Source organism: Giraffa tippelskirchi, chromosome 13, assembly GCF_054371585.1.
Source record: "Giraffa tippelskirchi isolate mGirTip1 chromosome 13, T2T-mGirTip1v1.2.pri, whole genome shotgun sequence".
NCBI classification, from domain to species: domain Eukaryota; kingdom Metazoa; phylum Chordata; class Mammalia; order Artiodactyla; family Giraffidae; genus Giraffa; species Giraffa tippelskirchi.
In genome coordinates this window covers 85,893-156,746 of record NC_137287.1, presented here as the reverse complement: position 1 = coordinate 156,746, position 70,854 = coordinate 85,893, and the positions used below count along the sequence as shown (strand labels likewise).

Sequence of the window (70,854 nt, the reverse complement as noted above, 5' to 3'; positions counted from 1 at the left end):
GATGAGCGGCTCTCGCAGGGAGCCGGGTGGGCGACCGCCACGGCCACGGAGAGACCCTCCAGGACCTGTTTCTCCTGCCGGTGCTCGCTCTGCGCCCCCATCGGAGGCCGAGCCGCCTCTGCCTGCCCCGCAGGCCAGGAGAAAGGCTCACAGGGACCCCGCGGTCTGATCTCCCCGGCTCTGACCACTGGCGCGGGAGTGATCAGCCCGCAGATGTCGGCAGCGCCGCGGGGAATACACGGCCGCCTCCTCCGAGACGCTGCGCACCCCTCGCCGCCCCACGCCGGTCCCGGGGCCGCGGGACACATGGGCCCTGCTTTTAAGAAGAAAGCTGGGCGCGCCGGTGCCGTCGCCGCGGCTGCGCGTTCGCAGGCTGCCTGAGGACTTCACTGCGCACGTTTCTGACGCGGAGCAGGCCAGTGTGCCGGGCCGAGGGGGACGGCGGACCTGCAGGCCTGACTGAGCCGGTGTGGGAATGCTAAGACAAAGCCCTGCGATGAGAGTCTGCTCTGTGCACAATCTGAGAAGCCCTGGCTGGTCCTCTGGAGCTGCTGCGGCCCCGGATGTTCACCTAAGCCACTGCTCTGAGACCCGCCCACACTCCTAGGTGGTTGTGAAGAGTTCCTCAGTCTTAGTTGTATTTTAACCTTACTAATCTGTAGTGTCCATAACTAGATTTGCCCTTTACGAAGCTCGCCTGTCACCCCTTAACACTGTGTAAACTGCATCCTGCACCTGGTGTTTGCTCCACCTGCAGTCTCTTACAGCAGATCGCCCCTTAGAGCTGTTTGCATTTGCAGAGAGAAAGCCCCAGGCCGATAACGCAGAGGCGAACGGACCCAACTACCAGGCTGCCTGACGTCAGCGGTGACTTTTAAAATAATGCAAGGAGAAGAAGAACGCAAAACCACTTCAGCTCTTTGATCCTTATCGCTTACCCTGGACGATGAGTCCCACCTGTAAACCTCTTACAGCTCCCTGGGAGGGGCACAGTTCTTGAGGTGCTAGCCTGCCGTGTCCTTCCTCTGGCGAGAGGAATAAGCCCACTCTATTTCTTCCAAACTCTGCCTCCGTATTTCTGTTTAGCATCGATGGGCTGGGAGCCGAGATTTTGGCAACAATTTCTTTGTCTTCTGGCAAACAGTGAGCAGGAGCTGTTGTTTCTACTTCACAGAACGGAAGGCTGCTTGGGGAGGTCTGCCCAGCAACCCAGCATGGTCTCCTCGTGCGTGCGGGGCGATGCCCACCCCCTGGTCCAGCAGGGCCTGCATGTCCACCTGTGGAGCCGGGAGAACTGGTACAAGACGTGGGTGTGAGGCTAAGAGGACTGTCCTGCTTTTGCTCTGGCACCACCTGCTCAGGCTCTGGGTCCTAGAAGTAGCCAGGGCCATGCAGAACCGTGAATGTGACACACGACATGACCGCTCCAAGCTGGACTGGGAGAGCCCGCGCTCTGAGAGATGCAGGCTGTGTCCTTCACAGGCTCAAGCCTGCCACCTCCTCCCCGTGTGAGGCCAGCTGTGGGCTTTGTCCAAAGCCTCGGATGAGCTCTGCTGGGGGAAGCAGCCTGTTCTCTTCCTGGCTCTGGCGGGACCTGGTGGATCTGGTGGGACCTGGTTGATCTAGTGGGATCTGGCAGGACCTGGTGGATCTGGCAGGACCTGGTGGGATCTGGTGGGATCTGGTGTGCCCTGGTGGGATCTGGTGGGAACTGGTGGGATCTGGCGGGACCTGATGGGCAGGTACCTGGCTGAGGCTGGCCAGTCTGAGTCCCTGGTCCTTCCAGTGTGTGATGGGCCTGGGCTGAGCATGACCCCAAAGCCTCAGAGACTGCCTCCCAGGCTGATGTGAACTCAAGTTTGGAGCAGAGAGGAAAGGTCTGTTTCTCAAGATCTCCAGCTCTAGAGAGAGGTAAATCCAGAACAGGTCTTGCTGACACTTGTGGAGGAGCTTCTGGAGGGCGCGGCCGCATTCAGGGAGCAGTCCTGGAGACGCGGGACGGAGGGCCCAGCAGCTCTGTGGGTGTCTAGGCCCATCTGTCTGCCAGAATCCAACTGCTGGAAGCTTTCAATGATGTGAGTTAATAAAATTATGTTTACTTTTTATTTTGTCTGATTTAGTTTGGCTTTGACTTCTCTTATTTCAAACCAAAAGAATCTTAGAGAGATGCTACTTCCGTCTGTAAGAGAGAAGTGAGACTCAGGTGATGCAGTGAGCTGAATGTTCAAGCCCACCCAGCATTCATATGGTGAAGCCCTAACCCCTGGGGCATGGTGTCTGGGGTGGCCTTCAGGAGGCGACTAGGTCATGGGGGCAGAGCCCTCAGAAATGGGACTAGTGCCCTTGTAAGAAGAGACTGGGTCCCCCGTGCCCTTCCAATGAGTGAGGACAAGGCAGGGAGATGGCCATCTCTCAACCAGGGAGGGGGCCCTCCCCCGACGTGTCCATCAAGTCAGTGATGCCATCCAACCATCTCATCCTCTGTCATCCCCTTCTCCTCCTGCCTTCAATCTTTCCCAGCATCAGGGTCTTTTCCAATGAGTCAGCTCTTCACATCAGGTGGCCAAAGTATTGGAGTTTCAGCTTCAGCATCAGTCCTCCCAATGAACATTCAGGACTGATTTCCTTTAGGATGGACTGGTTGGATCTCCTTGCAGTCCAAGGGACTCTCAAGAGTCTTCTCCAACACCACAGTGCAAAAGCATCAATCCTTCGGTGCTCAGCTTTCTTTACAGCCCAACTCTCACATCCATACATGACTACTGGAAAAACCATAGCTTTGACTAGATGGACCTTTGTCAGCAAAGTAATGTCTTTACTTTTTAATACACTGTCTAGGTTTGTCATAGAGGTGCTCAGCGATCTGCTAAAGTGACTCACAGAACTCAGGCAAACACTCCGTATGTCGCCGCTTTGTCATAGTGCAGGGTGTGGCCTAGACACGACCGCCTGCCTTTCCGGTGGGCACTTGGCCACCTGACCCATTTCTTGTTTTAAGTTTTTGGAAATTTATTTATTTTATTTGGCTACACCAGGTCTTAGTTGTGGCATGCAGGATCTTTAGTCTTGGCATGTGGGATTTAGTTTCTTGACCACGGATCAAACCTGGGCTCCCTGAATTCATTGGGAGTACAATCTCAGCCACTGGATGTCCGGGGAAGTCCTGGTCACCTGAACCATAGATGCATTTTCCAGACTCTGCTGCAGGGCAGCAGGTAAGTTGGAGATGAAGATGTGTAAGCAGGAGTAGTGTCTGAGAGCTTCTGGAAATCTCCTTGAAGTTGGGGAGTGGTCAGATGTGAAGGCTGGAGCTCCAGCAGCCACTTTGGGAGAGAGAAGGGAAGTCATGAGCAGCAAGGTAGAGGCATTCTTGGTCATTAGTGATCCTGGTATGAATTCACGTGACCTGGGAATGCCAATCTCCATGCTTCCTTTACATGAAATAAAATACACTTCTGACTTATTTTAGCCACTGTTATTTTGGGTTTCTGTTTACACAGCTGAACCTAATCATGGGAATGACAAACAACACTGGCCACATCTGTGACTATTCCAAGGCAGCTGCTGCTACTGGAACACTTCATCAGCATCTCTGCCCTGTTCCTGTCCTCATGGTAGCCCTCAGTCCTCAGGATGCTAAGAAGAGCTGACCACTTCGACCCTCCTCAGGAGGCAGCTTTTGCATGTTCCAGGAAACCCACTGCACCATCTCCAATTCTGCCTCAATGTCCACCTTGAACCACAGCCAGTTCACGTAAAGTCTACCAGTTAACGTCAAGTCTCACCTTTCTGATCTTGTCACCGGGTAAGACCTCCTGGACCCAGGTCTTCTGCCCTGCAGACCACACCCTCCACCACAGCCTCTGGGCTGAGATGTGAGCAGAGCACAACAGGGGGGCAGGGGTCTCCAGGGGAGCCTGCGAGGGACGCTCGCAGTGACCGCCTGCCCTTGGGCTGCCTCAGTGAGGCTTGTCATCCCCTTATGTTGTGCCTTGTGATGCTCTCTGCAGTACAAGGTGACACCCCAGCTCTGGGGATGGAAGGGAGGTGACCACCCAAGTTCACGCAGCAGGTGCGCTGAAGGTCCATCCAAAACCAACCTGTTGTCTTAACACCTGCTCTGTGTGAACAGGCTGTGATGTAAACCATGTACAGCCTGTGTCCAGGTGTCAATTCCCCTGCACCTGAAACGTCTGCACTGCCGAGGGAGTGTGTCACCTGCCCAGGAGGCCTGAGTCCCACGTAGGAGCAGCTGAGCCAGCCTGGTCATCTGCAATTTGTGCCCAAAATGCAGCCACGTCGCTGTCCGAGACACACGTCCTGTATAGAATGCAGATTCCGGAGGCCCCAGAACTCCAGGGGTGGGACAGAAGAAACAAAGTCTCCTGAGAAAATTCATGTTCTCCGGCCAAGGTTGCTGGGAAAGGCCAGGCCCTCCTAGACCTTTCATGTCAGCAATCAAGCTGTCATTTTATGAACCATTAAGCTGACTGTGCTCACTGATGATATTTTACATTCCATTGAAATTCATAAGCTGATCCACCTTTTGTAATAATCCAACAATGGGTCATCCATCATGGTTCCAGCTTCAGAAAGAGGGCAGCAAGTGTATGTCCTGTAATGTTCCCATCAATGTTTATTTTTATTTAATTATGTCTGGAGAGCAGCACTCTCTGTTTGGATGGTGGACAGTTAGGGAGGGCTTGTGAAGGGAGCTGAACGGGAGGCCACACTGGTGGCCTCTTTATTCCAAGGAAGATCCAAACGTGATCTGAAAGCCTGTTCTCTTCTTCCGCCTGGCCCACACGCACACGGCAGGCCGACGCTGAGAGGACACTGGCCACGGGACTGCTGCACGTGGCTGCCCAATCTTCCCACCACACTGCCACCCCTGTTTGATGTCCCTGGGATATCACTTAGACCCATTGTCACAGACGCACCCGTTGTGTCCTATGTGAGGGGGTTCCATTCAGAAGCAGCTTGGGCAAACAGTCCGGGGCAAAATCATCCAGGTCCTCCAGCCCTGCTCCGGGGAGGCGGCCCGCCCAGCCCAGGCTAGCCACTCACCCACACTGTATCCGGGCAGACGCGAATCACCTGTCCCCAGGGTCAGCCTTCCGCGCCCTCAGGAGTGCCCACGAGCCCATGTTCCCCCAGCCCAGACAGACCCAAATGTCTGTGGAAGCACCAGACCCCTGAGGCACAGCTGCAGGGCCTGCGAGGCTCCTGAGCGAGGCCAGGCGTGGAGCGGAGCAGGTCCAAGGCCAGGGGCAGAGGGCTCAGCCACTGCGGCCCCCACAGCGCCCTGGAGAGCTCGGACGCTGAACGAGCAGGGATGGGTCACTGGCGACCAGTCTCCTAGAGGCTGCTGAGGAGAAGGAGGCCGTCTAGCGGCTCTTGGTTTTCCACAAGTACCTGGGAATCTGCCGTGGCCCTCCCGGGGTCCCAGCCGGTCCCACCTCCCAAGGACCAGGACAGCATCCGTGGCCATGATGTGCTCAGCATGGACCACGGGGCATTTGCGGAGTCAATGCACAGCTTGCCACAATTATAATGAGTCAAATAGAATCGCTGAAAATCACCAAAAATCTATGCAAAAATGGGGGCCTCATGCAGTGAGTCCATCTCCTTGCGTCTGGACTTGGCCGTCTAACAGCCAGACCTCAGAAAGAACGCGCACACACGCGTGTGTGCACAAGCCTAACGCACATTCTGGTGAAGAGTCTGGAAACACAGTTTAAAAATAATTTTAAAAACACACAGTACTCTTCGTTGTAAGTTCCAAACAACCAGTTGACTCTCCCAGAATACTTCTGTCGATTTTTGGAGAACTCGTATCTATCGGTAACCTATGCTTATAGCTGACCAGCAAGAGTCCTTGCCATACGTTGGTGGATTTCTTCCTTTTTTTTTTTGCCTTAATGGATGAGACAAAAATGAAGCCACAAAATTCAGCCTGATTATGCTTGCTTGTCAGTGACTTCTTTCCTGAGTTGGATTTTAGTTTTCTAATACTAAAAGAATATTTCCTCCGTTTTCTTGTGCTGTTGGGTGTATTGGCTTCAACACAGTATTGAGCATAATCAGCACCATTAGCGTTTTCTCTACCCTTTTACTGAGTCGAGACACTCCGGAAAGCAATACAGCTGGGGTGTAAACACTCCTGCTCAGACCCCGTTCAAGCCACACCTCACAGGACTGACAGTGGGAGCGACGGTCGGCGGCCATTGTGGGTAGAACTAGGCAAAAGGAGACACAGTGCGCAGGGTGCCTGAGGCACGCACACTGCCACCTGACACCGAGACCAGGCATTTCACTACGGCTGTAGAACAAAAGGCGTGTGCGTCAGCTTCACAAAGGAAGAGGGAGCGTCGGAGAGGGGCTGGGAGATGAACGCGGAAGGAAGAGGCAGAGGCGGGGGCAGCGCGCACAGTGCAGGACTGTAAACCGGCCGGCGCACACTTGAGGCTGCTGCGGAGCTGCTGAGTTCTCTGCTCCCGGGAGGCCCAGGCGTGGGCTCAGCTGTCTGCTGCCCTGGGTTCACTTTTGTCTGGTTCCTGGCTGCGGCCTCTGGGCCCTACGGGGTCTCCTCCTCTGTTAGTATCCTCTCCACTCCTCTTGCTTGCTGAGCCTCTCTTACAAAAGAGAACTCTAAAATAGCTTTTCTTTATTAAAACCCATTTATTCCAAAGTTCTTAGGCAGCATAATAAATACTGGTTTTAAACACTAGCCAGAGGATTACAGATAAAATAGAAACTATTTCCCAATGAAATTTCATCTAAAAATACACCAGCTTCTGCTCTCACCTTATTTTAGTGAAGCGCATCAGAGGGAATGCTGGACCTGTGTCCAGGTGAAGGTCCCTTATGTCTCTTTATGTTATTCCCAGGAATTACTCAAGAGTAGATGAAAAAAAACCAGAGGGAGTTGTCTGTAAAGAAGTGTGCAGGCAAACAGGACTTCTCAGCCAGGGAAAACTCTTTTCTGCATAAATTCAAATAAACCAGGACAAAAGGTGGACTGGCCCTGAGGGGCTTGGGATCCAGCCGCCTGGGGTGGACGTGACTGCTCACATTGCTGGAAAAACCTGTGCTGCAGAGCCCTGGGGGCTGGTCCATTTGTCTTTCATTCTTCCCTTGACCTCTGACAGCCTTTCTCTCCCAGAATTCAGGGAGTGGTTCTGGAAGAAGCTGCAGAGGCAGCCCGACTGACCGCGCTACTTAACTCAGTTCAAGTCACTGAACATGAACAGATCGCTCGAGTCATGGGGACTTATTTCATTCTCCATTTGCAACAGTGAAATTTGCTTGATAGCACGGTTAAATATCCCCAAATTATAATTAATTCTAATTAGCCAGTAAAATCTTAGTGCACTAAAATCTTGATTAACCAGAACTGAAATAGCCAGAATTGCCATGCTGTATTCTATTTTTAAGAGAGCAACAGATCGAGTAGAAATACAATCTAAAACCGGATCGTGATACAAATTTCAGGCACCATTCTGGGATTGGTTTAGCACTGCTCTCACCTGGAATGCAGGCCATGTTCAAATTTGCCATGGGAACCATGCTTTGGCTGGCCAGGCCCCTCCTCTGTCCTGCCAGGCCCAAGTCCCCTCACCCCTTTGAAACCATTTGGTGTTGTTTCAGGGGGCGACAAAGAGCTCTGGTACCATGGTTCTTTTTGTCTCAGTGTAGAAAACAATTTAGTGAAACAAAGTGATAGATAAGAAGTGATTTATTAGATCAGGATGTTTGTGAGGTATACAAATAGGTGGGCGAGAAATGCTGTGCCCCAGAACTTACTGGGCTATGTTTTAATTAACTGATTAATTAATTAGCTGTTCATTCTTGTCTGTGCTGGGTCTTCCTTGCTGCATGGGCTTTCCTCGAGTTGTGGCAAGAGGAGGCTACTGTCTAGTTGTGGTGTGCAGGCTTCTCATTGCAGCAGCTCCTCTTTTTGCAGAGCACAGGCTCTGGGGTGTGTGGGCTCCAGTAGTTATGGCGCATGGGCTCAGGAGAGCACAGGCTCAACAGCTGTGGCTCACGGGCTTAGTGGCTCCACGGCACGTGAGCTCTTCCCGGACCAGGAATGGAACCCATGTCTCCTCCACTGGCAGCTGGGCTCTTCACCACTGAGCCACCAGAGAGGGGCTACAGTTTTATAATCGAAGGAAAAGTGGGGAGAGGGAGAACATGTCTTTCTTGAGTAGACGTCACACTTCCATCATCAGCTCCTCCTCTCGGTTGAGCAGGGACTTTGCTCGTACCCATGTAGTCAAGCTAGGTCCACAAGTTGCTGTTTTCTGTGCAGAGATCGTGTCCTAGGGAGCGTTAACTTACTGAGCTCACTGGGTAGTATGTGGGTCCCATACTGCCATTGTTTCCTTGTTTGAGGGCATGTCTGATGCTTCTGCAGCATGGTTTTGTTGCTGAGCAAGCTTGCTTGGTTTTGTGGTTAAGCAAATCTGCTTTCTTGAGTAATCATTAACTTACAGGGGTCTCTCCTACTTTTTTCTACTCATAATCCTCTAGCAGGATTAACTATTTAATCATCTACTTTGTCTTCACTCTGTCGCTATCACCTCCACACCCTGGGAGTGTCACCTCAACCCCTCTCCTTCCTGGCGGGCCTCCTCCCGGCCTATAGTTCTGCCCCAGTCAGTTCAGTTCAGTTGCTCAGTCATGTCTCACTCTCTGTGACCCAGATATCCCATATTCCTGCCTGGACCCAGCCAATCCTGTTCATTTCAAACACTGCACTGAAGGCCGAGCTGGTGTTCCTTCCTTGACCTTTTTTGTCTTTGATGAATACACCACTCTTGCCTATGAGAGTTTAGGACAGGACACACCTTCCACCCCCCATCCCAATACTCATGCACCTCACAGGCCACAGCCCCCAATTCTCAAGAAACATTACTCAGAGGGAGTGGGGAGAGCTGAGTGGGTGTGCTGTCTGGCCACTAAGCGGCACCTCCCAGGTGGGCAAAGCCTAAGTAAGTAATGCCTGTGTAACCGCACCTGGCCCACCTCCCACACAAAGGGGAAGTGAGGCTTCCCTCTGACCCTCAGCCCAGACTGCAGGGAGCACGTTTGGAATGGCAGTCCTTCTCTCCCCATTATTGGGTAGGTTAACTTCACGTGGGGACGAGGACACCACCCACCTGAACGTGGAAATGACCCTGGAATCCCCTCTAGTGATAATAACTGTCCCAGCCTGGGCCACCCATTCCTGGCCCTAAGGACAGCGGCGGGGGGGTGGGCGGGGGCGGGGGCGGTGTGTGTCTCTGTGTCCATTTTCCAGGATTTCCTTTTCCCAAACTCTTCCCTGGTATCCTGACTGCACACTCCCCTCGACCCACCCCTGCCCCCGCACTCCCCGCGTTGTCCCTGGGCAGGACAGACGGAGTCCTGGCAACCAAGATCCCTACAGAGAAACGAGTGGGCCCGCCTCCCAACAAAACAAAAAAGGTCTAACAAGGAAGTGAAGACTTTGGTTGGCTGCAGGCCTTTTGAACCTAAATGGAGCTAAAATAAATAGTAGTATGGAGGCCACTGAAAGTGAAAGTCTCTCGGTCTTCTCCGACTCTGCCATCCATGGACTATACAATTCATAGAATTCTCCAGGCCAGAATGCTGGAGTGGATAGCTTTCCCTTCTCCAGGGTATCTTTCCAACCCAGGGATCGACCCCAGGTCTCCCGCATTGCAGACGGATTCTTCACCAGCTGAGCCACCAGGGAAGCCCGAGGCCACTAGGACATATTAAACAATGACGGTCCCTTCTTGATCATTAGTATTCACTTAGAGAAGCGTAATTCGTTGGGAGTCCCTGTTAGAGAAAACCTTACGCTGAAGATGAAACACTGCAAGTATCTTGTATCCGTGTTGAGGGTAACCTGCACTGTGAAGCTTAAGCCCAAAGGCCGAGGCCCGCGCCCTGTATGGCCACGCGGGCACAACCGCGCGCACACGCAGAGCTGAACGCTGGCCAGGGAAGATGCGGAGGCATCCCGCGCATGCGCAGAGCTGACTGCCGGTCAGGGACGGTGCGGAGGAGCCCCGCGCATGCGCAGAGCCGAATGTCCGCCAGGGACGACGCGGAGGGGTCCCGCGCATGCGCAGAGCCGAATGCTGGCGCACCGCCAGTCTCGGCTGACAGGAGAGGTTGAGGGGGTCGAAAGAGGAGGGGTGGCGGCGGAGACTCTGGGGAGAAAGGCCAAGATTATGGTCAGGAGAGCTGAGGGGCGGGTGCTGTGCCGGCTGGAAACACAGGTAGAGCGTCTGCCTCCGAGCTAGGCAGCCCTAGAAGGCCTCGACCGAAGCGGCCGGGAGCGCGCGCCGGCGGGCGGCGGAGACTGCGCAGGCGCGGGAGGCGGCGGCCCCGGCGCGCGCGGGTTGGACCCTCGCGGGCTCCGGGCAGGTTGAGGGGCCTCCGCGCCTGCTGTCTCAGGTATGTGTCGCCCGCCGTCGCCTGCCCCGCTCTCCGCAGGGTCGTTTGTGGTCTGCAGCCGCTGCCAGCCAGGAGCCTTCGCTGGGAGCCGGCCTGCCGTTCACGCGGCGCAGCTCAGGCCCGGCCTGCCTTCGGTGCGCTCTGTCCTCCCAGCCCGCGCGCCGCCGCTGACGCCATCGGAAGGCGACCGGAAGCGCCGGCGCCGCGTGGCCCTGTGCTCGTTCCCCGAACCCCCTCCGCGCCGTCTCTCCGTGTCCCGCCTTTGGTTCCCTTCTCTGACTCCAAAGTGGGCCTCTCTGACCTGTTTCTGGGCCCTTTGCTGAAGGATAAGAAGTGGAGTAGGAGGCGAGGGAGCAAGGAGTGAAGGAAGGGCCTTCCTGCACACTGTCGGCTATCAGGCCATGCTCTGGTTGGAACAGAGGCGCGGGTGAATTTGTCCCTTTTTTTTTTTTTTTTTTTTTGTCCCTTTTAAATAGACAAGTGTTTTACGCTTTCACATTTACATTTAGTGAATATTCCCCACTGTTGAGGAGTGACCTCCCTGGGCAGCAAGGAGACCACCCAGGATGACCCACCTCCCAGGGGCTCGGCCCTAGATGTCCTGTCGGAGAGCTGGGGTCCTGGAAGGAGGGTTGGGGAGAGTGTGTGCCTGGCGTCTGCCCTCCCCTCTCCTCGCAGCCCCTGCTAGCTAAGGTCTTCTGTCTCAGACCGTACTGTGTACATTTAGCCTTTTCGACTTCTTCCTGTTCTCTAGGCATCTGTGACTTCGTGCACCCAGAGGAAGGTGCATGGACCTTCCTGCATGGGCCATGGGACAGTGAGTGGGAGGAGTGGGGAAGACTATGGGCATTTGTGTAAAATAAACGTTGAAATCTTAAGCCGTGTGTGTTCACTTTACGTCTTTTAACCCTCATTTCAAGTCTATGGCTTTTGTAAGCCGTTTCAAGGATTGTAGTTTGTTCTAAATCAGAAGTACTCTGAAGTTTAAATAGGTCAGCAGATTATCAAACTGGGTGGGGAGGAAATGCAAGTAGAGTGCTTTTGAGAAGTTCTGATCTAAAAATATGCCCCAAACCACCATTTCTTGCCACCTCCCCCGGGTTGTTGTTCAGTCGCTAAGTTGTGTCCAACTCTTTGCAACATGCCAGGCTTCTCTGTCCTTCACTATCTCCTAGAGTTTGCTCAAACTCAAATCCGTTGAGTTGGTGGTGTCATCCAACCATCTCATCCTCTCATCCGAAGGGTAACAGACGCACATTGTGGGACAGGTGCTTTGAGGTTGTGCAGCATCCTGTTTCTCTTCAACTTTTTGTCCAGGTGCTGGAAACAGTTACTACAAGACTGCCTAATGATGATACTCTGTTTTCCTCATTCTTGATTTACTCATTTTTGGCCGCACCTGGTGGCATGCAGGATCTCAGTTCCCCAACCAGGGATTGAGCTCATGGCCCCCTTCATTGGGAACACAGGTCTTAACCACTGGATGCCAGAGAAGTCCCTCTTTCCATGTTTATTAATAAGACTTTTCTGTAGGATAACAGTGCTCCTTCTGTATTTCTTTATTTGAATGTTTTTATCAGTGTGGACCCAGACACTATGGTCTATGGGAGATTAGCCAGTACTGGCACACTCATTATATTAAAAATAAAGATTTTTTTTTTTCTCAAATCATTCTAGCTTTGGCCATTAGGAGCTCTTTCAGACTCCCTGATGTTTACTCCATGAAATCCGCAAGGCTGACCTTTCCAACACCCTGTTTGCAGATGAAGAAGTTGTGGAAGAAGTCGTCCAGACTGCCGGTCTTGGGAGAGAGGATTTACTACATAAATGGCCAAGTCGAAGGATGAAGGTGGCAGTAATGGTAATAGTGGCCGTTTGTTGGGTGTATTGGGTAGTGGGTGAAGCACTTGGAGCACAGTTTTTATTAAACCCTCATCATAACCCTTCATTTTCCTGGTCTCACCCATGAGGAGACTGAGTCTGGGCGGTGTGGGGCCTGAGCTGGGTTTTCTCTGCGTATGAGGAGGAGGAGGGGCTCCGGGCCTTCCCTGTTTGCTGGGCATCCCCACTGGGAGGCATCCCTCGCCTGTGTCCTTGGCTACGGCGCCATCCTTGCGGGGCATCTGATAGAAAGGGCCCTTTCTGTGTGCACATCGGAGCACGCTATACCCATTCCCAGTGGAGATGGGAAACACATGTTTTCTGTTTTATCCAGAAAAGAGGAAATAGGCAGTGTTATTTCGTAACATTTTCTGTTTTGGAAAACCTGAATTTTTTCCACATGTATTTTTAAAATGTCTTAGGAGCAACCCTTGGAGGAAAAGACACGACACAGATGTCACCAAGGGTTCCTCCGCTTTTCACCCAGATCTTCAAGAAACAGCTCCAGGAAGAAGGGAAACCTTCCACCAACACACATGGCCAAGGGATGGACTTGAGCAACCTCCCAGGTCAGCTCTCGTGGGGCCCTGGGACCTTGCAGCCCAGGGTCTTGGCGTGTCCTCTTCTGTGTGTAAGGGGAGGTGTGCTGTCCCGTGGTCAGGCCTCCAGGCTCAGCGTTGGACCATCCCCTGACCCCCTCTTCCAAAGGAAGGGGGGTCGGACTCCGTGCTAGGCCTTTGTTTCTTGGGGTGTGTTTGCCCCGTGGGTGAGCCAGTGCCACTGACACGCTGCGTCCTGGTGGTCTCTCGGGCCCCCTCAGTAGGAGCTGACCAGGCTGAGGCGGTCCCAGGCCGGGGGTACCCGTGCAGCTCTGTGCCCTTCCTTCTCACTGGGCCTCTGTGGAAAGTTAAGAAATACAGAAAGGACAAACAAAGTAAAGGAGACACAAGTCGCCCACAGCACAGGAAGCTGGGAGTGTGGTGTGTAATCACTGAGACCACAGGGATATTTCCGCTGAGCCCAGGGCAGAAGGACTGTGGGTGAGTGTGGGTGCGGTTGGACATGCAAGAGTGCCCTTCCCAGCCAGACCCCTGCACGTACAGACTTGAGGGGACACAGCGAAGGGGCTGGGCGGTGAGCGCTGGAGTACGTGGAGAGAACAGAACACAAATGTGGAGTGACTGTTTCCTGTAGAAAGTCAGTGGTGACTTGAAAATGGAACAGGGACAGACAGACCAGACCGGAATAGGACAAGCTCAGAACAAACTCATCCAGGAAGGCAGAGGCTTCCTGTGAGACAACTCAGTGTCACTGAGGTTACAAAAATGGTGTGAGAGGGAGAGACAGCCACTGACTCGAGGCTCTCTGGTCTGGATCCTGGGCAAGGACAGGAGAGCAGATTGATTGTCCTGGGTTCTAAGGACTCAGGATGAGTCCAGGCAAAACTAGATCTGGATATTTTTAAACCCACTGTGTGGTCAGACTTCCCCAAACCAGCTCTTTTCTTGCTCTCTGGTTGTCCAGTCCCTGCTTTACCCACAGCCACTTGCATGACTGACGTTCCCTCTTCATCCTAGAGCCTAATCAGTGAAAACCTCCCTGCTTGCCCTCTGCCCCCCAGCTAGTAAGTGTTCTAATCTTTAGACCCAAAATCAGTGCAGATGGTGGCTGCAGCCATGAAATTAAAAGGCGCTGCTTGGAAGAAAAGCTATGAAAAACCTAGACAGTGTATTAGAAAGCAGAGACATTACGTTGCCGACAAAGGTCCATCTAGTCAAAGCTGTGGTTTTTCCAGTTGTCATGTATGGATGTGAGAGTTGGACTATAAAGAAAGCTGAGTGCCAGAGAATTGATGCTTTTGAACTGTGGTGTTGGAGAAGACTCTTGAGAGTCCCTTGGACTGCAAGGAGATCCAGCCAGTCCATCCTAAAGGAAGTCAACCCTGAATAGTCATTGGAAGGACTGATGCTGAGGCTGAAGCTCCAATACTTTGGCCACATGATGTGAAAAACTGACTCAGTGGAAAAGACCCTAGTGCTGGGAAAGATTGAAGGCGGGAGAAGGGGATGACAGAGGATGGGATGGTTAGATGGCATCACTGACGTGATGGACATGAGTTTGAGCAAACTCCAGGAGTTGGTGATCAACAGGGAAGCCTGGCGTGCTGCAGCCCATGGGGTCTCAGAGTTGGACGTGACTAAGCCACTGAATTGAGCTGAATCTTGAGATCTGCACGTCTCCTCCTTGATAGCTTTGCACAGGGATAGGGAGGGCTGTGCTGCTCCACTGATTCCCAGCTGGTGAGCTAACCTGACATCAGCTCCCCCGCAACACCCCCTCCCTCCAGGGGTAAAACAGTCCTCACGGCCTGCCCCACAGCAGTGGAACATCACTCCAGGACCTTGCTTCACACCCTCCAGGCCTGCCTCCGTGAAGCCCCAGATGTCTCTGCTGCTTGCTCTGGGCTCTCTCTGGTCTTGAAACTGGGCAAGGATGGGTCTTGCAGGCCTGCAGGGGGCAGCCCACCGCCTACTAATATGATTCAGAAGCTCATCTGGAAAAGTAGGTGCAGAGGAAGAACTATGGCACCCCTTAAAATATTTATTTTTAAACTTTATTTGGCCATGCCTCGTCTTAGTTGTGGCATGCAGGTCTGCTAATAGTTCTCTCACTAGGGATCGAACTCAGGCTCCCTGGGTTGGGATTGTGGACTGTTAGCCACTGGGCCCACAGGAAAGTCCCAGAACCACAGCGTTTTACCAGAACAATGTCAAGGACAGAGACCCTTTATCAAGTATTTTAACATCAAACGTGCCCAGCTGTGGGCGTCCAAACAGGGCTGAGCTGACTCCGGGGAATCAGTGGCTCGTGGTCCCATGGGGGCTCCAGCGTGGACTGCAGGGTGCGGAGGCTCAGCAGGGCAGCCCTGCTGCCTCCTGACCTGCTGACCCGGCGGTGTCCAGGTTTGCAGAGAAAGTGTGGGGCTGTGGAGCCTTCTAGTCAGCCATGCGCCATCACAGCAGCTAGCACACCTCACTGTGCTCCGTGGGTTTGAGATCGTCACTCAACAGCCTTTGAAGTAAGACAGACTTTTTGGCCCAGCAGTTCTACCTTGGGAGTCGCTCCTGAGAGAAAGTGAGTGACACCAGTGCAAAGATGGGTGATTCCGTGTAAAACATGAGAAACAACAGAAGTTCCTACCAGTCAGGAGACACATCGTGATAGTCATTCCGTGTTGAGTTGTGTTTGCGGAATATGTCCCAGGTATGATAATCACTGGGGTAAGTTTAAAGAATAGTAGGTACAGAAAAGTCTTACAGCTCAAGAAAATGCACTGAAAGCCCTGGAAGTCAGGGAGGTTTAGGAAAGCAGGCTGACTGTGTGAAAGGAAGTCGTGGGACGGAGGGGGTGTACCAGCAAACGGGGAGAAGCTGGTAGAAGACAGGACCCTCCCTGCCCTTTAGCCGCTTCCTGACATTTCTGTCCTGCGGCTTGGCCTTCCCTTCAGACACCAGCCCCAGGAATAGGTCAAGGTCTGGAGCCCGGTGGCCTTGGGATCCTGAAGCTGGCCCAAGCCTGGCAGATTCCAGGGCGTGAAAGGAGGTGGGCCTTTCTGGCTGTGGTTCCTACGTCCCCAGGGTAGCTGGGTGCTCAGGGCAGTTCGCCGGGCTGGACTGCGGGCTCCTTGCCCGTGTAGCCCCCGGGAAAGGACAGTCACTCTCCCTAGGCCCCTCCATTGCCCTTGTATCCTCAATGGGAGCCCTGTATCCCTGTGGAAGTGAGGTCATGGCAGCCTCAGAGTAGGCCTGGCCCTTGGCTGCAGTGGACTCTGTCTGGGAAGGAAGTCCATCCACAGGGAGGCCCGCTGTCAGCCAGGGCAGGGCTGAGGTGACGGCACGGCGGGCGGGTCCCCGTGGCTGGCGGTGCCCACCCTGCTGGGTCTGTGCCACTAGCCCTGCTTGTCTTGGGCCTTGCCTACGTCTGCCTCTCGTTCGCTGGGAACTGGAGACACAGAGGTTCTGTGATGAGACAGCAGTTGTCACCTCCATTGTGTTCCGGCCCCAGAGACTCTTGGCAAAGGTTGTAACGGAAGCCTGGTCCGTGGACAGAGGAGCCTGGCGGGCTACAATCTATGGGGTTGCAAAGAGTTGGACACGACTGAGCAAGTAACCTTACTTACCTGGAAGTCAGCCCATTCTGGGGGCTGTGGAGCTTCTGCTTGGGGTCTCTGGACCCTGTGGGGGGGGTGTCTCTTTACTGTGTGGGTGTGTGTGTGGTCTCTGGACTGTGTGTGAGGGGACCTGATGGAGGACCCAGGTGTGTGTGTGTGTGGGTGTCTCTGGACCCTGTGTGTATGTTGGGGGGGTGTCTGGACCCTGTGTGTGTGTGTGTCTCTGGACCCTGTGTGTGTGTGTGGGGGGGGTGTCTGGACCCTGTGTGTGTGGGTGTCTCTGGACCCTGTGTATATGTGTGGTGGGAGGGTCTGGACTCTGTGTGTGGTCTCTGGACTCTGTGTGTGTGTGTGGAGGGGACCTGATGGGGACCCCAGGTGCAGAAGGAGCCCCACACACGTGTCTCGCCACAGCTGGTGGCACCCGTGGGCCTGACGTCAGACCCTGCTAGTCACTCAACCTCTCAGTGCCTCGGTTTCTCCATCTCTGAAGTGGGTATGATAACAGCACCTATTCTGTAGACCTGTTAGGAGACATCAGCAACTAACAGATGCAGGAACACCTGGAACAGAGTGTCCGCTTGCTGTGAAGACCAGCCTTCATCCTGATGGCAGCAGCGGGCAGTGGGCTGCCCCTGGTGGCCTGGGGTCCCCTGCAGGGCCGGTGGAGGACTGGGCCAGAGCCGTGCCGTTGCCCAGGAGTGACAGCTACTCCCGCTGGACACTTTAAAGGCTGGGCAGTGAGCAGGGTCCAGGGTCAGCCCTGTGGATTCAGTCGGCATGACCTGCCCTGTGCACCCAGTGCCCCTGTTGCTGTGTCTGTCACCCCGTCCCCAGGAGAGGGGATCTGGGCTGTCCCCTGCGTGTCTGCAGCTGAGGGTGGGCCGACCCATCCAGGACGCACAGGTGGAGCCTAGCCCTCGCCTGCTCACCTCGATGCTGTTCCCTGAGCCCCACCTTGGAGCAAGGATGGGGGAACTCGGGTCCCCAAAACAAAGTGTTTCCCCTCCCTTGGACTCCTGAGCCCAGCAGTGGGGTTGGCCTGTGTCTGACGGCGGATCTGAGAGGTCTCTGGGCTCTCACTGGAGGGCAGACCCGGGAGCCTCCAGACAGGAGTTTCACAGGGAGGCCCCTGTGTCTCGTGCGGCTGGACGGTGTGGAGCACCCGGCGCCCTCGCGTCCCGTGGGTGAGAGGGGGACCCTGGGAAAACGCAGAGCTGTTCTGGGCAAGCACTTAGCCGTCTCCCAAGGCCGAGCGCACCCCCGCCCCAGGACCAGTGACTTCAGCAGGAGTCGAGTGCCCTCGAGAGCAGAGTGAACGGGTGCACACGGTGAGCGCACCTCCCAGATGTCAGCCCCGTGGCGGAAGCAGGGCGCCCACAGCACGACCGTGACGGGCAAGCAGGCCCGTGGTGGTGGGAGTGGGGGAGGTGGTTACCCTTGGGGACAGCGACTGAAAGGCGTCCAGGCTTCTCAGGTGCTGGAACTGTGTATGTCTTGGTCTGGGTGTGGACAGCGCGTGCTTTCAGCATATCCGCGCTTTGCTCTGCAAGTGTGAGAGTCGAGAAACCAAAGTGCCCTGACCAGGAGCAGGGGCTGCACGCCCCTGGGGAGGCCTGAGCCCTGCTCACAGGTACGTGCACACTGACCTTGACCGTGCGGCTCTTGTGGCCCCGGTGGCAGGGCTCAGGGTTGGGAAATTGACTGGTGACTCGCTTCCCTCGGCTCATCCGGAGCCAGCTGGGGCCCGATCGCACTTCTTCCATTTGGAGTGAACAGCGGGGGAAGGGCTTCCACGTGGTGGGTGGGGGTTGGGGGGAGGCTGTCACCAGCCCTGTGGCTGCCCCGGCTGGCACTCGGGTCCCTGGGGATGCCGGCTCAGGGCCATCTGAGTCCTCAGACCCCTCCCTGCCGCCGGAAGGGTCCTCTGACCACTGCTGAAACTTGTTATCACAGTGGTTCAGAAAATCTGAGTAATTTATTAACACTCGGATCAAGATAACAGTGACGGTGAAATGCCCTCTGTTTCAGACTGTGCTGAAGGCAGTAACCTTCAAACCGCCCACACTGGGAGCCAGCCTAGGGGTGCAGAGCTGGTAACGCTTCTTCCACAGGAGAGTGAACGGAGGCCGTTGGCTCAGGCCACCTGATCCCGGTGCCACGGCAACCTCCAGCATCACGTGCTAGGTGGTCGCGGATTCTTTCCTCTCACTTTCATTGTATTTGATGTTTTTTCATCTCTTTATTTGTTGATTTATTTTAGACAGCTTCACTGAGTTTTAATTTACAGACGACACCATGCACCCACTTAAAGGGTCACCTTGACAGTCTTGGCTTATCCATAGACCAGAGCAGCCATCACCCGGTCCATTGTGGGGCGTTTTCATCATCCCAGAGAGAAGCCTGTGCCGTTTAGCTGACGTTCCCCCCCTCCTGCCCACAGGCAGGTGTGCCTGTAAAGGTCAGCATGGTGGCGATCTCTAGCCAGGGCTCCCTCTGGCTCGGCTCGCCGACCTGCCACCCAGGCCGCCCCCGCTGGTGGCTCCTGCCTCAGCTCCGCTTTGCTGTGCGTCTGCCTGGCTCTGTCACCGAAAGGCCACTCGGGGAGGCGTGTGGGCCTGGGCCTCCTCCACGTGGCCAGACCTGCCCGTGCCTTACAGTCTCCCTGGAGCCCCTGAGAACATGAATATAAACTAGGAGACAAAGGGGGTGCCTCCTCTTCACCATTAGAGACTCACCAGGCCCCCAGGTCACAGCACTGTTTGCCCTGGAATCTCCCGTGGTGAGCGCGATGCTCCACCCACCCTGGGGCTCCAGGGACCACACCCCAGGGTAAAATAGTTTGTGGCCCAATGTGAGTCCAGATGAGGTCCTCAGTTTGCAGCACGTTGAGCTAGCGAAGGAGCAGTTATTCCCAAGCTTCTCTGTTGGTCTCTCGTCCACTGTGAAACCCAGGTTACTGCTTCGTGGGCCCGCTGCAGCCGCGCGGGCCTCAGGGCACCTGGCAGGCGTTCGCCCCAGCTGCTCCCCGCCCCGCCCCGCCCCCCTCCCGGCTCACATGGGCCTCAACCCTGTTCTCGTTGCAGCGGTGTTGTTTTGATTAGACGTTTATTTTTTTAAACTGGTAGAAATCACTGCCTTTGACCAAAACAGACATGATTTATGTTTTTTAAATCAGCTCTGCTCTACTCAAAACGTTGAAAAGACGGGCAAAGCCAGTCTGGGCTGTTTAGGTGACTCCGCAGCGACTCCTGGAAGATGCTCAGGGACCAAGAGCTGGCCCAGGGCCTGGAGGTTCCTTTCTGAGCGGGTCACAGGCAGCGAGTGAGAGGGTCCAGCTGAGAAGCTGCTCAGCCTCGGCCGCTGCAGGCCTGGCCTCCCGGGAGACGCGTGCAGGGCGGGGCAGGCTGCAGGACCGTGCCTTCCAGGGCGTCGGGGCGGCATCCTCAGACCCGTCTGCCTCCCCCCTGGATCCCCACCTTCCTCAGTCGTGGACCGTCCCTCACCCCCCCTCACGGGGCTCTGTTGGCTGGACCCGCCCTCCTGCTTCGTGCTTACCTGGTGAGAAGGGGCCGGATTTTCTGTTCATGCGAGTTTCCTTGATCCTGGGGAATTCTAGGCAGAAGCTTCGGATCAGCACTGGAATATTTCTCTCCAGCCGCACTGAGGTCCGGGTGACCCCCCATCTGCAGAGACAGTGCACTTCCCAGCTGGTTGTGACAACAGCTGTTCACAGCAGCACCTTCAGCTGCAAGAATTCTGACCTCTCCTCCCAGTGCCCAGGGCACAGCCTCTCCATCCCTTGAAGGTCAGGACTGTGGTCCTGATCCTGTGGTCATTTAGGGCCAGACCTTTTCTCGATGCCCATGTTCTGTGGGTCCATGGGGTCTGGCGTGTGTGTGTGTGTGCCCACTTGGGTGTGTGGAAATGAACACCCCCAGGTGAGAGCAGCCAACACGTGAACATTTGACCACATGAGAATGCCTATCACCCAGGTGTTACATGACCTCACGATAACATTACACAGGTGGATAAATGGACTCGGGCACCTCACTCGAGGTCACAGGAAGGGAGGGAGGCAGGACACCACTCCAGCTCTGTGTGGCACCAAAGCTCGAGTGTGTGACAACGGCTGTCCCACCTCTGCACAGGCACAGGCCCCCAGCCTGGTGTCTGGAGGATGAATGGCTGGGCTCCTGTCTGAGTGTGTTGGAAGAAGTTTTGTCAAAGAAACCACCGATCCCTAATTAAAGTGGAAGTGTTGTAGCCATGCATTCCGGGAAACAAACTCACTCAGAAGGACAATGCAGATAGCGGAGGGCAGTTTATTACATCGACGGGCCCAAAGCAGAGTCTCCTCTTAGCCAAGGACCCCGACCAGTTTTTGTGAAAACCTTATATACCCTAAGTATATGTGCCCAAGCCCACCTCCCGAAAGTCCCTGAAACTAGTCTGAACAAAGGAAAAAGAAAGATAAAATCAAAGTAAACCCGTGATTCACATGCCTTAAACCTAGGTAGTTAACAGTGGACAATTCTCAATAGCCTTGTGGTCATTCCCCAATAAGCAAAATGGAATGTATGATTCTATTAGATTACACAGATAATTAGGGTATTCTTTTAGGTGCTGGAGACCCCTGGGGCTCTTCCTTCCGGGGGCCTGGTTTTCCAGTTGGTATGTCATTTCCGTAGATACTGGGCATTTAGCTCAAAGTGCTCAGTCCGGCCCAAGATGGAGTCCTGCTTTCAAGATGGAGCCTGCTCTGTTTCCTCCTTCAGAAGGAGCAGTGATAAGTGTATGTCAAAGGCTGCTGTCTCTGCTTGTCTGTGTCTCCCAGGTTCACATGTTAAGTCCCAACACCCAACGTGGCACTGTTGGGGGTGGGGCTCAGCGTGGCACTGTTGGGGGTAGGGCTCTCGAGAAGGATCTGGGCCCCTGACGAGGTCCCTCAGCTCTCCCTCCCTGCTCCCACCCGGTGGGTGCACAGTGGGAAGCAGCTGGCATGAACCAGGCAGGCTCACCACCAGGTTGGTCTGGGCTCCCAGCCTGCAGACTGTGAGCAGTCCGTGTGCACTTTTTGCCAGCCACCGGGTATGGCGTTTGGTTGTGGTGGTCAGAGCTAAGACAGGGAAGACCAGGAGCAGAAGGAGGGCCCCCAACTCATCCTGGGGGCCAGACAGCCTTTCAGGGGAGCAGACATGGAGATGGGCCTTGAGCTGAAGGAGGGCCAGATGGATGAGGTGGCTGTAGGCAGAGGCAATGGGATGGGTAAGGCCTGGGGCAGCCTATGAGTTACAGGAATGCAGAGACCTTGGTGTGACTCCATGAGGTGTACGGGGCTGGAAAAAATAGGAAGACTCCCAAAGGTGGGCACAGTGGAGGTGGGTGGGGTGGGTGGGCACAGAGTGGAAGTGGTTGGGTGTCAAGCAGAGAATCCTCTGATTTAATGGGGAACTGGCACTGGAGAGTCCATTAGGAGCAGACCACAGGGGCTCTTTGAGGGCAGGGGCAGGGAGTAGCCATGGAGAAGGTCAGGGCTGGACAAGTCAAGGAACTACTGGGAGAGACTCTTCACATGAAGGTTTGTGGGGAGAAAAGGTTTACTTCATTTTTCCTAAAGACCTGGAAGAAACGAGAGGAGATGGCTGGTGGAAAAGAGCAGATTGCTGTGTGGAAAGTGGGAGTCTGGAAACAGGTCTGAAACGTTTGCAGGAGGTCGCTCCCTTCCTCCCTTCTCTCGTCCATGCAGCCCAAGTCCTCTGCTGGCACACCCCAGGGCTCTGCAGGTACCCTGCGGCACTGCAGTTGTGCCCTCTGTTAAGACAGTGGTCTGTTTTCCCAGTCCCTTGCAGTGAAACCACCATGACCTTTGACATAGATGAAATGTATGCCTCTTCCGAGTGTGACTCAAAGCATGTGAGGTTTGTGACCAGGCAGTTCTAAAAGTGGATGAGTAATTGCTGGTTCTCCTTCCTGTGATGACTTTGTAAGATCATGTACGTTCACCCCCACACAGAAAACAACTAGAAAATCTGCACAAAATGCAAAAAGGAGCTGCTTGAAGGCATCAGGGGGTGAGCAGCCGCTGCAGACAGGTTCTGGATGAAGGGCTGTTTGAAGAGCGTCCTGCGGCTTCCAGTCTGGGGCGTGTGCAGGTGGACAGTGCTCCTGGGAAAACCGGGTCTTCACCCAGAGAACGAGAAGATGGAATTAGGGGAGCAGTGGCTTCTAGAGAGAGGGGGATCCCAGACAAGGAGAACTGTTGATGGGAACTCTCAGACGGCCCACCGCCTTCCCTGCTGGCTGGACCACATGCACATAGCATTCCAGAGCAGCCCAACCACACGGAGACAGAGATCTGATCGGGGGTTGGAGCTGAAGCCAGCCCCCAGCTGTGCTCACTGCCTGTTAACTGGAAGAGATGCTGGTCATTGAAGACCTGTTTTACGTGCCATTATTGATTCCTCCAAATACTCATACCAAGGTGATCTGTTGGTGCCCAGGAGTGGGATTGCTGGCTCATCTGGCAACTCTCTTTTTAGTTTTTTGAGGTACTGCCATACTGCTTTCCCTAGTGGCCGCACTGCATTCTCACCAACAGTGTAGGAGGTTTTCCTTTTCCTCACATGCCCTCTAGCATTTGTTATTTGTAGACTCTTTAATGATGGCCATTCTGACCACTATCAGGTGAGTTCTTATTTGCATTGCTCTAATAATTAGCAATGTGGAGTATTTTTTCACTGGCATACTGGCCATCTGTATGTCTTCTTTGGAGAAATGTCTATTTAGACCTTCTGCCCATTTTTTGATTTCTTTAAAAGTTGTATGAACTGTTTGTATATTTTAGATATTAGACCCTTTTTGGTCACATAATTTGCAAATTTTTTTTCTCTCCAAAATTGGCATAGGTGCCCCATATGCAAAAGAATCAAGTTGGACCCCTGGTTCCCCCTGAAATCAATTCAAAAGGGATCAGAGCCCTAGATGTAAGAACCAAAATTATAAAACTCCTAGAATAAAACATGAAAGTGAGTCCTCATGACCTCGGGTTTGGCCATGGTTTTTTTGATGTGCTATCAAAAGCACAAGCAACAAAAGACAAAATAGATGAATTGGATTTCCTCAACAGGATAAACTGTGGTGTATAAAAGGAGCAAGGAAAAAAATAATCCACCATCCAAAATGGCACAATGTATTTGTAAATCATGTACCTGATGAAGTCTGTAGCCCGCCCACCAAGCCCCCCGCTGGCCCAGTGGGGTGCCTGTGGGGTCATTCCCATCACAGGCGATAAGGGGGTTTCAGGTCCCACGGCACCCATGGGGGGGACACTGGTCACCCTCAGCACCCTCAAGGAGTGAGTGCCGGATGGTTTTGAGTCCAGGTTCCTTCTCATCACTGCCCTCAAAGACTGGAGACTTCAGCAGCCTCCAGAAGAACACAGAGTCTTTGGGAGTCTTTGAGAACCAAGAGAACATCCTTCATTTTCCTGAAAAGTACATCTTACTTCACCTGCAGACAAATGAATTAAGTGATGTGCTGCTGAACTGTGTTGGGGGGGACACATTCTGTGATTCTATGATTAGGTCTCAGTGTTGAGTGAGTTTATGCTTTTGGATTGTGAACTTCACAAATATTTCTTAGTTTCTTTTTTTTAGTGTTGATGGGATTAGCCATTTGTTGGCTGTTATAAATTGTAGTTCAGCACACACTTGGCTGCACGTGCCTTTTCACAATCTGGTATTCTCCTAAAACACTCTTTGGAGTGAGTCTGCAGGGTCTCAGGGTGGCTCTTTCTATCTCTTAAATGCTGTTCCACACCCTTTCTATAGTGACTCTTACCATTTACATGCCACCATCACCATAAAAGGGTTCCCTTTCTCCATGCCTTTTTAACCAATTATTGTTTGTAGATTTTTCATGATGACCTTTCACACTGGTGCAGAGTGATACCTTGTTGTAGTTTTGATTTGCATATCTGTAATAACTCAAGGCTATGGTTTTTTCAGTAGTCATGTATGGATGTGAGAGTTGGACTGTGAAGAAAGCTGAGCACCGAAGAATTGATGCTTTTGAACTGTGGTGTTGGAGAAGACTCTTGAGAGTCCCTTGGACTGCAAGGAGATCCAACCAGTCCATCCTAAAGGAGATCAGTCCTGGGTGTTCATTGGAAGGACTGATGTTGACGCTGAAATTCCAATACTTTGGCCACCTGATGAGAAGAGTTGACTCATTGGAAAAGACCCTAATGCTGGGAAGGATTGGGGGCAGGAGGAGAAAGGGGCAACAGAGGATGAGATGGCTGGATGGCATCACTGACTCGATGGACATGAGTTTGGGTAAACTCCGGGAGCTGGTGATGGACAGGGAGGCCTGGCGTGCTGCAGTTCATGGGGTCTCAAAGAGTCGGACACGACTGAGTGACTGAACTGAACTGATTAATTCATTACAGAGTTTTGCCAAGAGAACACACTGGTTATAGCAAACAGTCTCTTCCAACAAAACAAGAGACGACTCTACACATGGACATCACCAGATAGTCAATACCAAAATCAAATTGATTATATTGTTTGCAGCCGATGATGGAGAAGCTCTATACGGTCAGCAACAAAAAGACCAGGAGCTGACTGGGGCTCAGATCATGAACTCCTTATTGCCAAATTCAGACTTAAATGGAAAAAAAGTAGGGAAAACCACTAGACCATTCAGGTATGATCTAAATCAAATCCCTTATGATTATACAGTGGAAGAGACAAATAGATTCAAGGGACTAGATCTGATAGACAGAGGGCCTGAGGAACTATGGATGGAGGTTCATGACATCGTACAGGAGGCGGTGATCAAAACCATCCCCAAGAAAAAGAAATTCAAAAAGGCAAAATGATTGTCTGAGGAGGCCTTACAAATAGCTGAGAAAAGAAGTAGCAAAAGGCAAAGGAAAAAAGGAAAGATATATTCATCTGAATGCAGAGTTTCAAAGAATAGCAAGGAGAGATAAGAAAGCCTTCTTCAGTGATCAGTGTAAAGAAATAGAGGAACGAAGAACAGTAGAATGGGAAAGATTAGAGATGTCTTCAAGAAAATTAGAGATAGCAAGAGAACATTTCATGCAAAGATGGGCACAATAAAGGATAGAAACAGTATGAACCTAAAAGAAGCAGAAGATATTAAGAAGAGGTGGCAAAAATATACAGAAGAACTATATAAAAAAGACCTTAATGACCCACATAACCACAATAGTGTGATCACTCACCTAGAGCCAGACATCCTGGAATGCGAAGTCAAGTGGGTCTTAGGAGGCATCACTACTGGAGCTCAAATTCCAGTTGAGCTATTTCAAATCCTAAAAGATGATGTTGTGAAAGTGCTGCACTCAATATGCCAGCAAATTTGGAAAACTCAGCTGTGGCACAGGACTGGTAAAGGTCAGTTTTCATTCCAATCCCAAAGAAGTCAGTTCAGTTCAGTCGCTCAGTCATGTCTGACTCTTTGTGACCCCATGGACTGCAGCATGCCAGGCTTCCCTGTCCATCACCAACTGCTGGAGTCTGTTCAAACTCATGTCCATTGAGTTGGTGATGCCATCCAACCATCTCGTCCTCTGTCATCCCCTTCTCCGCCCACCTTCAATCTTTCCCAGCATCATGGTCTTTTCCAAGGAGTCAGGTCTTCACATCAGGTGGCTACAGTATTGGGGCTTCGGCTTCAGCATCAGTCCTTCCAATGAATATTCAGGACTGGTTTCCTTTAGGATGGACTGGTGGATCTCCTCGCAGTCCAAGGGACTCTCGAGAGTCTCCTCCAGCAGCACAGTCTGAAAGCATCAGTCCTTCACTGCTCAGGCTTCTTTATGGCCCAACTGTCACATCCATACATGACTATCGGAAAAACCCTAGTTTGACTAGACTGACCTTTGTCAACAAACTGATGTCTCTGCTTTTTAATATGCTGTTTAGGCTTGTCATACTATTTCTTCCAAGGAGCAAGCATCTTTTAATTTTTTGGTTGCAGTCACTATCTGCAGCGATTTTGGAGTCCAAGAAAATAAAGTCTGTCACTGTTTCCCCATCTGTTTGCCTTGAAGTGAAGGGGCTGGATGCCATGATCGTTGTTTTATGAATGTTGAGTTTTAAGTCAACTTTCTCACTCTCCTCTTTCACTTTCATCAAGAGGCTCTTTAGTTCTTCACTTTCTGTCATAAGGGTGGTGTCACCTGTGTATCGGAGAAGGCAATGGCAACCCACTCCAGTATTCTTGCCTGGAAAATCCCATGGATGGAGGAGCCTGGTGGGCTGCTGTCTATGGGGTCGCACAGAGTCGGACACGACTGAAGCGACTTAGCAGCAGCAGTAGCAGCATCTGTGTATCTGAGGTTATTGATATTCCTTCCAGCAATCTTGATTCCAGCTTGTGCTTCATCCAGTCCAGCGTTTCTCATGATGTACCCTGCGTATAAGTTAAATAAGCAGGGTGACAATATACAGCCTTGACGTACTCCTTTCCCAATTTTGAACCAGTCTGTTGTTCCATGTCCAGTTCTAACTGTTGCTTCTTGACATGTATACTGGTTTCTCAGGAGGCAGGTAAGGTGATCTGGTACTCCCATCTCTTTAAAATTTTTCCATAGCTTTTTGTGATCCACACAGTCAAAGGCTTTAGTGTAGTCAGTGAAGCAGAAGTAGGTGTTTTTCTGGAATTCCCTTTCTTTTTCTATGATCCAATGGATGTTGGCAGTTTGATCTCTTGTTCCTCTGCCTTTTCTAAACCTAGCGTGTACATCTGGAAGTTATTGGTTCATGTCCTGTTGAAGCCTAACTTGAAGGATTTTGAGCATTACCTTGCTAGCATGTAAAATGAGTGCAATTGTACAGCAGTTTGAACATTCTTTGGCATTGGCTTTCTTTATTGTATACTGGAATAGCACGGATTTCTGATGTAGTTTTTTAGGTGTCCGGGAACTCCATTCAGATATATACATAGATGTATATCTAGTCTTGCTCTGAAAAGTGTGTTCAGTAGGGTTCTCTGTGCAACTTGGTATGTCCTCTCTGATTATCTATTGGATACATATTAGTGTGTGATAATGCAAGTCTTAATTTATCCTTCTTCCTATTTTGTTTTTGTAATCGTAAGTTGGTTTTCGAAGTTTGTAAGTCTGTTTCTGTTTTGTATAGTAATTCATTGGTATAAATTGATAGGTTCTACCTGTACCTGATGATATTTCTCTCTCTCTGTCTCTGATTGACTTCACCGCACATGGTCATGTTTTGGTCTGTCTCTGCTGCTCTGTGACATTATTTATGTGATTAATCCTGTTTTATATGTGAGGGGTATCCCAGTATCTAGCTGTCTCACTTGGTCTTCATTTTTCACTCTCTGGCGTTGTTGGTTGATTCTCTAACTCAGCTCTAGTAAATAGTGCTCCTCTGAATATAAGGGTGCACGAGGCATTTCAAATTATGATTTTTTTCCATGTCTGAGCCCAAGACTGAGATTGCTGGATCATATGGTACCTGTGTGTTGAATTTTTAGGGACCCTCCGTGCTGTTTTCTACAGTGGCTGCACCCATTTACACCCCGCCCCAAGAGTGCAGGAAGAGTCCCTTTTGTCTCCGACCTCTGCAGCATTTATTGCTTGTGGGTCTTTCTGATGATGGTCATCGTGACCGTGGTGAGGTGACTCCTCAGTGGTGTTTTGATTTGATAATTAGTCACGTGGAGTGTGTTTCCATGTGCTTTGTGATCTTCCACAGTGTGAGTACAGTTTACCTGTTGAAACTGGCTTCTTGAACATCGGCCCTGTTTTGAATTCTGTTTTTAATGGTTCACCCCATGAGATTACTTGTGGACAGGTGTTTGTTTTTTTTTCCAGTGCAGGCCTTGTGAATATTCAGAGGCCATCCGCACGGGTTTTAAAGTTGTTGTTATGGGAAGTGGCCACAAGGTGGCAGCATTTCTTCCTGCCCAACTCCGGTTACTTAGGCAACCAGAGCCTGTGAGAACGTTCCAGAAGAAACACCTAAGGGTTCTTGTGTTTCATGACATCTTCCGCCTTACCTCTTATCCCCTGGACATAGCTCAATTCCTGCAACAACAGTCTGCAGAAGGTGATGTGATCCGTGGGTGGGGCGATTGGTAAGGAAGGAGGCAGGAGGTGGGACCTCACCCCCAGGGCCTTGCCGCCCAGGGGCCTCGCTCAGACCCAGGACCCTGCAGCCTAGGGACCCAAGCCTACTCAGGTTCCAGGGGTGTCACATCAGCAGTGGTCACCATATCCGAGGGGAACAGAGTCAGCATTTCTTTTCCACTTTTTTTGAGATGTATTTTTTCCTTCATTTGTTTATTTTTAGTTGAAGGATAATTACAATACTGTGCTGGTCTCTGCCACACATCAACATGGGTCAGTCATAGGTATACACTGTCTCCTCCCTCGTGAGCCTCCCTCCCACCCACCACCCCATCCCACCCCTCCGGGCTGTCACAGAGCCCTGGTTTGAGGTCCCTGAGTCATACAGCGAATTCCCACTGGCTCTCCATTTTACATGTGTTAGTGTAGATGCCTCCATGCCACTCTCTGCATCAGTCCCACCCTCTCCTTCCCACCCCCCACGTCCACAAGTCTGTTCTCTGTGTCTGCATCTCCAGTGCTGCCTTGCAAATAGGTTCATCAGTACCACCTTTCTAGATTCCATATATATGCATTAATAGACAATATTTACTTTTCTCTTTCTGATCTACTTCACTCTGCATAACAGGCTCTACTTCCATCCACATCATTAGCACTGACTCAAATACGTTCCTTTTTATGGCTGAGTAATATTCCATTGTATATATGTACCACAACTTCTTTATCCATTCATCTGTCAATGGATATCTAGGTTGCTTCCACGTCTTAGCTATTGCAGATAGTGCTGCGGTGAACATTGGGATACATGTATCTTTTTCAGTTGTGGTTTTCTCGGGGTGTGTGCCCAGTAGTGAGATTGGTGGGTCATATGGTGGTTTATTCCTAGTTTCTAAAGGAATCTCCATACTGTCTTCTATAGCGGCTGTCTCAATTTACATTCCCACCAACAGTGCAAGAGCGTTCCCTTTACTGCACACCCTCTCCAGCATCTATTGTTTGTAGATTTTTTTGTCGATGGCCATTCTGACTGGTGAGAGCTGATATCTCATTGTAGTTTTGATTTCATTTCTCTAATAATGAGCGGTGTCGAGCATCTTTTCATATGTTTCTTAGCCATCTGTATGTCTTCTTTGGAGAAATGCCTCTTTAGGTCTTCTACCCACTTTTTGATTGGGTTGACATTGAGTTACATAAGCTGTTTGTATACTTCGGGTGGTAATCCTTTGCCAGTTGTTTCATTTGCTATTATTTTCTCCCATTCTGAGGGTTGTCTTTTCTCCTTGTTTATAATTTCCTTTGCTGTGCAAAAGTTTTTAAGTTTAATTAGGCCCCCACTTGTTTATTTTTTTATTGTCATTACTCTAGGAGGTGGGTCATAGAGGATCTTGCTGTGATTTATGTCAGAGTTTTCTGCCTATGTTTTCCTCTAAGAGTTTTATAGTTTCTGGTCTTACAATTAGATCTTTAATCCATTCTGAGTTTATCTTTGTGTATGGTGTTAGGAAGTGTTCTAATTTCATTCTTTTACATGTAGCTGTCCAGTTTTCCCATCACCACTTATTGAAGAGACTATCTTTGCTCCAATGTGTATTCTTGCCTCCTTTGTCAAGGATAAGGTGCCCATAGGTGTGTGGACTAATCTCTAGGCTTTTGAGCTTGTTCCACTGGTCTATATTTCTGTTTTTGTGCCAGTCAGGAGGGTTGATTCCTCCAGCTCCATTCCTCCAGCTTTCTCAAGATTTCTTGGCTATTTGGGGTCTATTGTGTTTTCATATGAATTGTGAAAATGTTTTTTCTACTTCTGTGAAAAATGCCATTGGTAATTTGATAGGGATTGTGTTGAATCTGTAGATTGCATTTGATAGTATGCTCATTTTCACACTATTGGTTCTTCCAACCCAGGAACATGGAATATCTTTCCATATGTTTATGTTGTCTTTCATTTCTAGTATCAGTGTCTTATAGTTTCTGTTCACAGCTTTTTTATCTTCTCATTTGTTAAAAATACAGTTTGAATTGTAGTATCTATGTAACTTGAGGGCATCCCTGGTGGCTCATTAGTAAAGAGCCCACCTGCAAAACAGGAGACGTGGGTTTGGACCCAGGGTAGGAAGATGCCCTGGAGAAGGAAATGACCACCCGCTCCAGTGTTCTTTCCTGGGAAACCCCGTGGACAGAAGAACAAGAGCCAGAAACAGCTTGGTGAGTAAACCACCACCACATGTAGGTGATTTGCAATATTGTGGGGTTTTGCCCCCTGATATAGAGCAACTATGGGGCTTCCCAGGGGGTGCTGATGGTAAAGAACCCACCTGCCAATGTAGGAAACATAAGAGATGCAGGTTTGATCCCTGGGTTGGGAAGATCCCCTGGAGGAGGAGGGAATGGCAACCCACTCCATCAAACTTCTCTGGAGAATCCCATGGACAGAGAAGCCTGGCCAGGTTACAGTCCACAGAGTCGAAAAGAGTCGGACATGACTGAAGTGACTCAGCATGCACAAACACTGTCTCCGTAGTGGCTGTACCCAGTTGACGTTCCGGCATCGATGGAGGAGGGTTCGCATTTCTCCACACCCTCTCCAGCCTTGGTTCTTTGTAGAGTGTTTGACAATGGCCACTCTGACCGGTGTGAGGTGCTACTGCACTGTAGTATTGATTTGGATTTCTCTAATGTTTAGCAAGGTTGACATCGTTTCCTGTGATTTTTTTAGAGAGTGAAACCTCTTGCAATTGACTCTTGAACGTGTGCCCTGTGTTTTGGTGAACACTCCTAGAACATTCCTTGAAGGCGGGTGTGGTTCACTCACAACGCCGCCGGCCTTCTGAATGAAGTGTCCATCGGCACAGCTTTCGACGTTGTTGTTACGGAAAATGGCCACAAGGCGGCAGCATTTTTCATGCCCATTTCTTTTTTTTTCTTTCTGTGCAATTTCATTTTGATCTCATATTGGAATGGAATTGATGTCCAATGCTGTGTTTGTATAAGATGTACAGGAACTTAATTCAGTCATGCACAAATACATATCTGTTCTCTTTCAGGTTCTTCCCATATACAGAAGATCCTTAAAAGCACTGAGAAGCAAGAGTCAGAGAACAAAAATGCAGCAAGAGGTGGTGCAAACGCAAAATCCAAGAAATATAATCCTGTAGAAGCAGGGCTCTACAAATTTAAAGCACAGAAACTGGATTCCGGAATTCTTTACACTGGGTGCATTTTCCCTAAGAAACTGCCTGAGAAGCCACCCACCGAGTCTATTTGCTTTGATTTTGAAATGGAGAAAAGAATCAAACAGCGAAAAGCAGAGAGGGTATTGGGGGATAAACACTTTAAATTTATGTGAAGCCTTGCCCTTCTCATATCTTGTTAGGTGTTCCCGAAAAGAAGGAAACTCCACTCACTGACCCTAGCACTCCTGCCTTTGTTCGCAAGAAGAGAATCCAAACCCACCCAAGAAGATAGGCCGGGGAGCAGACAGGAGTGATAAGAGCCCAACGATCGCCCCATGCCGGAGGACCTTTGAAGCCCCAAAATCCCGGTGAGGAGAACTGTGGAAATACGCCCTTTCGCTTTTGATTCAAAAAAGTCCCTTACAGAAGAAGAAAATAAAACAACTGCAGAAAGGAGGGGTGCCCAAATTCTAGGCACTTCCTTCGCCTCATTTTACACCGTTAACTCGCAGGAGAAGATGAAGAACAGGCTCAGGCTGAGCCTGCTGCGTGGAGCCTGGCAGAAGAGGCGCCTGAAGGCAGAGACTTGGGTCCTCTCCGCGCCCCGGCGACAAGGGAGCAGCGCTGGTTCCCCGCCGGCGGCTGCAGCGGGTCTGGAGGCGGAGGGCGGTGCCCGCCAGTCAAGGGCCGCTGGCTCACGGTAGTTTGTGCGGCTTCCCTCCTCCTCCTCTGTTTTATGAGTGTCGGAATATATCGCTGATTTACTTTGTAATTTGTTCACTTAGAGTGTAATTTTTACTGCTTTTATCCTTCATTTTTTATATTTAAATCTAAAAATAAAGATACCTGATTTAGTTTACAGTTTATGTCTGATTCTTTCCTCTTCTCTGTGCAGGATGAATTTGGAGTTAAGGAGCCCTTTGCTGTGAGCGGGGAGCCTCGTTACCCGCCTGATGAGGCGGACTTGGCCGGTGAGTCCCTCGCCGAGGCTGTCTGTCCGCTTTGGGCGGGGTTGCTGTTCAGGCACCTTCTTCCCCTGTCGGTGCTGACATGAGGGAAGGCTGAGCAGGACATGTTTTAAGTCCTCCTGTGACCTGGGCTGGAATCGATATGTTTGTCTTACTAAAAACTAACAAAGACGGTTCCATACTCCTCTCCACAGTGATGCTCAGCGTTCACATCTCATCAGCACCGTGAGGGTCCTCTTTCCCCCGCGTCTTCTCCACCACTTTCCTTTGCAGACAGAGGGTGGCCTCTCAAGCAGCTGCAGTGTCCCTCGCTGTGGTTTTGATTTGCACGTCTCTAACAGTTCCTGATGCGCAGCACGGTTTCATGGACTTTGATTGTAACTAGTGTGCGTGGAATTGACTGTGGAAATTTTCTTCTTTGCAGTCTGCCCAGTTTTTGTTCATTTCAGTTAGTTACCCAGGGACATTTTTACAGTGCCGGTATCGTTTGGAGCCCAGCAGTCCTCGTGCATGTGAAGTGTTCCTAAGTGTGGCAGTGAAGTGAGAAAGTTTTCTTTTTCTCTTTTGCCGTTGGAGTCCTTCTGTCCTTGAACGGTTCCTGATGTGCAGTCTGCAGTGATAACCAAGTTTCCTTCTTTTCCAAAGCCCAGCCTGCTGTGTAAGCTCTATCCTGCACCTGTGTGGGTGGGTGTGTGTTAGTCGCTCAGTCACGTCTGACTCTTTGTGATCCCATGGACTGTAGCTCTGTTCCATGACATTCTCCAGGTAAGAATACCGGAGTGGGCTGCCATGCCTTCTCCAGGGATATACTGTGCCTACTGCCCTCTAACTCTGCATGAGCCATACTTTGCATCTATTATCTTTTAATTTCATGCTAGCCACATCCGTAAGTTAAGTGATGCGTAACTTTACGTTACTCTCTCTGCAGACCTTCCCTTGTCGTACGTAAGCAAAGCTGCAGTGCAATCTGCAAAAGGCAACGGCCCCAACTCCTGGGGCTGCCTGCCGGACCCAAGCTACTGGGCTCCCCGACGGCAGTCTGTTGACTGTTTTGAAACAATGCAAAAAGAAAGAATACAGGATCTTTACATGTTTGCTGTTTATCTCCAGCCTCTGACTATGAGCCCCAACTGTGTGATCCCCTTGATTCCCCATCGTGGGAGACACAGCTCTTGAGGCACAACCCTAGTGTACTCTCTCCGCTGCCAGCTTGGGGATTAAAGCCATCTTTCTATTTCCTCCAGAAAACATCTGCTTCCACAAAGGTATAAGTTTCCTGTATTTTTGTTCCTTTTTGCATTGTTTCAGAACAGTCAATAGGTCCTTATTCTGAAAAGAAGGAAACTTAGTTATCAATGCAGACTGTAGATCAGAAACAGCTAAAGTAGAGAAGGAATCAAAAGGCCAAGGAGAAAAAACTTTCTGTTATTTCACTGCAGCATAAGCAGTAGCTTTAAAGTTTCTGTTGCAGGAAATGGCCGTAAGGAGACAGGATTTCTTCTTGTCCTACTCCTATTACCACAGTAACCAGGCCTTAGGGTGACTCCTAGTCCGTGGTTCCTTCCAGCACATGCCAGAAGCCTGGGGCTCAGTAACCCTTTTTTTTTTTTTTTTTACCTAATGTTTACTTCTGTTGGAGGATAGCTGACTTACAATGCTGTGTTTGTAGGTGGAGAGATTCTTCACCAGTTATCGCCATATACACACTGATTCACCTTCGTATTTTTCACATACACGTTAGTATAGAGTATGTGGTATACCACCCTTTCTAAAGTAGGTCCTTGTCGATTCTATATTCTATATGTATTTGTGAGGATAAATGAATCCAAACCTCCTAACTTATCCCTTCCACCCTCAACTCCCCTTCGGGAACCATGCTTATTTCCTAAGACTGTGCATGTATTTTGCTTTTATAAAATAGCTCATTGGTATCCGTTTCTCCTTCTGACATACTTCACTTACTGTGATTGTTCTAGATTAATCTATGATTGTCCTAGGTTATCTCTGAAAATGGCATTATTTCTTTTCACAGCTGACTCATGTTCCATTCTATGCATAAATGACGTCTTACTTCACTCACCTGTCCGTGTACGTTTTGGTTACCTCCAGGCCTCAGCTGTTTAAGTGCTGCCACAGGGCACGCTTGTGTGCGGTGTCGCCGTTATCCGATCGCTACCTGGGCGACTGACTGCAGGGCACGCGGGCCAGGCAGAAAGCCGACGAGCAGCAGGTGAGGCGGCCGCTGTGCCCTCCTCCAGCCGACCGTCCGCACTCGGCAGAGACCAGACTGCCCCTCACCTTCCAGCCCAGAGTCCGGTGTGTTTTCGCAGCACCTCCGTGGCACAACAAAAGCCCGAGACTGCCATCGCCAAGGTAGTGTGTTCAACATTATTATGACAGCTGTAAAATCAGTATCATGTAGAATCGAAGGGAAAAGAGGAGGAGTTCTCTGGGACACGCGTGGGGGAAGGAGAGCGACCCGACACGTCTCTCTACCCAGCCAGGCGGTGACAGGAGCTCACTCGTCTCCACTGTAGGGGCCCAACCAGCAGAGACCTGGTGTCCTAACCAAGGGTCTTGCCACCCCAGATGCAGGGTCTGGGAGGGCGTTCACCCTGGAGACTGTGGACGTGTGACCCCGGGCGCAGGGTCTGGGTGGTGGGGTCACCCTGGACATTGAGGGCGTGTGACCCCAGGCGCAGGGTCTGGGGACTGTGTGGGTCTCACGCCATCCACATGGGTCCGGATCCTGAGCCCAGAGAGCCCATACGTGCTCGTTACCTCAGTGTGTCTGGTCCGTTCTGAGATCTCCAGCGTCTGAGTTGAGGGTGTTGCCTGATTAACCTGTGGTCCCTCTTCTTCTCTTCACACTGGTGCTCTCACGGGAGGTCTGGCACCTTTGAGTGAGCTGCTGCTCTGCGTTCCGCTGGGTGAAAGAAAACCTTCGGTGGTGTCACATTGATATCATAGCATATCATATGCCTAATCCACAGGGTCACCGCTGTCTGGTTTCCTCTAGACCGAGTTCGTGTAATTTGATTTGTAGTTTATTGTTATTTTATATTGGGGGTAGAGTTGATTTCTGATGTTTTGTTTGTTTTAGGTGTACTGAAACACCTAAAACAATGAATCAGCTGAACTTGATTCAGTTATACATGGATGTATATCTATTCTTTTTCTGTTTTTTTCCTCATATAGGTTATTACAGTTTGTTCAGTAGAGTCCCCAGTTCTATTCAGTAGATCCTTTTTCATTATCAGCTTGATGTATATTAGTGTGTATATTTTCATCCCAAACTTAATTTATCTGTCCCTTCTAACTCTGATAGTCATAATTTGATTTTCTCAGTCTGTGAGTCTATTTTGTAAATTAGTTCATTGGTATGAACTTATAGATTCCACCGTACATGATATCTTAGGATATTTGTCCTTTTCTCTCTGAAAAGTATTTACAGTATAATTTCTTGGTATATCCAAGCTGCTGCCAGTGTCATTATTTTGTTCTGTTTTATGGCTGAGCAGCATTTCTGTGTTGGAGAAGGCAATGGCACCCCACTACAGTACTCTTGCCTGGAGAATCCCAGGGACGGCGGAGCCTGGTGGGCTGCCGTCTATGGGGTCACACAGAGTCAGACACGACTGAAGCGACTTAGCAGCAGCAGCAGCAGCCGCATTTCTGTGTATAGATGTACCACGTAGTCTTCATTTTTCTGTCAGTGGGCATTTTGGTGGATTCTGTGTCTTGACTATTTTAAATAGTGCTGCCCTGAAAATCAAGGTACACTTGTCATTTTGAATGGTGATTTTTCTCTGCACCTAAACTGAGGAATGGGATTGCAGGATCATATGATACCTCTGTGTTTAGTGTTTCAAGGAAACTCCATGCTGTTTTCCATCCTGGCTTCACCATTTACATCCCACCAAGACTGTGGGAGGATTTTATTTTCTGTACATTCTCTGCAGTGATTATTCTTTGTAGATCTTTTTGATGATGGCCATTGTGGTCAGTCTGAGGTGATACCTCATTTTTTTTTTTGGCATTGATCTAACAATTACTGATGTGGACTATCTTTCCATGTGCTTTTATTATTATTTTACATCTTGTGAGAACAATTTACCTCTTCGATCTGGCTTCTTGAAAGTTGGCCCTGTTTGGAATTTTTTTCCGATGATTTTGCCCCAGGACATCCTTGCGGGCAGGTGTCATTGACAGCCCTCTTGGACTTGTGACTGTTATAAGCCCTTTAGCATCTGTTTTAAGGTGTGTATATTGATCTGAACCAGCTAATTACTCCCTGTCCCTCCGCCTTTCTTTTTTGGTAAACGTAAGTTTCTTTTCTAAGTCTGTGAGGCTGTTTCTCTTTCACAAAGACGTTTATTTGTATCCATGTTTATATTCCACAGGAAGTAATGTCCTAGATTTGCCTTTTTCTTTCACTTCACTTAGTATGCTTCTCTCCAGTTTCTTCCCTGTAACTGGGAATGGCATCATTTCATCCTTCCTTAGGTCTGAGTGACGTTGCTTCGTGTACACGTACCCCATTTTCCGTCTTCATCCATCTGTCCTTGTCTGCTTAAGTTACTTGGTTATTGTACCCAGTGCTGCCATGATCGTTGGGTGTGGGTGTCTTTTTACATTTTTGTTTTCTCTGGATCTATGCCTAGGTATGGGATTGCTGGGTCACTGGGCGCTTCTACGTTTAGTTTTTTAAGAACCTCCATAATGTTCTCCCTAGAGGGGTTCTTGACTTACATTCCCACCAACAGTGAAGGAGGGTTCCCCTTTCTGCACACCCTCTGCAGACTTTATTGTTGTAGGGTTTTCAGGGCGGCCATTCTGATCAATGTGAAGTGATACCTCATTGTACATTTGATTTGCCTGTCTCTAAGAACTAGTGATGCTGAGCATTGTTTCATGTGCGTTGTGGCCATCTCTATGACTTCTTTGGAGAAATGTGCATTTAATCTTTGGCCAATTTTTTATTGGGTTGTTTGTTTTTTTGATATTGAGCTGTACTAGTGGTTTGTATGCATTGAAGAGAAATTCCCTACACGTATCTTTGTTTGCAAGATTTTTTTCCATTCTGAGCATTGTCTTTTTCTTTCACTGATGTTTTCCTTTGCTGTGCAGATGCTTTTAATGTTTATTAGGTCCCATTTGTTTATTTTTGTTTTATTTTCATAATTCTACGAGGTGGATCAAAAAAGAACTTGCTGCCTTTTATGTCAAGGCGTGTGCTCCTTTCCTCCAGAGTTTCGTGGTACCTGCCCTTTTATGTAGCTCTTTAATCTGTTTGGAGTCTCTTTCGGCGTGTGGTGTTGGGGAGCATTCTAGTTTCATTGCTAAGGACCCTGCCCGGTGTCCACAGTGGCTGCTCCCGCTCTCCGTCCCCGCGACAGCGTAGGCGGCGCCCTCTCCCTACACCTGCTCCAGCAATTCCTGTTTGTCGCGTTTCCATCCGTGGCCATTCCGACCGGTGATACCTCCTTGAAGTTTTGATTGCATTTCTCTCACATTTAGCGATGTTGACATCTTTACATGTGATTTTTTAAACAGTGTGAGTTAAACTGGGTTCTTGAACGCCTGCTCTGTTCTTAATGTTTCTCTGTTGCCCTCCCCTCGGGCATTTCTTGAGGGTGTTTTTCACTTACAGCCCGCAGGCCTAGTGCCCGGGAGCCAAGGATTCAAAGTTGTTGTTGTGGGAATTGCCACCAGGTGGCAGCATGTGTCTACGCCCCTACCGCGGTTACTGGGGCCACTAGGGCCTTAGAGAAAGTCCTGTTCCTGGACTGCCAGCTAGAGTGGAACGGGACAGAAGAAACACCGAAGGCTTGTGTCCCGTTCCGTCTTCCTTCCTTACCCCTATACCCTGGACACATCCCAGTTCCTGCAACACCACTCTGTGGAGAGTGCTTTCATCACAGGTGGGGCGACCCTAAGGAAGGAAGCTGGAGGTGGGCACCCCAGCACCTGGAGACATGCAGCCCAGGGGGCTTTCCAAGCTCTTCCAGCCGAGGCTCCACATCCTTGGGGTGTAGTAGGTGTAGTTTCAGTGCAGGAGGACCCGCCTGGATCTGGAGGTGGTGGGCTGGTGCAGAGGGGAGCAGGCCCCCAGGCCCACAGGGCAGGGCTCATGGGCTGGCACCACCTCCCCGCCCCCCTCAGCCCCGACAGTCCGCCCACGGGGCCCAGGCTGCCCAGGCTCCAGGCACGTGGCGGCAGCCCCGGTCACCAAGCCTGAAGGGAATAGGGCCAGCCTCTCGCTTTATGCTCTGTGCTCTGTATCGGTGTACATGTGACTTCCCGTGTATAGAGTGTGTTTGGTTTTTGTTTCAGGTGTACAGCAACATGATTCACTCATCATAGCCGTGTACAGGTTCTCTTCTGGGTTCTCCTCTCATAGTTTATTATGCAGTGTTGAGCACGGGTCCCTGGCCTATGGTGGGTTCTTACTGATGATTTTATAGAGTCACGTGTGTGTGTTCATCTCCACCCTCTGACTTCCTTTGCCCACCGCCTTTCCCTTGTGATAACCATAAGGCGCTTTGTTATGTTGTGAGGCTGTTTATGTTTGATAAAGAAGTTCATCTGTATCCGCTTTTAGAATCCACCTCCAAGAGATATCATATACTGGTCTTCTTTTGTCTTACTTGCGTCACCTTGTATGACTGTCTCTACTTCCTTCCTTGTTGCTGGCCGTGGCGTCATGTCGCCCTCTCTTTGGCTGAGTGATGTTTCTGTCTGTGTGCCCCACCTGCTTACCCCTCACCTGTCCTCACCCCTCACCTGTCCTCACCCCTCGCCTGTCCTCACCGCTCACCTGTCCTTACCTGTCACCTGTCCTCACCCCTCACTTGTCGTCACCCCTCACCTGTCATCACCCCTCACCCGTCCTCACCCCTCACCTGTCCTCACCCCTCACCTGTCCTCACCCCTCGCCTGTCCTTACCTGTCCTTACCCCTCACCTGTCCTTATCCCTCACCTGTCGTCACCACTCACCTGTCCTCACCCCTCACCTGTCCTCACCCCTCACCTGTCCTCACCCCTCGCCTGTCCTCACCCCTCACCTGTCCTCACCCCTCACCTGTCCTTACCTGTCCTTATCCCTCACCTGTCCTCACCCCTCACCTGTCCGTACCCCTCCCCTGTCCTTACCTGCTCACCTGTCCTTACCCGCTCACCTGTCCTCACCCTTCACCTGTCCTCATCCCTCGCCTGTCCTCACCCCTCACCTGTCCTCACCCCTCACCTGACCTCACCCCTCACCTGTCCTGACCCCTCACCTGTCCTGACCCCTCACCTGTCCTGACCCCTCACCTGTCCTAACCCCTCGCCTGTCCTCACCCCTCGCCTGTCCTCACCCCTCACCTGTCCTTACCTGTCCTTATCCCTCACCTGTCCTCACCCCTCACCTGTCCGTACCCCTCCCCTGTCCTTACCCGCTCACCTGTCCTTACCCGCTCACCTGTCCTCACCCTTCACCTGTCCTCATCCCTCGCCTGTCCTCACCCCTCACCTGTCCTCACCCCTCACCTGACCTCACCCCTCACCTGTCCTCACCCCTCACCTGTCCGTACCCCTCACCTGTCCTTACCTGCTCACCTGTCCTTACCCGCTCATCTGTCGTTACCCGCTCACCTGTCCTCACCCTTCACCTGTCCTCACCCCTCGCCTGTCCTCACCCCTCGCCTGTCCTCACGCCTCACCTGACCTTACCCCTCACCTGTCCTCACCCCTCACCTGTCCTTACCCGCTCACCTGTCCTTACCCGCTCACCTATCCTCACCCCTCGCCTGTCCTCACCCCTCGCCTGTCGTCACCCCTCACCTGTCCTCACCCCATCACCTGTCCTCACCCCTCACCTGTCCTCACCCCTCACCTGTCCGTACCCCTCACCTGTCCTTACCTGCTCACCTGTCCTCACCCTTCACCTGTCCTCACCCCTCGCCTGTCCTCACCCCTCACCTGTCCTCACCCCTCACCTGACCTTACCCCTCACCTGTCCTCACCCCTCGCCTGTCCTCACCCCTCGCCTGTCCTCACGCCTCGCCTGACCTCACCCCTCACCTGTCCTCACCCCTCACCTGTCCTTACCCGCTCACCTGTCCTTACCCGCTCACCTGTCCTCACCCCTCGCCTGTCCTCACCCCTCACCTGTCCTCACCCCTCACCTGTCCTCACCCCTCACCTGTCCGTACCCCTCACCTGTCCTTACCTGCTCACCTGTCCTCACCCTTCACCTGTCCTCACCCCTCGCCTGTCCTCACCCCTCACCTGTCCTCACCCCTCACCTGACCTTACCCCTCACCTGTCCTCACCCCTCGCCTGTCCTCACCCCTCGCCTGTCCTCACCCCTTGCCTGTCCTCACCCCTCACCTGTCCGTACCCCTCACCTGTCCTTACCTGCTCACCTGTCCTCACCCCTCACCTGTCCTCACCCCTCACCTGTCCTTATGTGCTTAGCTTCATCCATGTCTCGGTTCTTGTGCAGGGCACTGCCGTGAACACTGAGGTGCACCTGTCTTTTAAAATTATGGTTTTCTTTGGATCTGTGCCCAGGAATGGGATTGCTAGGTCCTAAGGTACTTCTCTGTTTACTTTTTTATGACCCTTTGTCCTGTTCTCCTTTGTGGATTGAATGACTTTCACTCCCACCGACAAGGAGGAGGGTTCTTTTCCTCCATTCCCTCTCCAGCACTTACTGTCGGAGATTTTCTATGCTGACCGTTCTGGCAGAAGCATGCCGCTTCTGATTCACACTTCTCTAATACTTACAGATGTTGAGCATCTTTCCACATGCTCCCTGGCCATCTCTATGTCTTCTTTGGAGAAAGGTCCACTTAAATCTTGTGCCCCTATCTGACTGGGATGTTTCTTTGATATAGAGGTGCCTAAGCTGTTTGTATGTTTTGGAGAGAAATTCCTCATGGGTGTCTCTGTTTGCACATATTAGTTTCTTTATGGGGTTTGTCTTTTTGTTGTGTTTATGGTTTCCTCTGGTGTGCCAGCGCTTTTAAGGGGAGTTAGGCCCCATTTATTTTTATTTTTTCCATTTATTTATTTTTGTTTTATTTTTCATGATTCTAAGAGGTAGGTCACAGAAAACCTTGCTGCATTTTGTGTCCAAGTGTGTTCTGCTTTTTCCCTTAAGACTTTCATAGTATCTGTCCTTTTATTTAGGTCTTTAAGCTTTTGGAGTTTATTTTTGTGTATGCTGTTAGGCAGTGTTCTAATTTCATTCTCATGACCATTTCTTAAACCTGCACACTGTTCTTCATGGTGGCTGCTCCTGATTCGCCGTTTCACTGACACTGTGGGAGGGTACCCTTTCCCACGCTTCCTCCAGCATTTATTGTTTGTCAGCTTTTGGACAGCGGTCATTGTGAACCATGTGAGGAGACACCCTGTTGTAGCGCTGATTTGCGTGTCTCTACTATTTAGGGATGTGGACAGCTTTTCATGTGATTCTTTTTTTTTTTTTTTTTTTAGGCTCCTTTAGGAGCTGAAGAAGGAACTGCCACAAGGTGATAGCACTGTCCATAGCAATGAGCGAGGCCGCGCGCGGGGCTCCCTCCGGGTCTCCGCCTCCAACAAGACCCTCCTCTCCTCACGCCGGGAACTCGAGGACGGCGCAGCAGCCGCTGCGACCCTCGCGGCGGAGCTGGAGAAGGCGCCGGCGGCCGAGCCGAGCCCGCCGGGTGCCCGCAGCCGCCCTCATCTCCCGCCGCCGCCGCCGCCCCCGCCGAGGCTCGTCGCGCCCCGCCCTCCCCCGCCCTCCCCCGCCCCCCCCATGTGATTCTTTTAAAGGGTGTGAGTTAAACTTACCTCTTGGAATTGACCACTTGAACGCTTGCCTTGTTTTGAATTTTTTTTTCAGTGACATCTAGGAAATTTCCTGAAGGCAGCTGTCTTGAACCTCCAGCCCCTTGACCCTTGTGCATTACATGCCCAGCAGTGCTGCTTTTCACGGTGTGGGTAAAAGAAAAGGCCACGAGGGGGCAGCACCTCTCCAGGTCCCACTCTTTTTTTTTCCCCCTGTAATTTCCTTGTTATTTTGTTGGAATGTTGTTGATTACTGATGTGTTTGTTTCAGTTGTACAGATACCTGATTCAGTTATGCATATATGTTTATTTATTCTCTTCAGGTTCATTTTCACGTGTAGGTGATTGCAGTGTGTTCATCAGCTTTCCTATGCTATTCAGTAGTTATGTTGTGATCATTTATTTGATATATATTTCTGTGTATATGTTAATTCCAAACTCTTATTAATTTCCCCCACTTGTTTCTGAAGGTTGGGGGCTCTGCAGAGGGCAAGAGGCGCTGTGGGTCCACTGTGGGGGCACACTGCCTGCCACCTGCTCCTGGCTCCCTCAGCCCCAGGACACTCCAGCCTTGGGACCCAAGCCACTCGGGCTCCAGCAGCGGGACGACAGCCCGGGTCACTGTGGCCTGAGGGGAAACACATTTTTCTGTGTTTACTCTGTGGTTTGAACTGAAGTGTGTAGGTGAATTACAATCTCATGAGATTTTTTTTTTCCTTTTCAATCTAATGCAACTTGATTTTCTTGGTGACCCGAAGTTTCTTTTCTAAATCTGTGAGGCTGTGTCCCTTTGGGGAAGAACTTCACTTGTATCTGTTTTAGGTCACACCTAAAGCGATGCCACACGGTGCGCGTCTCTCCCTGTTGCCCTGAATTCGCTCGGAACCATCGTCCCTACTTCCTCTCCCGTTGCCAGACTTGCCATTATCTCCTCCCTCCTTATTGTTGAGAAATATTGCGCTGGTACATGGGTCTCATTGTCTGTTTCCGTTCATCTGTAATTTCTACATTTAGCTTGCTTTCCAGACTTGACTATTGTACCTTGTTGGGCTGAGATTACAGGGGTTACCATGTCTTTTAAATTTTTTATTTTCTCTGGTTTTATGCCCAGGTTTGGGACTGCTGGGTCCTCAGGTACTGGTATTGCAGTGAAAAGGGAAAAAAGAGAAATTTGTTGCAGTAAAAAGAAAAAAAAAAGAAATGAGTTTTTCTTTTTCCCCTTCCTGAGAACAGAGAAGATAAAGAGAATAGTGAGCAGGCCTGAGTATCCCTAGTTTTGTTTTGTCTTTTTACTTTAGCCACTCCTAGCTCTAATGTCTATGACTAAGTTGCTTTCCTGCCCCCTAACTCTGCAGAAGCTACACTTTGCACCTATTTAAAGTCCACTCTATACTGCTGCTGCTGCTAAGTCGCTTCAGTCGTGTCCGACTCTGTGCGACCCCATAGACGGCAGCTCACCAGGCTCCCCTGTCCCTGGGATTCTCCAGGCAAGAACACTGGAGTGGGTTGCCATTTCCTGCTCCAATGCATGAAAGTGAAAAGTGAAAGTGAAGTCGCTCAGTCGTGTCTGACTCTTAGCGACCCCATGGACCGCAGCCCACCAGGCTCCTCCGCCCATGGGAGTTTCCAGGCAAGAGGACTGGAGTGGGGTGCCATTGCCTTCTCTGACTCTGTACTGGGAACAATTACATCATACTAAGGATAATCAGTCTAATAACACCAGAAAACTAGGCTGGGTGCCTTATAGACAATGCCAGTAGATTGTTTCCCTAAAAATCAGGGTTGGTATGGAACAAACTAAATCAGATGACTTAGGTACAGACTGGGTGGCACATAATGGAAGTTCTTGACTTAAGTTCTTACCGATGACCTTATTATTATTGCTAGCCATATTGTTTTCTATGTTGCCTATTTCAAAAGTGTTGTCCCGAGCCTATTATACAGACTGAAGTTAAGTCAGAAAGAGAAATACCGATACAGTATAGTAACACGTATGCATGGAATTTAGAAAGACAGTAACAACGACGCTATACGCAAGGCAGTGTAAGAGACACAGATGTGAAAACAGACTTTTGGACTCTGTGGGAGCAGGTGAGGGCGGGATGATTGGAGAGAAAAGCACTGAAGCATGTACAGCGTATGTGACATGAGCTCCAGCGCAAGTTTGATGAATGAAGCAAGGCGCTCAAAGCCGGTGCCCTGAGACAATCCAGAGGGATGGGGTGGGGAGGCAGGTGGGGGCGGTTCAGGATGGGGGACGCATGTACACCCATGGCTGCTTCATGTCCATGTGTGGCAAAGACCACTACAATATTGTAATTATACTCCAATTAAAATAAATTAATGTAAAAAAATTATAAAAAGCGGTTGTCTCTTACACTGTCAAGTTCGTGACAGACTGGTGATGTAGCGCCCCCCATACTGCGGTCAGACTCATGGCCCTGCAGGGGCTCCGCCATCCACCTCGACAAACATTGAGTCGTGGCCACTGAAGCCGCTGACCTTCAACACCCCCTGAAAGGACTTCAGGGTGGAAAGTAGGAATGAGGCACTCTGTGCTCCGAAAAAAACTGCAGAAGAAGCCTTCAGATAGTTAGACATTTTTGGGAGGAGACTTTAATGACCCCTGATTCTTGTATCTTCTCAAACCTAGTGAAACACTAACATCGCTGACACTGACAGCCGCTTTGGCTATTAAGAAAAACATTTGCAATTAAAGTCAAAATCAAGTAGCTGTGGCAATAACTAGGTGACACTGTGGTGTGATTTCAGACAAGGCCTTGTATTGTTGAGAACTTGGGTTTTCTGAGCTGTGTCAGACTTAGGGCGCCGTCAGCCATTCTGGAAACCACGTCTGCTAGCAGCAGGTCACTGCAACCTTAGTTTTTAAAGGTCTCTTCTTGTAACTGTTTTATGTTTAGACAAGGAAATTGCTCTGGGTCATACGCTGACAAGAAAAAAAAAAGTGTAATGGCCAATAGCCACACTAAAGGTTAAGACCTACGTAGATAAACCTAGACAACTGACTACCTGGCTACAAGTTCCCTCAAAGTGTTAAGTCTAAATTAGGATTCAGGCTCAATTTCAGGCTTAATTTTTTCTAATTTGTCTATTAATGTTCAGGTTGTTATTCCTCCAACTATTTCTGGGTCCAAATGGCTCCATCCTGTTGGACAGGATGACCCAAGCACTGACCCTATCTGGACCACAATCAAAATCGTCATCAAATGCACCTCGCTTCTTACTCCTGCTTTGACCCCTAGTTACAACAACTCTCTTACCGATCTATGGCCTCTGTTTTCTTAAACTACCTGTTAAGACTTGTCTCCTCCTGATGACAACAGATTTACATCAAGATAATAATGATGTGGAGCGGAGAAGGCACTGGCGACCCGCTCCAGTCCTCTTGCCTGGAAAATCCCATGGACGGAGGAGCCTGGTGGGCTGCAGTCCATGGGGTCGCTACAAGTCGGACACGACGGAGCGACTTCACTTTCACTTTTCCCTTTCATGCACTGGAGAAGGAAATGGCAACCCAGTCCAGTGTTCTTGCCTGGAAAATCCCATGGACAGAGGAGCCTGGTGGGCTGCCATCTATGGGGTCGCACAGAGTCGGACACGACTGACGTGACTTAGCAGCAGCAGCAGCAATAATGATGTGGAGAGAAAACCCACACCCCTAAAGAGATGACAGCCACTCCTCCAAACAGATCCTGTGGGAATAACCGCAAAAGTCACTCTGGGGCCCCTTAATAAAACAAGGCGAAAGCTCTGTGACCCCGATTAGATAGGGTCTGTGAGTCCCATGTCAGCATTGAAGAAGTTATGAAAGATTGACCTCCTGTCCCTCATCACCCCAGTAAAGATTACTTGGGGTTCACGTCTCTCAAGGACAATTTGAAGCAGGAGAGAGATGGGCCCCTGGGCTGAACAGCCGGTGATTATCGAAGAGCAAAACTGAGGTTTTGTCCTCAGCCAGACAAGAACAAGAATGACACCTGTTGCCCTTTCTCCATTGATATGGAGGAAATAAAACTATGGGGGACTTTGTTGCAGTGAAAAGGAAAAAAAGAAAAAAGAGGAGTGAGTTTTTTTCTTTTCTTTCCTGAGAACAAAGTGTTGTAGCCACGCGTTCCGGGAAACAAACTTGTTTTAAAGTAATGTAAAGAGGTTAAGAATCAATGACCTTGAATGCTTGCTTCAAACAAAAATTGTGCCCCCTTTCCATAATACGGAATTTAATTGAAATATGGGTGCCCAATCAAGGACTACCTTTTCTAATTCCTTTGACTTGCATGTGTGGCCATGTGACCAGTAGTCACTACAAAATGTACATGAGGGTGATGTGTGTCACCTGTAGGCCAAGACCTTAGGAAGTCCTCTGTCCCACCCGCCATCTGGACACAGGCAACAGAAGAGGCCATTTGGATTGTGACACCAGAAGGTGGCAGGAACCTGGGTCCCTGATTTACCGGGGTCAAGATAGCCACTCGCTGACCAGGAGCCTCAACAGTGACTGTTACACTCTCATTGTGGTGAGCCACTACAAGTTTGGGGTTTATTTACTGAAGTGGCCAGTATGGCTTCAGCAATACAGAATCCGGAGAGGAGCTAACGTTCGCTAACTTGTGTCTGAGCACACTTCATTTTATCCAGTGAGCACTCTGCCCACTGTCAATTCACAGGAAATGTTAGTTACATAATATTTGTAAAGGATCGGGAAGGGGGGCAGTGGGTGACTTTCACAATTAACTACACGTTAAAGTGACAATTCTATTCAGTGCACTTCTGTCATCCACATCACTAGACTGGACCATGGAAAAATCTGAACACAAAAAGCAGAGGTATATCAAGCCAATCCAGCCTTATTTTAATTCGTCTCTTAATAATAAGACTTCATTCAAAACAAGGCATCCAGTACAAACTTAAAATAGACGGTATACCAGGATGACAGTAGGAACCAATTTTGGCTGCTGGAGACAGAATTCATAGTTCTGTAGGAAATTTATCAATGACCCGTATTAAGCAAAATAGGCTTCATCTGTAAATGTGAATGGAGAACCCAAGATTACATCTGGAGGAATACATGAAGAAGGAGGAGATGAGCTAATAAAACACCTAGAGTGACTGAACAACAAATATTTGGCAATTGAGATTGAATTGAAAATATTCAGGCATGATAGTACACAGTTGTTTCTCTTAGCTGCCCAGGAGCAGACAGAGTTTGCAAATGCTTGATTCTTTGTGGAACTGCTTTGAAAATTGAGCTGTTGCCCTGCAAAGTCATTGAGCTAGTTTGTAAAACTGTGACTGCTTTCTGGATAGAGTCCTCTGCTCTTGTTACAATTTGTTCAAAATCAGTGTGAATAATCAAAATGTTCAGTGAAGGGAACACCATAGAAACATATAGTTTTGAAGACTTTAGCAAAATGGAATTCCTGAAAACATGGTATATAAACAGGAAGTAATTGAATTTGTCGCTGCAAAAGTGAGGGACAAAATGACAAAATCAAATAGGAGGAGCTCAGTGTACCTGATTGAACTTTCGTGACTGTGGTTTGTGATTTCATAACTTGTGAGAAGAAATTTTGAATGAGCTTCCATTTGGGGGGTAAAGTTACATTCTATAATGAATAGAATGAAATTGAAAAGCCCTATTATTTTGTGACACCTCTGTTCTGTTTGGCAAAGTATTCAGGATAATCAGAAATGGAGACAATACTGTTGAGGAGGTTTGTGTTATAAAATATTCATCTAAGAATGAGTCTTAATGAAATAAAAATGATATGAAAATATTTGGATTAAAATATTTAAACATTTCCATACACAAAAGCATAATTATGTACGTTCACTGAGAATTTTCCTGAGCTTACCAGGAATCTTAACCCATGTAGAAAGAGTTAATTTTTTTCAACAAAATATGGGCTATAGAGAAGTGTTTTTTGAAAGTGTCAATAAATTTCAACTTATTAATGATAAAATGCAATCTTGGGGGCTATTACCATTTTATGACCACTGAAAATAATGAGAACATATTTATAATTAAAGTCACTGAAGGAAAGGGGAGAGACAATGTGGCAGAAAAACATTTGAAGAAATAAAGGCTACAATGTTTCCAGATATAATGGAAAATATCAAGCCACAGGTCCTAAGCGCTTAAAGATATCTAAGAAGATTGAATAGAAAAAAATAAACACATATAATCTCATCATAGTCAAATTGCTGAAAGCCAGTAATAAAAAACTATTGAATGAATATAGAGGGAAAAAAAGGCATATTCCATAGAGAAGATCAGTGTGAAAGTGAAGACCGAATTCATCAGCATTGCATCAAGAAGACAATGCAATGACATTTTTAAAGTGTTGAAAGAAAGAAAGTCTTCTCAACTTAGTCTTACACTGAGAATAGTCTTAAACTATTCTTCAAAAATGAAGAGAAAATAAAGGTATTGTTTAATTCATGGTCAAAGAAGAAATCACAAGGGAAATAGAAGCTTATTTTGGAATGAATGATAATGAACATCTCTCATAAAAAAAAAAAATCGTGAATACCGTTAAAATAGTAACTAGAAGGAAATTTATAGCCAATGGGAAAAATGGAAAATTCCGTACAAAACAAACATACCAAAATTGACCCAGGAAGAAAATGAACATTTTAATGGCCTTCTATTTGTTAAAGAAAGTGAATCTGAAATAAAAGCCCTTCTCAGAAAAACTCCACACCCAAAGACTTCACTAGTGAATTCTACCAAACATTTGATAAGAAATGGAAAAATGATGTCAACCATACATCATATATTTAAGAAAACAGAAGAGGAAGAATATTTATTGGCTTGTTTCCTGAGGGAAGTATAACCCCGATACTATGACCTGAGAACAGCATTACACAAATAGGAATTGTAGACCAATATGCTTCATGAATGCTCAAACTACCATCACTTCATGGGAAATAGATGGGGAAACAGTGGAAACAGTGTCAGACTTTATTTTTTTGAGCTCCAGAATCACTGCTGATGGTGACTGCAGCCATGAAATTAAAAGACGCTTACTCCTTGGAAGGAAGGTTATGGCCAACCTAGACAGCATATTTAAAAGCAGAGACATTACTTTGCCAACAAAAGTCCGTCTAGTCAAGGCTATGGGTTTTCCAGTGGTCATGTATGGATGTGACAGTTGGATGGTGAAGAAAGCTGAGCGCCGCAGAATTGATGCTTTTGAACTGTGGTGTTGGAGAAGACTCTTGAGAGTCCCTTGGACTGCAAGGAGATCCAGTCAATCCATCCTAAAAGAGATCAATCCTGGATGTTCATTGGAAGGTCTGGTGTTGAAGCTGAAACTCCAATACTTTGGCCACCTCATGCGAAGGGTTGACTCATTGGAAAAGACCCTAAGGCTGAGTAGGATTGGGGGCGGGAGGAGAAGGGGACAACAGAGGATGAGATGGTTGGATGGCATCACCGACTCGATGGACATGGGTTTGGGTAGACTCCGGGAGTTGGTGATGGACAGAGAGGCCTGGTGTGCTGCAATTCATGGGGTCGCAAAGAGTCGGACACGACTGAGCGACTGAACTGAACTGATGCCTCATGAACATAGGAATGAATATCACTGACAAAATATTAACAAAAATGGCAATATATGAAGATAATAACATGCCATGACCGAATGTGAATTATTCTAGGGATGCAAGGTTAGTATAAAATGATTCCTTGTAAGTTGATTTGATTTAAAAAAGTCATTCAGTGTAAGTTGTCACATTCCACAGACTAAAACAGAAAAATAGACCTGATAATCTCAGTTGACAGACAGAAATTTGACAAAATTTAATGCCCATTCACGTTGAAACATGGCAGAAAACTAGGAGTAGAGAGGGGCTCCCACGATCTGACAGGAGACGCTGCGAAAGCCCCAGGGAAACCGTGAGATGTGAGGGAATACTGATTCCACTCCTTACAAATCTGGCAGCAAGCCAATGATGTCACCACGCTTTCCTATATTTTCCTGGACGTTTTAAGCCTGTGCAATGTATATAGGGAGTTTACGTAGGGAGAAATAAAACGGTCTTTATGTGATCTTTACATAACTGCATAGATTAAAAACTACTAAACTACAAAAATCTACATGAATAAATGAACCTAAAAAGATTACACATAATAAGGTCGGTATACCAAAACCAATTGTGTTTTATGTACTAGTGGAAAAAAAATGAAAAAGGGGGTTCAAAATATTTACAGTGCTAAAAAATTAAATCCATGTATACCTATAAGATACTTCTGAAAGACATGAAGTAAGATAATAGGTAAGAGACAAACCATGTTCACAGATTGGAGGATTTCATATTGCTAATATATCTATTTTCCCCAAATTGATCTGTAGACTCACCATGACCCAATTATGATCCCAGAAACTTTTCTTTTTATATAAGGACAAGTGATTCTAAAATTAGTATCTAAATGCAAAGAACCTATAACAGCCAAAATAATTTGGAAAGGAGGGAAAATGCTGGATAACTTACCTAATTTCCATAATTAATATAAAGCTTCAGTAATCGATACAGTGTGGTATCCACTTTATTACAGAAAAACAGATCAATGCACAAAGATAGAGGTACACATAAACTGTCACGTGGTTCTTTGATGGAGGCGCCAAGTTAGTCCCTCTGGTAAAAGGACAGTCTTTTCACTACAGATGCTGGGACAACTGGATAACTATAACGGGAAGAAAACGAACCTCTACCCATACTTCCCAACAAACACAGGTCTATGATTCATATGTAATATAAAATGTAAATATAAAACTATTAGGTTTAAAAAGAAAATATAGATGATTTTTTGTAATCTTGGATTAGGCAAAGATTTCTCAGAAAACACCATAAAAAAAAAAGATAAATTTGATTCCCAAACTTTAAAAACTTCTGTTCATCAAAATACACCATTAAGAAAATGCATAGAAAAACCCTAGACTAGGAGAATAAATAATAGTCAGTTACACTTTTACATAATAATGCATATGACAAGTACAATGAAGATAATATTCCATTTTAGAGTATAATACATAAACTATTTGAATTCCAGGCATAAACTACTAATGATGAAATAAAAGGACAAATAATTGGAAAGTTATGCTTGATTGTATAGACCATAATAAAGATGAAAACACTTCTTAATTTAGTAAAATATTTTAATGTGAGACATTAATTTTTCTCAGGATATTTTAAATAACATTTTAAAATGGTATTTACAAGCTAAGGAAACATGCCTTCGTTTTTAGTTTATTGACTATTCTTAATAGTGCATTTTCATCAGATTGGATTGGGCCAATCGGGAATTCTATAACTGGTCTTTGATTTGTTAGTGGCTATTCAAAGTAACTTTCAAAAAAAGGTTAAGAATACTGGGATAAAAATCAGACCATGAGCAGCTCCAAATACCATCACAAGAAACATAATTTTGAAAAATGTCCTGAAGATGTACGCTTTGGCTGCAGACAGGACACACACCCCTATTACTGTTGAACCTGCACTTTGTAACACGGGGTAGCCTAGCAGGTACAGTGCCTCAGTGGCTTTTCGGTTTACTGAGGGCTCTGAACTGGAAACAAATGCATAGGAAATGTGAGCAGAAAAGTCAAAAGAAAACCCTATACAGATGACAAGATTAATCATGGATATGGAGTCAAGGTTGACATTCCAGAAGGCCATAAAACCCGTGACGCCCACAATCACAGAAGCGATCGCAAAAGTTACCCACAAAGAACACAGGGGATGAGGAATTAACAACAAGGCAACCACGAACATGGCTGCTGAGGCGACAATCACGTTCCGGACAGTGTTTTCTACTATTGCAGAATACTGATCGAAATATATGAACGCCGGGTTGTACACCATTAGGGGAACGTCACACTTCTCAGCCATGTCTCGGAACTGGAGTAACATCAGCTTCTTATTGATTGAAGAAGAAATACCCGTGGTTTGAGTGAAGGCCCGGGAACAAATGATTTCCTGTGATGATGTTATGTTAATATCATATGCAAAAAGTGGAAATTCCATTAAAAAAGTGGGAATATTGCTTAGAAACGCTGTCTTATCATTTATATCTTGACGGAGGTTTTCCATGTATTTTACATATTCTCGTAACCAAAACTCTGTAAGGTTTTCATCTACATACTCACTGTTTTCAAAATCTGCCAGACATTTTTCCAGTTTTTGCCTCGCATCTTTATCCCAGTAGTCAAGAGCCTCAGTAACGATTACCATAACCCTGGGACCGTAAGTAGAAAAGTGTTCTTCTTCTACATTAAAATATGGTGTGATGTAGGAGTCGTCACTTGCCAAATTTCGGAGGTCTAAACCTTCCTGCACGTGGAAACACCCATATACACTACTTACGATGTACAAAATGTATAGGAGCACTACAAAAATCTTGGACTTGGTGCTTGTGAGAAAAGGACCAAAATAGTCTCTAAAGAATAGATTCATTGGATGGATGTCGGCTTTATATTCATCTTGGAGAGAATTACATGGGAGGCAGCAGGCCTGTTTTAAAGAGGAACATTTTCGGTCAGGCGTTTCTGGCTTCTTCAACCAGCGTAGACAGACTACTTCTCTTTTCCCATCCAGGGCCATAAATGCTCCAAAACAGGTGATGTTATACAAATAACAGAAGAGCAGGGTTGTTCCCGTATACATGCAAAAGTATTGGACGGACCTGAAAGAGGTCATAATTCCTGTATAGAAGGCCAGGACATTGGTGACGGTGGTGATTGTAATGGATACTGCCACTTTTGAATAGACATCGGACATCCTCTCACTTATGCTCTCCGTGAGGCTGGTCTTCTGCCAGGCAGAAATCATGATAAAGATGTCATCGACCCCAACACCTGTTAGAGAAAGAAACAGAGTCTTCATACTTTTTAACATCCATTAAAAATTAACCAGATCAACTCAAGCGGAGTCTGTGTTTGGGTACTGCTTTCTCTGACGCCGTCTCTGGTTGCCTCTGAATCCACAACACAGCTCATCACTCCTCGCTCTGGAACAACTCTACACTTTGCACACATGGCACAGTACCCTCTGCTCCGAGTCATCACTCGGGGTGTTTCAGTGAAGAGTCAGGAAACCCGGCTGACTGGGTATTAGGTGAAGCAGGGTTAGCCATGCATCTCTGATGCCATCAGAACATGTGAGAGACCATTTTCTCTTATAAACCATTTTACTCTAAGGCACTGAGTTAGCATCCTGTGGTTTAAAATACGAGCTGGATTTATCTGTTCTTCGGTTAGCATCTAGCTATCACTGTGGTACGACTTTAAAGGCACCCCGGAGTTTGTACACACACACGCAGATATACATACACATGTGGTTTTCTGCTAGTCTGGTTCTGACACCCAGAACGCTGTCATTCAAACTTCACTTGCCCAGGTTAAGGCCTTATGTCAGTAAAAGGCAGGTACTCTTGAGATCAGAAATATGCACCAAAGGAAACCTTAAGAATCCTTTACATAGTAAGTGAATACTAAAGTCACCAGTCTCTTCCACAGTGACGTTCCCTGATTGATTTGGAATAAAGAGGCCAGGAGAACATGTGAGGACTCTGAAGTCGTCACAGAGGTTAGGAGAGGAGGACTACAGAGAAGACGGGGTCACCACGGACAGCCTAAGCGCAGTGCAGATAAATCTCACTTCCCTCAGGCCTCCTACCGCTTTCGCTCCTGTACACCTGTTTCTGTGTGTATGGATACAAAATCAATACTTGGAACTGAATGCTGATTGATTTTAATATCAACCTTGGAAGATCTTCTCCATGGATTACACGGGAAGGTACTGGGAATTGCACTTGGCCTCTAACTCGGATGTCCTGTGTGGATGGTCTGGCAGGAGGCCTGCGGTGACACAGCCTTGTGGGGCCTGTCACAAACTGCACCCTGACATGCCCCCCGCAGCCAGCTTTCCGGATTTCGCTTGCATTCAGCTGGATGAAGGGCAAGACTCTGAAGTACTGAAGGCCACAGATAAACTCATTGATGTGGAACAGGTATTTAAAAACCAGTTTTACTATTTATGGAACTTGGTTCAGAAATGGTCCTCACACATTTCTTGAGCTACTGAAATCACAGCCCCCCCCACGCACCCCTACACTCACATGTCTGTGTATATTCAGATCATATGAAGACGTTGATATGAAATCAGCTGTCTACACTTTAGCTGTTTACGGCTGTGGGAACACTGAGCGCGTAAGCGTGAGTGTGTGCTGGGAAGGCGCACATCCCGTGCACAGTTCCTCCCCATCTCCCCTAGGAAACCGATGATTCATTCTTCCAAGTTGCTCACCATCCAAAATAGAAACATATTTGCCTTCTTATGCTTATTGTAAAATAAATCCTGAAAGTACAGGCAAATACAAAGAAAACCTTTAAACAACTGTAATTACACCTGTCAAGGATAATCCTTGCTAATATTTTAAGTGTCATCTATCCAGAATTTGCTCTATACAAATATACATGCATATTTGTACATCTCTCTGTTTTAAACATCTTGTTTCATAACCAGCATTCTTCGTTTCACACTTTGTATCTACCTCTTTTGAGAGACTGAACAGGATCCCAAACCTTAACGGGATCTGAGCAGCCCAATCCCATGGTGGTGTGGGATTAGCTTGTCTTTGTTTTTCCTTATAAAACACACTAAGATGAACAGGCTTACTTTATTTTGTGAAAACCTGCCCAATTACTAGGACAAATCCCCAGAAGTGGAGTTGGCAGGTCAAAAGTGTTCCATTTAAAATTTTTAAGTCTTTCGATTTGTTGCAAAGTTATATCTTAAAAGTGTACCAATTTACAAATCTCCCTCAGCAGAATATGAGAGTGTTCACTTGCGTACAATCTTCCCCAGACCTTCAACCTTGCTATAATATTCATTAATCCAATAAGAAGACAAAGTATCTCACTTTTGGTTTAACTTGCATCCCTTGATTAATCGAAAGGTCAAATATTTCTTTCTTACATTTTCAATGATTAGCATTTTGGATTCTGTGTGTGTGTGTGTGTGTGCGTGCGTGCGTGTGTGTGTGTTTGTGTGTTTGTGTGTGAAATGCCTGTTCATGTCCCTGGTCTGTGTTTTTCCTTTTAGGGTACCAGATTTTTCCAACTCTAAAGGCATATAATTCCATTTGATTTTCTTTTTCTCCTCATTCCTCATTTTGGATCTGTAGAGTCACCTATATATAATTATTTCACTTAATCTAACACAATACCCTTCCTTTACCCCCCCCACACACCCCCCCACACACGGTGTGCAGCCTCACGCTTTGTTTTACTCACCGAGGATAAGAAATGGTGAATTTGCAACTATGAGCACAAACGGCACCCCAAGGTACAGCATCAGGCCGAAGCCGCTCACCACGGCCAAGGCGACAGAGATGACTCCAAAGACTGCAACCCACATTTTGTTTCGTACACAGTCACACCTGTAAATTTGGAGGGAAAAGTCATGGAACTTGTGGTGGTAGCTTCCATACCGAAATTCCAGCAATTCATAACATTCTTGACTAGGACACTTCTTCACAGCTCTCTTGGGGAATAATCCCCACACCTCTCTGCTGGAGAACTTTAATTTCCAGGCACCAGCCCAGACCAACTGAACAAAAACAAAGGGCGGTGGGGGGGGACAGAAAAGTTGGGAATCTGTACGTTTACCAAACTTTTCTGGTTGATTCTTATGCAGTGAGCCTAGCTTGAATCTACCGACTGGCCTTTCAGAACCGCAAAGATATACTAGAACATTGCAAATGGCTAACTCCACTCTGATCTCCAAAGGAACGTGAACAGAAGCAAGCAGTGTGAAAGCGCCCATGTCCGGGTATCTTCTCACCCACTGATGACTCCCATTACCATAAACACAATCCCAAATACCTCCTGTAGGTCAAAGCTGGTTTAATCTATAGTGTGGCTAACAAACAGAATGAAAGCCTCCTTCTAACAGATTTTCCTGGTTCTCCTCTGCTAGAGGAGTGGGCTCTAGAAAAGGGGCTCTGTGTGTGTGTGTGTGTGTGTGTGTGTGTGTGTGTTCAGTCGTGCCTGACTGCTGTGACCCTATAGACTATAGCCCACTAGGCTCCTCTCTCCACGGGAGTCTCCAGGCAGGGAGAGTGGAGTAGGTTGCCATGCCCTCCCTCTAGGGCATCTTCCCCACCCAGGGATCAAACCTGCATCTCCTGTGTCTCCTGCATTGCAGGCAGATTCTTTACCACTGAGCCACCAGGGAAGCCCAAGAAAAGTGGCTACTAATTGCAAAAAAAAAAAAAAGTAATATATACTCCATTTTGAATAACACAACTTATGTCTATTTCTTGGTTGGACCAACAAAAATGGGAATATATATACAGCACTTTAAAAAGACTGGATTTAATACTCTACCTCCCCAACAACCACAACTTTACATTTTAAAATATTGACGACAATCTCTAGGTTTCTGTTTTACTTCATTGCCAACTGCTTCAAAACAAACAACTGATAGCTGCCTCTAGAAACTTTTAGTAGCAGAGAGAAACAGTTTGGTTTGAAGACTAGGGAATTCAATTATGGAAATGGAGCTACTGATTCCCAAAGAGCAAGAATATAACTAAAGACCTTATTCATGCAAGGCCACATTAAAATAACCCAACTTTCTTATTGAAACAACTATGTATGTCTGTATTTCACTTTTTCTCAAACTGCTGGTGCTATCTGTTAAACTCAGGGCCCCAAATCAACATACATACACGCACCAAAACAAAATTTGATTACAACCAATACTTTCTTGTGGACTTCCCTAGAGCTCAGATGGTAAAGAATCTGCTTGCAATGCAGGAGATCTGGGTTCAACCCCTGGGTCAGGAAGATCCCCTGGAGAAGGAAATGGCAATCCACTCCAGTATTCTTGCCTGGAGAATCCCACGGACAGAGAGGCCTGGTGGGTACAGACCCTGGGGTCACAAAGAGTCAGACACAATTAAGTGACTAACACATACACACAATACTTTCTTAAAGCAACAATATTGGTTTACGGGAGTTTAAGGTAAAAGTAATGCAGGTGAACCTTGCAACCAGAAAGATTCACAGGATAAAAGCTACATGTGGCGTGCTTAGCCCGATGCCCTGTTGCAGGTTCCTGGACTGTTGGTATAAATTTTTCAGAGGATGGAGGGAGTGAAGCAGATTATTGGCTGGAGTGATCTGACTTCGACTAGTCACTGTGTTCACTCTCTAAATGATCCTTATTTTAATGTCCAATAGGCAATGGAAGGAAAGATGTGAATGCAGAACGCTAGTGAATACACTTGCAGATTTTCTAGTCCCCAGGAAGGACTTTGGTTAAGCAGTTTATCAGAATGACTTAGGAGAGTCTCCGAGCTTTAGATGCCTGCAGTCCTGGGACACTGCTCTGCAGACTCTGATCTACAGTTTGTAGAGAAGCTGCAGAATCCATGTGTCTAAAAGTTTCTTCATATGATTCCAGTGCTCAGGCTGCCTTGGGAATCACTGGCAGCAAAACGACCAATCAAAACAGCTCACTAACTACACATGAAAGAAGCAGAAATCAGGAGTTCCCTGGTGGTCCAGTGGTTAGGGCTCCTCAGCGCTTTCACTGCTGGGGCCTGGGTTTGGCCCAAAAAAAGGTATAAATGGATGAAATGAAGGATAATAGCTCTAACATATACAGAATATTAAATACCCAAACAATAGAAATAAGTCCTTCCTTGTCAGCAATTATTTTAAATCTAAACACAGTAAACTTTCCAATCAAAACCCAGACATTGTCAGAATGGACAAAACAGCATGATTCAACTATATGCTATTTACAAGAGATTCACTTTAGATCCAAAGACATAAATAGATTGATAAGAGGACTGAAATAGATTCTCCATATGAATAGTAACCAAGAGAGACTAGGAGTGCCTATACTGATAACAGAGAAAATAGACTATTTCAAAAACTGTTAAAAGTTTTGAGACAGAAGGAATTATATATTTATAAAAGGGCCAATTAATCAAGAAGATATAACAACTATAAACATAAATGGACCTCATAACAGAGACCCAATATATATGAAGCAAACATTAACAGTATTATAGAGAGAAATATATAGCTCTACAATCATAGTTGTAAAATTCAATACATCCCTTTCAATAATGGATAAAACATCTAGGCAGATAATCTATAAGGAAAATGAAAACATAGAAAATACCATCAAACTTATGAGACGTAGTGACACCAGTGCCCGGAGGTAAAGTTATACAGTGAAAAAGAGAGAACAGACCTCAAACCGCCTTGTGGAACCAGGAAAAGAAGAGACGACCTAACACAAAGCTAACAGAAGGAATAAAATAAGAATAGTGATAAATAAAATTGAGAATAGAAAACAATAGAGAAAACCAACAAAGCCAAAAGTTGGTTATCGAAAAAAATCAACAAAATTGAAAGACATTTATCTAGCGTGATAAAGGGGAAAAAAATACAAATAACTAAATGAGACGTGAAAATGGGGACTTCACTATTGAATTTACAGAAATAGAAAGGATTTAAGAGATTACTATAAGCAACCTATGCCAAAACACTGGATAACCTAGATTAAATACACAGATTCCTGGAAATACACAAAGACCCAAACTGACTCAAGATGAAACTCCCAACAGAACATGTAAAAGGACTGATCCACACTCAAAAACCTCCCCTCCCCTCCAAAATAAAGTCCAGGTTTGATGGCTTCACTAGTGACTTTTATCAAATATGTAAAGAAGAATTAACACCAATCCTTTTCAAACCCTTCCAAAAAAACTGAAAGGAAGGAAACACTTCCTAACTCTTTTGACGAGGCCATGATTACACTGAAATCAATGTCAGACTAAGATACCACAAGTAAGCTACAAATAATACCTCTTATTAATATAGATACAAAAATCCTCAACAAAATTCTAGCAAACACAATTCAATAAGCATATTAAAAGAAGTATACATCATGACCATATGGGATTTACCCCAGGACTGCAGGAGTAACATGAGAGCATCAATCGCTGTAATACAGCACACTCACAGAACAAAGGATAAAACCATACGAAGCTCTCAAAGGGTACAGAAAAGGCACTCGACAAAACCCAGTGTCTTCTCATGATAAAAACTCTGAACAACAAGGAATGGAAGGAAAGTTCCTCAAAATTATAAAGGCAATTATGAAAACTGCACAGCTAACGTTATACTCAATGGTGAAAAAAAGAAAGCTTTCCCTCTAAGATCAGGAACAAGATAAGGATGTCTACTTTCATCAGTGATATTCAAAGATGTACTAGAAGTGCTACGGAGAAGGCGATGGCACCCCACTCCAGTACTCTTGCCTGGAAAATCCCATGGACAGAGGAGCCTGGTGGGCTGCAGCCCATGGGGTCGCTAAGAGTCAGACAGGACTAAGCGACTTCACTTTCACTTTTCTCTTTCATGCACTGGAGAAGGAAATGGCAACCCACTCCAGTGTTCTTGCCTGGAGAATCCCAGGAATGGGGGAGCCTGGTGGGCTGCCGTCTATGGGGTCGCACAGAGTCGGACACGACTGAAGCGACTTAGCAGCAGCAGCAGCAGCAGAAGTGCTAATCAGAACAATTAGACAGGACTTTGAAATTAAACACATTCAAACTGGAAAGGAAGAATTGTAACTCTCTTTTCACAGATTATATGATCCTACATATGAAAACTCCAATGAATCCAAAGGAAGCCACTAAAGCTAGTAAACAAATTCAGTAAAGCAAGATACAAGATCAACACACAGGATTCAGCTGTTTCTAGCCATGTGCAATGAACAATTAAGAAAAGAAATTAAGAAAGAAAAAGAAATTAAGAAGTGATTTCATTTAGCGTTTAAAATAATGAAATACTTAGAATACATTTAATCTAAGAAGTGAAAGACTGATACATGGAAAACTATAAAACATTGGTGAAAGAAACTAAAAAAGACCTAAATTAATGGAAAGGCTTTCACAGTCTTTGGGGCTGCGGGGGAGACTTAATATCGTCAAAATGACAATCTCACCGAAGGTGATCTACACATTAAACACTATCTCTATCAAAATTCAAACAGCTTGTTTTCCAGAAATGTATAGGTCAATACTCAAATTCATATGGAATTCCAAGGAGCCCTGGATGTTCCAGAATAACCTTAAAAAGAAAAAATAAACGGACAACTGAGAGTGGTCCTAGTATCTGGACAGACATACAGACCAACGGAGCAGAGCGGAGCATCTAGAGAGAAATGCACGTATCTCCAACCCGCTGATTTTTGACAAGGATGCCAGATCCAATCAACTGGGAAAGAGCAGTCTCTTCAACAAATGGCCCTTGGATGACTGGATTTCCACACGAACAAGAATAAAGTTGGACCCCTACTTCACATCGTATACAACTATGATTAAAAATCGTAACCACCTAAATATTGCGGCTGAAACCACAAAACTCTTGAAGGAAACACAGAGCACTCGCACATGACCTCACCTGTCAATGGCCGCTTAGATGTGACACCAAAAGCACAAGCAGAAACAATGAAAACAAATAAGCTGAATTTCATCTAAATTAAAACCTTTGTACATTAAAGGGCATTATCAAGAAAGTAAAGAGATAATCTACAGAGAGAAAATATTTGCAAATTATATAACTTGATAAGGATTTAATATCCAAAACATATACTCAACAACAACAGAATTCAACAACAAAATGACAAACAGCTTCACTAAAAATGAACAAAGGTGGGGAATTCCCTGGAAGTCCAGTGGTCAGAACTCCAAACTTTCACTGCCAAGGGCCTGGGCCCAAGTTCAACCCCTGGTCGGGGAAACAAGATTCTTCAAGCCCTGGGGCACAGCCAAAAAAGGGCAAAGGACTTGAATAGACACTTCTCCATGGACGGTATGCATGCGTGTGTGCTCAGTTGTTCGGTTGTCTGACTCCTTGTGACCCCTAGCCACCAAGCTCTTCTGTTCATGGAATTTTCCAGGCAAGAATACCAGAGTGGGCTACCATGTCCTTCTCCAGGGCATCTTCCCAACACAGGGATCAAAACCCAGTCTCTTGCGTCTCCTGCACCGGCAGGCGGATTCTTTACCACTGCACCCCCTGGGGAGCCCCAAAGAAGACACACAAATAACCAACAACCACATTAGAAAGATAATCACGGTGAGAATGTAGAGAAATTGGAAAACTTACACACTGCTGGTGGGATATAAAATGGTGTAGCCTCTGTGAAAAATAATTTGGTGGTTCTTCAAAGAGCTAACCAGTGAATTATCATATAACCCACTAATTCCACTCCTAGGTATATACTGAAAAGAACTGAAAACAGGAACTTAAACAGAGATTTGGACACCATGGTTCACTGCAGCATTATTCACTATAGTCAAAAGGAAAAAATATTTCAAGTGCCCATCAACAGATAGGTGGATAAACAAATATGGTATATACATAAAGTGGAATATTATTCAGCCATGTAAAGGAACTCATGCTACAATATGGATAAACCTTGAAAACATTATGATAAGTGAAATAAGTCAACCACAAAAGGACAAATACTGTATGATTACACTTCTATGAAATCTCTAGAGTAGGCAAATTCATGGAAACAGAAACTAGATTAAAACTTAGCCAAGACTTGGGGGAGACGATGGGGAGTTATTACTTAATGGTTACAGTGTTTGTTTGGGGTGATGGAAGATATTCATAAAGGGATAGTTGCGACGGTTGCACAACACTGATAATGTAATTAATGTCACTGATCTGTACACTTAAAAATGGTTTTTGAACTGATACATTTTATGTTATAAATGTTATATACACATTATATACATTACTACAATAAAATATTTTTTAGAGTTTAAAAAACTAATAAAATTGTTTTACCTGTAGCACGATACAATTGCAAATAATATGATTAGAAGGTATGCTAAGTGAAACAAGGGGATCACCGTCTTAGAAGTTGCCTCAAATTCCAGTTGTCTAGAAAGTGATGAAAAGTAGACAACCTGCCACAAAAATATATTCAGGTAAATGACTTTCGATTCTGACACTGTACGTGAGTTACATATGATATTGAAACACTACAACTTATTGATTTAAACATTAAAATTCAGTGAAAAATCAAAATATATGGATTATGATTTTAGAATAAAGAAGGTAATAAAGATCTGCTTCTTCTCACAAATCTCTGGCATGCTTTTTAAAGTTTGTTTCAAAAAAATCTAAACTCCTGAATACACAAAATCTGAATCTTATATAAAACTGTGAAAGCATTACTAACTGTAGACATTATAACTTTTTCTAAACTTCTATTCGGTCATTATCTTTTACTATTTTAATTGTACAAACATCATTTCAGACAGGCCTGGGTATTAAAAGGCTTTTTCCAGACGATATCTTCTCATTTTCACCAGTTTTATTCAGAGTATTAGGTTTGCCAGCCCCAAAATTACTGAACAGCTAATATGTGCCTGGCACTATGCTATAATTTACTTTTAAAATGCTCATCTTTCTCAAAAACATCATGGAACTTTTGTTTAAAGTTTTGCTGTTTTATTCCAATGAACTCCAAACAAAGTTTAGGGGGTTCCCAGAAGCAGCAAAGGCTTAAACTGAAAGTAAGAATTTCAGAGTAACTTGACCGGATAAACCAAACTAAACCTGAAGATCAACGTCTGTACTAAACAGACCTACCCTGAGAACGTACCATATGTTTTTAACCAGAATGTTATCAAGGATTTAACATTTGTGGCATTCTTCTCTCTCTCTCTTTTTTTAAAGTCCTCTTTTTATTAAAAAAAATTACTGTAGTATAGTTGCTTTACAATGTTGTGTTAGTTTCACGTGTACAGCAAAGAGAATCAGTTACACACACATCCACCCTTGTTTAGAATCCATTGTGACTTTCTTCAGGGCGCTATTGTAAGAAAGTTGAATTAAGGATCAAATAAACCAGAGCGCACCTAGCCTCCAGTCAAGGACCCTGTCTGATAATCTGGGGGTGCTGCTGCTGTGGTCCTTGGAACAAGTCCTCTTATCCCTCCCACCTTCTCCTGGCCTCCCACAAACCCCAGCCGCCAGGTACCTGGATCTTCTTCAAGGCCAGACTCTCTTCAAGGCTGCCAACCTTCATCAGGAAATGGATCATCCACGCCTTGCTACGTCCATTTCCCTCTCCTTCACCTGTCTCCACGTAGTACTGCAGCCGCATGGCTTTGGCCTGGAGGAGTAACTGGCTCGGCCCTGTACTCTCGCCCAAGACAGTTCCTCCCAGGATGTTGGCCAGGGAGACCATCTGACCGGCTAGGCTGTAGATGGGGAAGGTGATGGTTCTCAGGTTGAGGCCCTTGTTCCTTTTCCAGGCGAACAAGAGTGGGTTGGGGGGGACACAGGAGCCCTGGTTCTTAGCGCACACCTCGCTGTAGGGGATCTGGGTTCCGTTGTCCTGGGTCACAGTCAGAGCCTGCACAGCGTCGTCCACCTTGCTGATTTCCTCTAGGATGTCCGGCTCCAGCAGGGTCTCGGTGTTGGAGACCACGAGGACGGAGGCATAAAAGACCTCGGCGCTCTTCCTGGAGATGGAGAAGATGAGAGAGTCGTTGGCGGTGAAATGTCCCTGCACGAAGCGCCGCTCGGCCTTGGCGGGGCTCCCGATCGGGGTGTACTGCTCCTCCAGGTCGTCTTCTCCATCGCGGGGCAGGTACATCAGGCCGGTGCCCAGGACGGCCGTTAGCACCATGGGCAGCAGCAGGAAGATCCAGGGGTGCGCGCCCACCTTCCCGCCCAGACGCCGGAAGCCCCGCGACAGCGGCGCCTCCAGGCAGACGGTGTGGCAGCGGCGCCGCTGGGCCTGAAGGTTCTCAGACCGCGAGGCCGGCGGGGGCGGCGGAGCCTCGGGCTCTGGAGGGGACTCTGCACTCGGCCTCCCCGCCGGGCCGAGCCCCGGCTCCCGGTCCTGACCCGCCGGCGAGGGCGGCTCTGGCTCCGGGCCAGGCCCCGCGGGCGGCCCGCTCTCTCTCTCCGGCCCCGGCCCCTGGGCCTCGGACCCAGGCCCTTGTCCTGCCTCCCGCTCCGGCTCCGGCTCCCGCTCTGGCTCCGGCTCCGGCGCCACCTTCGAGGGATTAAGGCTCATTTCCAGGAAGGAAAGCCCACGTTCTCAGCACAGCAGATCAGAACGGAGCTGCCGGACGGAGCCCCCTCCCCACCCACCAACGGTTTCCTGAGGTTCTAGGCGCGTCCGTTTGGCCCCTGGCGGCTCGTGCCCCAGATGCTGGAGCGTCGTTGGCGGTCACGTGGTTCGGTTGAGGTCAGTTCAGTCGCTCAGTCGTGTACGACTCTTTGCGACCCCACGGACTGCGGCACAGCAGGCCTCCCTGTCCGTCACCAACTCCCGGAGTTTACTCAGACTCATGTCCATCAAGTCGGTGATGCCATCCAGCCATCTCATCCTCTGTCGTCCCCTTCTCCTCCCGCCTTCAATCTTCCCCAGCATCAAAGGAGTCAGTTCTTCACATCAGGTGGCCAAAGTATAGGAGTTCAGCTTCAGCATCAGTCCTTCCAGTGAATATTCAGGACTGATTTCCTTTAGGATGGACTGGTTGGATCTCCTTGCAGTCCAAGGGACTCTCAAGAGTCTTCTACAACACCACAGTTCAAAAGCTTCAATTCTTCAGCGCTCAGCTTTCTTTATGGTCCAACTCTCACATCCATACATGACTACTGGAAAAACCATAGCCTTGACTAGACCGACCTTTGTTGGCAAAGTAATGTCTCTGCTTTTTAATATGCTGTCTAGGTTGGTCATAGCTTTCCTTCCAAGGAGCAAGTGTCTGGAGCCCAAAAAATAAAGTCTCTCACTGTTTCCATTGTTTCCCTATCTATTTGCCATGAAGTGATGGAACCAAAGGCCATGATCTAACTAGCCCCAAATTTGTCCCTGGTGCCCATCCTCTTAGGATTTAGTTAATACAAGATGCACTTCTTAAAGGTGAGTGAAATGAGTGCTTACACGACTCACAATTGACTGGGAGAATTTGACTTGTTCAGGGACACACACTCACTCACACACACACACACACACACACACACACACACACACCCATACACAAAAGGCATAGATTTTCCCTGTGTTCTAAGTGGCAGATTTTACCTTTGAGGGGATCATCCAGAAGCATGGTTCTCAGGTAAGGCTTTGGTGAACCTGGTACAGCTCATTTAGTTATTTTTATTGTTTACAGAGATAACGTTCTCCTGGTAAAAATTTAGAAGTAAATGCGTAAAATAAAAAGTGGGAATAGAAGAACCCAAAGCCCAGTCCTAAAACTTCCTTCTATCATGTTCCTCTTCTTAACTGAAGTGTTAAAAAGTGAGAGTTTATCCTTACAAACCGTTTTCTTTGCATTTGCAAACATATCCAGATTTATGCAAATATGTCTTTTTCTTAAATATTATTGCACTATCTGTATATGCGAGACCTGGGTTCGATCCCTGGGTTGGGAAGACCCCTGGAGAAGGGAAAGCCTACCCACTCCAGTATTCTGTCCTGGAGAGTTCCGTGCACTGTACAGTCCATGGGGTGGCAAAGAGTCAGACAGGACTGAGCGAGAAAGAAAAAAAAAAATGTGTATGCAGATCACATTTTTCACCAAATACGTCAAAGGATCTTAACATGTGATTGTATGTAGGTTTATCTTATTCTTTGGAATTGCTTTATAGTTTTCCATTGTGTGGCTGGAACATCAATTAGCCATAACGCTCTTGATAGGTCTGTAGGCTGTTTAGAATGTTTTGCTGATATGAACAGTGCTAAGTGAACAAATGTCTTTTTCTTAGAGCACAAGAACTTCATTTGTGAGATGATTTTGTATCAGGGGATTTACTGGACCAAAGGATATCCCATTTTAAATTTCTGAGTTATTGATAAAGTCCATAGAAATTGAACTTTCCCAATAGCTCAGCGGGTGAGAAATCTGCTTGCAATGCAGGAGACACAGGAAATGCAGGTTTGATCCCTGGGTGGGGAAGATTCTCTGGAGAAAGAAATGGCAACCCACTCCAGTGTCTTTGCCTGGAAAATACCATGGATGGGGGAGCCTGGCAGGATACAGTCCATAGGGTCGCAAAGAGTCAGACAGCACTGAATGACTTCACTCATGCACTCATAGAAGTTATATCAATTTACACCCTCATAAGCAGCGTATGAAGTTCTTTTTTGTCGCAGCCTATCCCAGATGTCATTAAAGTGTTTGATTTGTGTCATTGGTATCTTATTTCGATTTTACTTTCTTAATTTGTTGCTTAGACTCACCGTATTTCCTCTTTGGGTGAGTTGTCATCTTATACCTTTTCCTGATTTCCCTTTTGGACTATTCCGTCACTATTTCTTCTTCACTGTAGAAATTATTCATGTACTAAGGAAATAATCACTTGTTCCTGTATTTTGAGTGATGAATATCCCCTTACCCTGTTCTCCCACTGCCATTTTGCTGGTTACCATGCCTTACGTTTGTAGTTGAATTAACTTAGTTTTTAAAATGAATTCTAGATTTTGTTGCTGGTAAGGTGAATACAGAGAAAAAGAGAGTGAGCCGGGGAGTCAGGCAAGAAAAGGGAAATTTATTAGAGGGAAAAGAGAGGGTGACTGGCCCTTAAGGAGAACCAGCATCCTCCCTTTCTGACTGGGTCCTTCTTATACCCCACCAATGAAGAATTCTCTGAAGGGATGCTCACGTAGCCGGAGGTCTGGAATCTAGTGGTCTCACAGCTCTGAGAAGATAGGTACCAGTGAGATAACAGGATGCCATTTGGGCCATTTGGTCAGTCTCACAGATCACTGTGATTTTATTCTTCATCTGTGAGGTTGACATAACGAGTCATCTTATCAATGAGCCCCCATGTGGGCCCTATCAGTTGCATAATAGACAGTTGTTTCCCTTGACCTAGGGCTTCCCTTGTGACTCAGCTGGTAAAGAATCTGTCTGCAGTGAGGGAGACCTGGGTTTGATCCCTGGGTTGGGCAGATCCCCTGAAGAAGGGAAAGGCTGCCCACTCCAGTGTTCTGGCCTGGAGGATTCATGGATTTACCCTAGACTCTTTCTTCAAGCTGGTTCTGCCTAAGACTCAGAACCCACTTGACAAACCAGTATTTTACTCATGCAAATATTCTCTTAAGTTATGTTAATGAAACTGTCTCTTTTCTTGGAAACCTGCCTTTCTTCAAGATTCTTGTCAATCTTTTTATGGCCTGGGACGACTCACCTTGTGCCAGTGTTATCTCAAAATGCATGTTGTGGGTGAGGGGCCTGGTGCCACTCTGAATTTTGAGACATTTCCTTTCTTTAATTAGCAGCCTGCTGATAGGAATATAGCATACTGCTGAAGGCTAGCAGGGGGCACTCTTTCTGCCGCCTTCTGATGTCTATGTCAGAAGCTGTCTCTATCTCTTTTATATTTTAATAAAACTTTATCACACAAAAACGCTGAGTGATCAAGCCTCCTCACTTGCCCCAGATTGAATTCCTCTCCTCCAGAGGTCAAGAATCCCAGAGTCTTTCACAACTCAGTAACAACCTTTCAGGAGGTTTCTATTTATTTGTTTACTTGGAGGATAATTGCTTTACAATGTTGTGTGACTTTTGTTGGGGCCAGTGTGAGGAAAGCAGGCTCCCACCTCACCCCATCCCACCCTCTAGGTCATCACAGAGGGCCAAGTTGATCTCCCTGTGTTATACAGCAGCTTCCCACTAGCTATCTATTTCATACGTGGTGGTGTATATAGGTCAACGTTATTTTCTCAGTTTATCCCACCCTCTGCTTCCCGCACTGTGTTCATAAGTCCTCTATGTCTACATCTCCATTCCTTCCCTACAGATAGGATTATCAGTACAATTTTTCTAGATTCCACGTTTATGCATTAATATACAATATTTTTCTTTTTTGGACTTACTTAGCTCTGTATAACAGGCTCTAGGTTAATCCACCTCACTGCAACTGACTCAAATCCATTCCCTTTTATGGCTGAATAATATTCCATTGTATATACATACCACAACTTCTTTATCCATTCATGTGTCCATGGACATCAAGGTCGTTTCCACGTCCTGGCTGTTGTAAATAGTGCTGCAGTGAACACTGGGGTGCATGTGTCTTTGAATTGTGGTTTTTCTCAGGGTATATGCCCAGTAGTGGGATTGCTGAGTCATACGGTAGTTTTAGTCCTAGTTTTGAAAGGAATCCCCATACTGCTCTACATGGTGGCTGCATCAATTTACAGTCCCAACAGCCGTGTAGGAGGGCTCCGTGTTCTCCATATCCTCTTCAGCATGTACTGTTTGTAGATTTTTTGATGATGGCCATTCTGACCAGTATGAGGTGATACCTCTTTATAGTTTTGATTTGCATTTCTCTAATAATTAGCAAATTATTATAACCATCATATAATTATTATAAATTCTCTGTCTCCTGAGAAACCTGTATGTGGGTCAAGAAGCAACAGTTAGAATCAGACATGCAACAACAGACGGGTTGAAAATTGGGAAAGGAGTATGACAAGGCTATATACTGTCATCTTGCTTATTTAGCTTATGTGCAGAGTATGTCATCTGAAATGCCAGGCTGGATGAATCACAAACTGGAATCAAGATTTCTGGGAGAAATATCAACAACCTCAGATATGCAGATTTGTTATTGTTCAGTTGCTCAGTTGTATCCGACTCTTTGCAAATGCAGCACTCCAGGCTTCCTTGTCCATCACCAACTCCCAGAGCTTACTCAAACTCATGTCCATGGAATCAGTGATGCCTTCCAACCATCTCATCCTCTGTCATCCCCTCCTCCTCCTGCCTTCAATCTTTACCAGCACCAGGGTCTTTTCTAATGAGTCAGTGCTTTGCATCAAGTGGCCAAAGCATTGGAGCTTCAGCTTCAGCATCCGTCTTTCCAATGAATATTCAGGACTGATTTCCTTTAGGATGGACTGGTTGGATCTCCTTGCAGTCCAAGGGACTCTCAAGAGTCTTCTCCAATACCGTAGTTCAAAACCATCAGTTCTTTGGCACTCAGCTTTCTTTATGGCCTAACTCTCACATTCAAAAAATGACCACTGGAAAAACTATAGCTCTGATTAGATGGACCTTTGTTGGAAAAGTAATGTCTCTGCTTCTTAATATGCTGTCTAGGTTGGTCATAACTTTCCTTCCAAGGAGTAAGTGTCTTTTAATTTCATGGCTGCAGTCACCATCTGCAGTGATTTCGGAGCCCAAGAAAATAAAATCTGTGCCTATTTCCGTTGTTTCTTGATCTATTTGCCATGAAGTGATGGGGTCAGGTGCCGTGATCTTTGTTTTCTGAATGTTAAGTTTTAAGCCGGCTTTTTCACTCTCTTCATTCACCTTCATCACGAGGCTCCTTAGGTCCTCTTTGTTTTTGCCACAAGGGTGTCATCTGCATATATAAGGTTGTTGGTATTTCTCCCAGCAAAACTATAACTCTGAATCTGCGGACCTTTGTTGGCAACGTCTCTGCTTTTAAATACGCTCTCTAGGTTCATCATACTTTTTCTTCCAAGGAACAACATTTTTTTTAATTTGATGGCTACATTTTTAATGTTGTTATGCTTTGGTGTAGCTGTTTCATTCATTCTGGAGCTATTAGTAATTGCCCTCTGGTCTTTCCCAATAGCATATTGGACACTTTCGACCTGAGGGGCTCATCTTCCAGTGTCATATATTTTTGTCTTTTCATACTGTTTATAGGGTTCTGGAGGCAAAATATGGGAGTGGTTTGCTGTTTCCTCCTTCACATTTTGCCAGAACACTTCAGATGACCTTTCGCTTTGGGTGGCCCTGTATGGCAGGGCTCATATCTTAAGTGAGTTGTGCCAGAACCATTGCCACAACAATGCTGTGATTCATGAAGGTGCAGGAAACTCTTAGAATTATGTTATTTTTAATGCATCTTATTTATTCCCCTCAGCTAGATTCTAAGTGTAATTTGTCTTTTTTATTCATTGATATATTTCCCAGATGTTGAATAGTGTCTTTTATTTCTAAAAGGTTCACAGTGTTTCTTTATATATAAAAGATATTGATTCAGTTCAGTTCAGCTCAGTTGCTCAGTCGTGTCCGACTCTGCGACCCCATGAACTATGGTACTCCCAGCCTCCCTGTCCATCACCAACTCCTGGAGTCCACCCAAAGCCATGTCCATTGAGTCGGTGATGCCATCCAACCATCTCAT

General features: G+C 47.4%; 1 protein-coding gene and 3 long non-coding RNA genes across 6 annotated transcripts; 3 read left to right on the top strand and 1 right to left on the bottom strand.

The window, feature by feature from the left end:
- Positions 1-2,920: 2,920 nt before the first annotated feature.
- On the top strand, positions 2,921-6,730 carry LOC145531025 (uncharacterized). The gene is made up of 2 exons (XR_014072124.1): positions 2,921-3,215; positions 3,501-6,730. It is a non-coding gene; the product is annotated as an uncharacterized LOC145531025 (long non-coding RNA).
- A 3,392-nt stretch (positions 6,731-10,122) lies between these two features.
- On the top strand, positions 10,123-25,483 carry LOC145531024 (uncharacterized). 2 transcript variants are annotated; one of them, XR_014072123.1, is made up of 6 exons: positions 10,123-10,452; positions 12,130-12,313; positions 12,756-12,902; positions 21,196-21,297; positions 22,521-24,103; positions 24,926-25,483. It is a non-coding gene; the product is annotated as an uncharacterized LOC145531024 (long non-coding RNA). The 2 variants fall into 2 exon arrangements; XR_014072122.1 differs by lacking the exon at positions 24,926-25,483 and adding an exon at positions 15,439-15,597 and having other exon boundaries at positions 22,521-23,546.
- Positions 25,484-28,507: 3,024 nt separating this feature from the next.
- On the top strand, positions 28,508-42,606 carry LOC145531023 (uncharacterized). Its single transcript, XR_014072121.1, has 7 exons — positions 28,508-28,639; positions 30,642-30,833; positions 31,673-32,169; positions 32,314-32,501; positions 32,697-32,772; positions 34,879-35,142; positions 42,260-42,606. It is a non-coding gene; the product is annotated as an uncharacterized LOC145531023 (long non-coding RNA).
- An 8,537-nt stretch (positions 42,607-51,143) lies between these two features.
- LOC145531021 (patched domain-containing protein 3-like) lies at positions 51,144-66,866 on the bottom strand. Of its 2 annotated transcripts, XR_014072120.1 has the most exons (5): positions 64,034-66,866; positions 63,704-63,926; positions 62,503-62,624; positions 55,909-56,054; positions 51,144-53,469 (listed from the first exon to the last, which is right to left on the bottom strand). XR_014072120.1 is itself a non-coding variant. In XM_081552353.1 (4 exons), exons 1-4 carry the CDS (start codon positions 64,748-64,750, stop codon positions 51,965-51,967), a joined length of 2,820 nt encoding a protein of 939 aa, XP_081408479.1. In that variant the 5' UTR covers positions 64,751-66,866; the 3' UTR covers positions 51,144-51,964. The 2 variants fall into 2 exon arrangements, 1 of the variants encoding a protein (XP_081408479.1); XM_081552353.1 differs by having other exon boundaries at positions 63,704-66,866.
- Between the last annotated feature and the right edge of the window lie 3,988 nt (positions 66,867-70,854).

Excerpts from the sequence above, each read along its gene's own strand:
- LOC145531021 (XM_081552353.1), bottom strand. The coding sequence starts at position 64,750 with ATGAGCCTTAATCCCTCGAAGGTGGCGCCGGAGCCGGAGCCAGAGCGG. Across the intron at positions 62,625-63,703 it reads TGGCCTTGAAGAAGATCCAG|GTTGTCTACTTTTCATCACT; the intron begins GTACCTGGCGGC and ends TTTTTGTGGCAG. Across the intron at positions 56,055-62,502 it reads GCAATTGTATCGTGCTACAG|GTGTGACTGTGTACGAAACA; the intron begins GTAAAACAATTT and ends CCAAATTTACAG.